This window comes from Diceros bicornis, chromosome 5 (genome assembly GCF_020826845.1).
Source record: "Diceros bicornis minor isolate mBicDic1 chromosome 5, mDicBic1.mat.cur, whole genome shotgun sequence".
NCBI lineage: Eukaryota > Metazoa > Chordata > Mammalia > Perissodactyla > Rhinocerotidae > Diceros > Diceros bicornis.
In genome coordinates, this window is record NC_080744.1 from 98,640,848 (window position 1) to 98,712,936 (window position 72,089).

Here is a 72,089-nt window from a genome sequence, read left to right on the forward strand (position 1 = left end):
GAATGGGTATAGAGTTTCAGTTTTGTAAGATGAGAAGTGTTCTGAAGATGGATCGTGGTGATGATTGCACAGCAATATTAATGTCTTCAGTACACTTCAATACACATTAAAACATACTTAATGTATCTATGGGGCCTGATGACTTGTCCTGGCCGAGCACAAGCTTGTGCTGTTGCACATCTTACCCCTCACTGTACAGTTGGGAAACTGGCCTAGAAAGAGGCAGGTACTGTCCCAGACCACAGGAGGTCGTCAGAGTCCTGAAGACTAGAGAGAGCTCCAGCTTACTTGGCCAAGGCTCCACCTCTTCCCTCAGGTTTCCTTTGGCAATGAGTGGCGTTAAGATCCTAGAGGATTGCTGCCCACCCTTTCCATATGGGGTCATTTTCCTCTCCTCATCATCACACCTGCACAGGCACACTCCCTCACACTTGACTTCTCATATGGAGAACACTGAGGTGCAGTCAAGAAAGAGCTGACACCGGGGAAGTGACAAGAGGCAGGAGGGAGAGAGGTTGGAGGCAGCTCTCCCACGGGGCAGTAGCATCCGTTCTCCTAGATTCGTGCACAGGGGCCCAGAGATAGGAAGAGGAATCCCTAAGGTTCCTAGGTGTCTACCTGTTCCAGATCCATCCCTGGCCCAGCCTGGGGATCACAGGACTGGGGTCCTGCAGTCCACCTCTGTGGGCACCCAGAACTGTGATGAGCCCATCCTCCCTTTGTGTAGGCATTGGGAAGAGGAGAGAAGACCTCAGTGAAGGTCCTCCTGTATAAAGTGGAGTGCATCCAGCGAGTGACTCCAAGTGTTCCATGCACTCACAACATGTCTGTTGGACTAGGTTCTCTGTTGATGACCTACTGTGCTCTGAAACCCTGAGAAAATGATTTCCAGCCCCTGGAGATCCTTTAGAACTGAGGAGGCTAGGGGGCTTGGGTGGATGAGAACTGAGGATAAGGAAGAAGATGCCAGAGCACTGGACACCAAGTCCAGAGTCCAGGGAGAAGACTAATCCTTGTTGGACCCTTGAGGTCCTCATCTGGAAGTAGGGGAAATCATTGTCATGGCTGCAGTTAGGATGCCTTAGGAGTGAAGAGGACACCTGGTGGGGAACAGCAAGAGAGGTGCACGGTAGGCTCCCGAGATTCCTCCCACTCCCTCGAAGCTGTCAGGTCCTGCTGCTTTACCCCTGGGACCCTGGAGAGCCTCTGCCTTGAGGACACCTGAAGAAAGATTCCTTTCTGTTTGGAGTTCCGGCCTGGGCAGCAGTGCTAGTTCAGGCCACGAGGGGGCGGGCAGCCTCTTGTGTCAGTGGTGGCCAGTGAGTTTTTGCTTTTATTTTTTTTCAGTTGTATTGAGATATACTTGATATACAGCACTAAGTTAACATTGCTGTGTGGTATATTTGAAACTTGCTAAGAGAGTAGATCCTAAAACGTCTCATCATCAGGAAACAATCTTTTTTTTCTGTTTGGTGATTGATGTTAACTAAACTTATTTTGGTAACCATTACATAATATATATATATCAAGTCATTCTGCTGTAATCCTGGAATTTACTTGGTGTCCACTGAACTTTTCTTGAGCTCCTGGAGCAGCGAAGAGTCAACCAGAGGTCTTTCTGGCTGTCCCCCTGCCTCAGAAACAACTTGTACCTCCTATTACTAGTGTTCATCTCCACAATGAAAGTTGGTCAAAAGCAGGGGGCGGGGTGCAAGATCTACCCATGTACTCATTCAGCAGCTGTGTCCTGAGCACTCACCCTGTGCCAGGTGCCCTGGTGGGCTGAAGTGCAGGATGAAAATGACCAAGTGATCCCTGCCTGCCAGGAGCTCACAGTCTAGAGGGGAAATGGACAAAAGCAAAGACATGAGAAAGAAAAGAGCAAGCGCTGTAGAGAAACACATCAGGGGGCTGTGAGGGAGGGCTGGGCGTCACTGGGTAGGAGGGTCTGAAAGACCTCTCTAGGGTGACATTTTCTGGGACCAGAATGACAAGAGGGAGTCAGCCCTGCACAAGTCTGGGAGCAGTGTGTCAGGGAGATGGCACCACTGGTCCTGAGTCTCACAGGCAGAAGTGAGTTTGGCCAGAGGAGGTTAGAAAGGTGGCCAATGCAACTGGAGGGAGGCTGGGAGAAGAGAACAGGAGCTAGGGTGGAAGGTAGGGCCAGGGCCTGGTAGGCTGTGTTCGTTACCTTTCCCTCTCTGACTTCATTGCCCCTAACCTTGCATTTCAAAACAACAAATGTTAACAATCTCACAATTTGTGTGGATCAGCAATCAGGCATGTTTTAGCTGGGTGCCTCTGTCTCAGTGAGTTTAACAGATTGGGGCTGTGGCCTGAACTGAGGCTCGACTAGGGGAGGACTGGTCCACAAGTTCACTCTCAGCCTTCAGGATTCATTTTGTATTGAGAGCCTGAGTTCCTTTCTGTCTGTTGGCCCAGGCACTCCCTTGCTTCTCTCCTCAATGTGCCTCCACATTGGGCAGCCCCAATACACCAGTATTTGATTCCTCACTTCCAGGGATTTGACAGAGTGAGAGAGAGAGAGATGGCACATGAGAGAGGGAGTAAGAGAAAGTGAGAGACCTTTTTAGTTAAAGTTTAGAAAAGACATCCCATCACTTTGGCTCTTATTATGTTCAGAAGCCAGTTACTAACCTCTTTGTGGTTCCACGGGGATGTGTATAACATGGGTGGGGCTTACTGGGTACCACTGTGGAGGATGCCCACCTCATAGGCCAAGATGAGGCACTTCAGTCTCATTCTCCATAAAACAGGAAACAATTGAATGGGTTTATGCCACAGATGGCAATATCTGAATTTCCATTAGTTGCAACACCCTCATGGTGTTGACCTGAAAATGAGGCCAAGTTGGAAGTGACTGTCCCAATATCACATTCTTGGAGCCCAGGCCTGTTTTGAGTGGTGTTCTGTACTACATCCCACCCCTCCTTTTTATTCTTCCATCTCTAAGTTTGTGCCTTAGGTACATGTGACACCAGCCCACAGGGGTAATAGATATTATCTCATATACACCGGGTGATGTCCCTAGGAAGTAGATTCTAGCTTGATTCCCATGGTGCAGGTTTAGAGACTGGGGAGGACCTGAGAGGCACAGGGACTATCCCAGGATGAAGAAATAGTAAGGAAAAGGAGGTCTGCATTCATCTCTGTCTCCTCAAAACTAGGTCCCTAGTTAGGTTTCCAGGGACCTGTGGGTAGGGCTATGTGGTCTCATTGTGTACAGTTCAAGAGATGACGTGGGGTCATAGACCTCAACAGATCTTAGAACTCTGGTAACCAGGCACCCACATTGCCCCATCCAGCTCACTTGATTGGAGACAGTCAACAGGCAAATATGTTTTGTTGTTGTTTCCCAACTTTTGGAGGATCTGGGCTCAAAAAATCCCAGAAAGAGAATCTTTTTGGTAGTTGGCGATGTTGGCTCAGCCTTAATTCTTGACGCCTCTGGGCATCTGGCAGGAGGCAGTGAAAGGTAACACGGGGCAGCCCAGGAGAGGCTAGTGCAGGCCAGGGCACAGCTGTGATCCCACCTGATCAGCCCCACACCCCTTGCCCCTCTTTGTGTGTGTGTGTGTGTGCATGTGTCTGTGAGGAGGAGAGAAGGCAGGACATAAGGGGCGGGTCATTCCTGAGCAGGAGCTGGTTGTTAGGTGTCGGAAACCTAACAGCTAGGTCATGTTCATACCTCAGGCTATGCCTGGCAGCATGAGAAGGTGAGCTCCTCTACTCATATTGTTACCGAGCACTAGAGGATTCATCTCCTTCTCTCCCTGACCAGAGTTCTTTGCAGGGATGCCCCTCTGTGCCTGAACTGAGGAACAGATATTCTCTTGGTGGTTGGCCCCAGTGGCAGTGTGCAGGCAGCCCCTGATTTCTTCTGGCCCAGTTCCCAGGCAGTCTTTGCAGAACTCCACTCAGGAGGTTGTTGAGTAACTGCCCAATGGTTTCAACTCCACCAACTCACTAGACAAGGGGCAGGTACATGAGGCCACCCACACTTTGCAGTGCTGCTCTGAGATGAGAGCAGGAGCAGAGGGTCTCCACACTCAGGAGCTTGAGATGACGGGGTTGGACTAGAACTAGGGAGGGACCAGACTCAGGCTGTCCCTTTTTTAAGCCAAAGGGGATGTACATGAATGTCATCTTGCCTGGTTAGGAGATGAGCTGCCGTGACCCTCTTACCCTTGTCCGGTGTGAGCTTCTGGAGGCCACTGAGGCAGAGCCAGATGGTAAGGGGGACTGCAGGCTAGGTATTCCTGGAAGGGAGTGGGATCTTTCCTGTGTTTAGAAGGACACATGGAAAGTCAGCTATGTGGGTGAATCTTTCTTTTTATCCCACTCCAGCGTCAGCTGCAGAGCTCCAGCCAGCGGCAGAAGAAGAGCAGTGGGAAGTGGTGGAGGTAGAGCTGGCTCCAGCTCCGTTGACACCACCCCCTCTAGCACTGGAGCCAGTGTCCCCTCCACCAGCAGTGTTGGAGGTGGAGCAAGGGCCAACATGGGCTCCAGCAGGAGTGGGAGCTGCTGAGCTGGAGTCACCTGGACCATCATTTCTAGTGAGAAGTCCATCTCCACCTGTGGCTCTTAAGGAGCGTGAGAAGCTTAATCTCATGGCCTTCCCTCCTAAGCTGGTGGTGGAGCAGTTTACCATGATGGATGCGGTGAGCAGCTGGGCTTTCAGGGTGGTGTGGGGCAGGCCTTCTCTCTGCTATCGTTGCCCCAGACCTGATCCAGACTCCTATGATCTGGGCCCAAATCCAGGCTCCACCCTTTACCAATCATAAGACCTGGGCAACTTTCTGAACACCCAAGCCTTTGCTGTCCACCTGCAGACCATGGAGGTGGACATTAAGAGGACCTGCTGCACAGAGTGACTGTGCCAACTCCATGAGGTAGAAGAGACGGAAAGCTGGGTGGGCCCTGGCCCATCTGTGCAGGGAAGGGCTCACTGTGTACAGCCTGGACCCTGGTGGCCCAACCGTCTGCTCAGGAGGCTCAACAGCCTCAGGACTTATTAGACGCCTGATGTGTACTCCACTACAAGGGAGACAGACAAGGCCTGTGGGTGTAGCTGCCACGCGGGGATGTGCATCAGAATGTGGAGTGGGACCAGAGGGGGGATCAGGGTATTGGAAGATGCCCCCTTGGGATGAGCCTAGTTGAGCCATCATCTGGAGCTTGGAGTTAGCCAGGACGGGCTGGGTTCAAATGCCCCTCTCCCTTCCTTGCCAGTATTGGGTCCTGGGTCATCCTGTGCTGGGTGTCCTCAGTGGACAGAGAAGAAAAGCCAGGGACTCTTACAAGGCTCAGGCCACATCCTGAGCTTTCTGAGCTTCAGCTCTAAACTGTGACTCCTGTGTGGGATTTTGGGGGCTGTAGACACAGACCTGGGGTGTGGCAGGGCTCGGTGACACTCCCCCTGTTCTCCAGGAGCTCTTCCAGAAGGTGGTGTCCTCTCCATGCCTGGGCTCCACGTGGGGCAAGAGGAACAAGCCCGGCAATGAGCACCAGACACCCAACGTCCAGGCCACCGTCGACCACGTCAGAAGGGTGGCCAGCTTCCTCATCATCCCCTGCCTCGGGGACCCGAGCATGACAGCCCAGGACAGGGTGAGGGTGGTGGAGCGCTGGATCCAGGTGGCCCAGGTGTGCTGTGGGAGGCCCAGTGGAGCCCCTCTCTGAAGCCTTAGAAACTGCCTCTCCACATTTATCAGGTCCCAGGATTGCAGTGTGTGGTCTAAGCCCCTGCACAGTCCCTAGGCCCTTCCTGCCAGGGGCCCGCTGACTTTAACTCCAGGTCCCAGTGAGAGGATGTTCACTTCCTACCTGGCTCCTTCCCTGGGTTGAGCTAAAATCCTGCTCCCTGTGAGTGTTACTCTTTGGGTCCTAAATGTGCCCTTCTGGGGCTCCCTGAGCATCTGTCTCATCCAGGAGGGGAGATTTAAATAGAAGGGTACTGAAGCTAGAGCAAGCTGGGCTACAGTGCCCCACCTCACAGCTCATTCTCTTCCCTTCCCCAGGAGTTCGAGATCCTGAAGAACTTCTTCTCGTCCTGCACTGTCAACTCTGCTCTACAGAAAACCTTCACAAGCCACCTGAAGAACACACGGGGGAAGTTTCCCGGTGGGTAGGCCTCTCTCCATAGGAGGACCAGGGTGGATGGGGGATCTCTTGTATATCTGCCATTGGCCCCTCAGTCAGCTGGGAACTCCTGGGAGGCAGCAAATGCTGGGGACAGGGCCTGGGCCTCGGCAGGGGGTCTCTAAACCTTCCGGTGTCCTTAGTGCACCAGTTCTGCTTTAGGACTTGGCTTCCCTAAGTGTCAGGTAGTAAGTTGAGCCAAATTGGAGATTTTCAAGTGTTTATAGCAACAGAACTCTATGCCCAGTTGAAACTCAAAGCAGTCAAAACAGAGCTGCTCTGTAGAACTGGGGAGTGGAGATCCCAGTGACCAACAGGAGAGCCCCCTCCCAGTATCATGAGACCTTAGCGCACAGAGGAGCCCAGTGAGAACACTCCTCCAGGCAGTTTGAATCTCTTGGGTTTGCAAAGAAAAGGGATTTGCATTCAGACCCCTCACATTATTCCTAAATTTATCCCTCGTTCTTTCCCCTCCCCTGAGAGAGAGCTCTGAAAATCTTAAGGAACTAAATAGTCAAGACAAGTCCTTGAGCAGAGAACTGATGATCAAGGTAGAGTGGAGGCTGGGGGTCTGGAAAGAGAGGAGGGGTGTGGAGGAGGGACACTGGGCAGGCTGTGGTTTTGATAGTTTCTCCCTTGAACTTTCTCTGAAACGTTCCCGTCTATCTCATGCATATTAACAAGCAGAGGGATCTGTTCTGCCCATGAGCAGGTGGGGTGCCGTTTGTGGGCAGGAGGCCCTGGTCATGGGACACAATGGTGTTGGCTGGGCTGTTCCAGGAGGAGTTGCCGAGCTGGCGCCATCAACAGGTCTCTGGCTTCCATGTATGTCCATCCTGCTGGATGTAGCTTCTTCCAGGCTGTTGGGTGGTTGGGGTGGGTTTAGCCCTCAGCCTAAACCTATCCTCAGGAAGCCAGGACCCTGCTGCTCCTTCTATCTTCACCACATCTCCAAGGGGCTGCACCCTGCCTGCCCCAGGGATGTGCGTGGCAGAGGATTCCCATGGTCCAGGTGGAAAAACAGGCTGCTCATCCTCAGGTGAGAGATGTGTGTGCATTCTGGGACTCCCCACTGGACCCCTAGAGCAGTCACTTCACTTGAGTCAACCACAGGAGTCTAACCTGAGTGCCTGGTTGGCAATGACATATGCCCCCGGTGGCTTATGAGAAGCGTTTAGGCAACTGATGGATTCTTAATGGATCCTGCTGAAAGGACCTTAGGAGCTTCATGTAAACGGGGAATCAAAATGTCCTGTCATCCCCTTCTCTGTTGATCAGAGGTGGCACCTTGGAGGTCCAGTTCTTGAGTGGATAAAGAAAGAGTTCAGGGGCCGTCCCTGTGGCGCAAGCGGTTAAGTGCGCGCACTCCGCTGCGGCGGCTCAGTGTTCGCCGGTTCGGATCCCGGGTGCGCACCGACGCACTGCTTGTCGACCTATGATGTGGCAACGTCCCATATAAAGTGGAGGAAGATGGGCATGGATGTTAGCCCAGGGCCAGTCTTCCTCAGCAAAAAAAGAGGAGGATTGGCAGATGTTAGCACAAGGCTGATCTCCTCACAAAAAAAAAAAAAAAAAATTCAGTGCAGGGGAATGTCCTGAGGGTTTCCTTGGGGAGGAGAAGGCTTTGGCATGGCCTCTGGCCCAGCCTGGGGGCCAGACACTCCACAGGACTGGGCCAGGCAAGAGCCACTCAACCCGACTCCCAAGACACCCCGTCCTCTCCATCCATGACTCAGCCCAGGACCAAGCTTTGAGAGCTCAGGGGACAGGACTCTTGTCAGTGGTGGGGTTGGGGGTTAGGCGAGGATGTTGGAACAGGGCCTCTGGCTGAGAGGGGCAAGCGGCCTCTCCTCTGTGGGCCCCTGAGCAACACACTGCCTATGTTTGGGCCTCTGTCTCCTCATCAGGGAAATGGAGGGATGGTGATTGTGTGGTGCAGGCCTCACAGGGTGGTGTTGAGGTAAGAAGGAGGAAAGGAATGTGGGAGCTTTCTGCCTACTCCACCTGGAGGGGTGAGGGCCAGAACAATGATGACAGTCTTGTGACACTGAGTCCTCATGAGAACCTGTGTGGTAGCCGGAGTTCTCACACTTTCCAGATGAGGAAACAGGCTCAAGGAGGCCAGGCCACAAGCCCAAGCTCACACCCAGAGTGAGAGTTGGAGCTGGGCTTGTTCTGGAATCACAAGACCTTGGAGGATGGAATGACATTGGTACCAGTTGACTCAAGTCAGATGTCCAGTGTCGGAGGCCAGTGGTGCTGGAGAGAAATGGGGTGAGGGGAGTACGGCCTCACTGACACTGTCCTCGACCCTGACAGGAGGGGCCCTCCACGTTTGCTCCCCCAGAGAGCAACCCCCAGAGAGTGCAGAAGAAGCAGCAGCAGCAGGTTAGTGTGCCTGTGGGGAAGGGTCTCTGTGCTCCCAGCTGGAGGCCTCAAACCAAAAGATGAGGGCCCTTCATCTTGGTGCCACAGTGTCTGAATCCCCCAGTAGAAGTGACCAAGAGGAGGGCCTGGAAGAGCTGGTGCAGGATGAGTGTGTTTTGGGGAGGGCAAGGGACTGCACACCCTGTGATTTGCCAGAAGCCGGCCCTGGGAGGTGAGGAGGAGGAGTGTGGTGTTCTTGGGGTGTGAAGGGAGTAGGAATTGATGGGAGGCTGCTGAGGGTCCTAGGCTGCTCCTCGTGGGAACCCTGGGGTGGGCCAGGTGGCTGAGGGTGGGGACTTTTCAGGAGAGGGTCTACATGGGGTCGACTTGAGAGCAAAGGTTCATCCCACCCACACCCCGATGTCACAAGGTGTTGTCCCCTATCTTGGAACTCTGCTCAGTGACCTGCTGATGCTGCACCTGGCGATGGGTGACTATTTCGAGGTGGGTGCACCTGAGGACTAGGCAGGAAGGACCAGGATTCTGAGCCTTGGGATGCGGGAGCCCCCGAACTGAGCTCTGAGTTCTCAACACTTGGCACATCTCCTCTCATGAGAGCCTCGCAGCCACCCCTGGGAGCTGGGGCATCAGGCCTGTTTTAGCGATGAGTGAACAGAATTTCTGCCAGAGAAACCCATTCCAGTTACCCAGGCTGGGGAAGCTCAGAGTTGCCTGATGGCAAAGCTGCGTGAGGTTTTATCTGAGCTGGACTCAGCCTGTAACTCCCATGTTGCCCATGAAGGGAGAAAGAAGTCGGGCCCCCCCAAGTCAGGCAGCACATAAGTGCCTAAGCAGTCCCCTCTGCCTGAAGCCTCAGCCTCCAAGTCTGTCATCAGAGAGAGTTGTGCTGCCAGGTCCCTCAGTTACACCCCCATGTCCTCCTCCTCTGGAGCCCAGAGCCAAGCCTAGGTCCAAGTCCTGTTTTCTCTGCATACCCGGCCCCCTCTGGGGATCTGGCAGTAGTGCAACATGAGAAGGGGTGGGCATAGGGAGCTAGTCAGGCTAGGGGTCTTTGTCTGATGAACTCTGGCTGTCTACCTTCCAGGGGAATGGGATCAACCTTGAGAAGAGGACTGAGGAGCAGCTGTGGCACTCCCTGCAGGGGAGAGGAAGGAGGTGGAAATCAGAGACCTTCTGGGCAAAACAGTCCTTGGCTCCACCCGCTGTATCTTACATTGAATGGAAGAGTTTGATACCAGAGAAGTGGGAGACCCATCCAATTGGCGAGTGGGTTGAAGGGAGGATGGCATCAAGGAAATCTTCCTGGAGGAGGGGCTGATTATTTCATTCTGAGAACTGGTAGATCCTGGATGGAACTGGAGTGAAGGATGGTTTCCAGGACTGGTCCCCTGCCCCACTCCTCACCTCCAACAAGACCACTGCAGCATCCCCCACCCAGGCCCTGTCTGCATCCTCTCCTTCCCTCTGGTCCCAGGAATACCGAGTCATGAGGGAGATCCTGCTGCTCCAGGAGGTTGCAAAGAATTACAACCTAGAGCCCGAGGGAGCGATTTGAGGCCTCGTTCCAGGACATGGAGTTGCTCAACGAGAATGAGAGGTGAGGCCGGGCAGGAGTTGGGTGAAGGCAGGGGTGGACTCTCCCTGTTGGTCAGCCCAGAGAGCCTGTCTCCATGGTGCCCCACTCATCCCCCGGCCTTATTACATGGTGATCTCTGGGACACCCAGACTCCAGCTGCTGGGCAGGCAGTGGGGGGACCCCTGAGGTGTGGTTCCTGGTAGGCTCACAAGTGTCTCTCTGTCCTACAGCTTGTCCTGCCAGCCAGAGCGCTAGACCTACTTGGCCTGCAGAGTACGCAAGGCCAAGAAGAACCGGCCATCATCAAGGTCAGGGGTGAGTGAGTGTCTGGCCTGGGGTGACTGACTCCTAGGGGTTCAGTAAGGCTTTGGGCTAAGCGTGGCCTTGGGGAGTCGGATAGCTGGCACTGGGATCCCAGCTCCACTGTTGACCAGTCCTGTGACTGGGGTGACTCTCTTCAGCTTCCTGAGACTCCGTTTCCCCCTCTGTGAAATAGGTGATACTAAATGATGGCTCACGTGGCAGGGACGAATGGGGTACTGGTGGCTGACAGCACTGAGCACAGGGTCTGGAGCACCCAGTGCAGTGGGGACATGGTGGGGGGCCATGATTCTGAGGGAGGCCACGCAAGATAACCCGACTTTTCTACTCAGCCCCCAGGCCCCAACCCCAAACCCCGTACCAGTGGCCGATCACAGCCCCATCCTCAGCAGCGGGGACACAGCTGGGATGCTTGCGATGCACAGGGTCAGCTCCTCCCATTTGACGGGAAGGGGAGCATTGTAAGCTGATTCCTGGGGTCCCCTGAAGCCCAAGAGAGAAGGGATGACCCCATCCCAGCTCCCTGACATCTCTACCTCAGCACCTACTCACCCATTGGGGAGAAACAGTGGTTATTTGTTGTAAATAATAAATGACATATTTGAACATTATATTAAAGTCCTGTTCCCTTTACAGCTTGGGAGTTGTGGTGTGGTTCTGTCGCTTTCTGTAGGCATGTGAGTGAGACACAGAATCTCACATTTCTCCTTGAATCAAGAACTCTTCTGAGTCATCAACTTATTGTATGTTGGAGAAGGGAGAAAGGCCAGCCCCTTTTTTGGCTAGTGACATCACTCCCAATTCCCCCTAACTCCGGAGGACAAGTTCATTTCAGTATCATTCAGCTCCTCCAGGGGCGGACACTGTCCCCGGCCCGTTCTCCTGGGATATAAAGGTTAATGGTACTTTCACAGGCAAAGCAACAACCACTGAAATGTGGATGTCTTTAAAACAGCACTACCCAGGACCAGGTCGTGCCATAGGCAGGGGGTGCCTTTCTACATTCTGGAGGAAGAAGGAATGTTTTCTGCTTCTCCTGTTGAGGTTTCTTTTGACCAAATTTTAGGAACTTGTAGTTTTCTAGTTCAATCTCTGGAATTGCATCAGCTGTAAGTGGGGAAAACAATGTAAAAAGATCAAAACATGCATGTGGAGAGGACAAGGCCCGAAAAGGTAATTTGCAAATGGACTAAAGGCAGACAGGACTTTCCCTCCTGATGCCCCTCTAGTGCCTCCATGTTCACCACTGACCTAGAATTGAATCCTGCTGGGGTCCATGTCCAGGACTGTGAATTCTGTTTCCTGCTGTTTTGTATCCAATGGGAAAGATCTGTGACGCAGCTTTAAGTCTACCACTGGGCCTCATTCCATAAACACGACCGACCGCTCTCTGTGAACCAGGATTTCCAGCACACCTGCCTTCCTTATGCAATTCCCTTTAGGGCAGAAATTCCCTAGAAGGCCCCCAGCCTCCTCCCTGGCTTGGCCTGATGGATCCCGGGTGAGCTCTACTTTGCCAGGATAAGAGACCATAATCCTGACCAGTGAGTGACCCCACACTGTTCCTTGCTGTCCAGGTGACATCTGAGGCCGTGTCATTCTGAGGTCCATGGTCTTAGACAGTCCTCCAGTTTACATACTCAGTGTTGATGTTGCCAACTTGTCCAAATGGGGCAATTTGGCCCGAGCCATTAAAGTCTGTCACCCTTGGGTGGTTGTGTTTTTTTCCCCTGTCTTGTGCTGTGGTTACATTACAACCACCTGATGGGTTGTGAACCCTGTTTGGAGCTTTGAAAGATGAGGCATGACAGGGGTGTGGGGTGGTCCAGCAGGAAATGCCACGGAACAGATGATCCATGGTCGTGCATGAACACAGCCTTACCAATTAAAATACTGAAATGCTTCCCATCTGGTGGTGAATAGACACTGCTCTGACCTCACACCGAGAACCCACCCCATGACCAGGAGCTTTCAAGGGGTTACCAAGTGGCATTTTGAACCTCATCCCTTGGAAACACCCTGTAAGACAAGAGCCAGATGAATCGCTTGGCACTTGTGAGTTATCGCCTCCTTTCTGATGGCTGCAAGTGTCACCCAGACACACAGGCTGGACTCTGCCAGGGAAGCCTTCTCAGGACAGGCAGAAGCTGAGGATGAATCATGGTTCCCGGCATCCCAGGCCCTTCCTGACAGGGCACAGCCACCCAGGAAAGTGGTTTGGTAATGGAAAGACTAGGAAGGCAATACTTCCCCTCCAAAGAGAAAGAGAAGTACCAATAGTGAAAGCTTGATTCCTCAAATAGTCAATTAAATCTCAACAAGCAGTGAGTTCTTGTCAGATTACTGATGCCGAAAAATGGTCTCTTGATAATAGCATAATCCCCCAGCTGCCATGTCCATCTTCATGAATCAAATTTCCAACACATATGGATCTAAAAAACTGAGGGAAATCTGGTATTTCCTTAGATGCAACTCTGAAGTAGCATGCAAGAAGGAACACAAAAATGGAGACCTAGAAGTAAATATCTAATTTGAGAACATAGACATCGAAGTGCTTTGGAAATAATATTTTGGAATCTATTGGAATATTACACAAAAAGAATAATCCACTTTAAGTAGGTTTTACTGTGACTGTATGGGGAAAAACTGAATCATCCTGTGACGTTGATAACTCGCTGCTGACTTGAAAGTACAAATAAATAAAGTACATAGTAAAGGAAAATGAGAACAGCATAAAAAAGGAAGATCTTTCTCTCCTCACCTGCAACTCAACCTCTCACCTCAGAAAGAAACCACTGTCTATATTTTCTGTCACGCAGCAGAGTTTAATAAAAGAAACGTATTGTTATATTTCAAAGTTTCAAGAGCTCAAAGTACAAAAACATTAGGGACGCTGCCAAGAGACCTCACTGAGGTGCCTGCTTCATTTCATCTGCTGTCAAGACGGCCTTCTTGGCCCCTCACTTTCTCTGCCTCACTAACTAGTCTGTCCGCCATCAGTGCTATCACCAGTCTCTCTCCTGTGCTCTTCACTGCCCTTTCCTCCTTCCTGATACCTTCCTCAGTCGCCAGAAATTGTTGGCAGTGGAGCTGTGGAATGCCCAGATCAGCTCCTGGAATCATCCTTGCCAAATCTGAAGACCGGCAGGAGTGGGCATGGGACCTGGAGTGCAGACCACCTGCGAGCACACCTGGAAGGGATTCACCTGTGTGACTAGGTACAAGGTTTTGCAACCCTTTGGCAAGCTTGAAAGGAGTTACCAGTTGTCCTGCATTGCTGCAGGCCTGGAGTCCTTGTGGTCTCTCAGGCCAGCAAACCTGGTGGGGCTGGTCCAAGGTGTCCTCCCAGAGACCCTTCATTGTCAGGATGGGATGGAATTCTAGGAACCGGCCTCTTGAATATGTCACTGGACATCCTCATACGGATGGAGATGTTTAAACCAGGCTTTGGTTTGGAGTGGATCCCACAGTTATGCTGCTTCCTCTGTGAAGACGTGGCTATCATCCTTTTTTTCCTCTTACCCTACAAAAGTAAATCATGAAATTGAGACAAATGATAAAGGAAGCCTGCCTTTTTAGGACAATTATCCTGTCTGTTTTGTACTTCCACCCTCCCTCTATCCTCTGGGGATAGATCTGACCTCTGTCCCGGGATGTCATCAGGCAGATTTGCATCAAGAACAGAAAGCTCAAGGTCAAAACTCAAGGCTACTCCAGATCATTTCTCCTCCCCCATCCTGTTAACACCCCCTCCTTGTTTGAGTGTGTTTCTATTCTTTTCTTGTCCTTGTCACTCTCAACCTCATAAGTCCTGGCACTCCCTCTCAGGACAGTCGGTCCCCAGTCCTTTACTAAATCCCAAATCCTACCATTTCTGTGTTTTCTGATTACTCATTTGCTTAATCCATTGACCACTTGGTGTTCATAGAAGTTAAATCAATAGTGATATTATCAACCACCCCCTGTTAACGACTTACTCCCATATCCCAGATGTTCACATAATCCAAATGGTTATGTTCAAAAGTAAATAATTCAGAAAACATATTCACCCACCACAAATTCCTGATCTCTAATATTTTTATTCAAACACTCATACAGTAGATACCTGTGCCTCATGATCAGAAGCAGTGCCAGATCACCGATCCTCACCTTAATTTCCTCCTACACCTATCAATCCTGGATTCCATGGACTATGATCTCAATAATTTCCTTGGAATAATAAAAAATTCATTACCACTCATTTATGTTGTAAACCTCCAAACCCAGAAGATCCCAATTATCTGCCATGCCGCAGCTACTGCTGGTCTTATAACAAGCTGAAGAAAAAGCATGAAACATGATCTTTTGGTACCACTGTAAATACAAAACCATCTGCATCAACTGGGAAGCATCCATAATGCCTGGAAATCTTGTTCTCTTTTTTCGTGTTGGCTCAATAACAAGAAGATAAATCAATTTAAAAAATGGGCAAAGGACCAGAGTAGACTTTTCCTAGTGAAGACATACAAGTGGCCAACAGGTGTATGAAAAGGTGTTCAGCATCACTAATCATCAGGGAATGCAAATCAAAACCACAATGAGCTATCACTTCACACCTGTTAAGATTGCGATTATCAAAAAAACTAAAGATGGCAAATGTTTGTGAGGATGTGGAGAAAAGGAACCCTTGTGGGAATGTAAACTAGTACAACCATTATGGAAAACAGTATGGAGCTTACTCCAAAAATGAAAACTAGCATATGATCCAGCAATCCCACTTCTGGTATATGCCCACAGGATTAAACTCAGGGTCTCAAAGAAATACCTGCACTCTAATGTTCATTGTAGCTAATTCACGATAGACAAGATATGGAAGTAACCTAAATGTCACTGATGGATGAATGGATAAAGAAATGGAATATTAGTCAACCTTGAAAAAAGGAGTTCCTGCCATTTTTGACAACATGGATGGACCTAGAAGACGTTATGCTAAGTGAAATAAGGCAGACAGACAAAGGCAAATACTCATTTATATGTGGAATCTTAAATAGTCAAACTTACACAAGCAGAAGTTAGAATGGTGGTTGCCAGGGGTTGAGGGGATGGAGAAATGGGGAGCTGATGATCAAAGGATACAGAGTTTCAGTAATCAAGATAAATAAGTTCTGGAGATCTAGGATATGGCATAGTGCTTACAGCTAACGAGACTGTATTGCGTACATCACATTTGCTAATAGTGTAGATACTAAGAGTTCTTACTACACAATGATAGTAATAAAGGAGGTGAGAGAAAACTTTGGGAGGTGATGGATATGTTTGTGGCCTTGATGGTGGTGACAGTCTCAAGGGTGTATACTTATGTCCAAATTCATCAAGTTGTATATGGAAAAGTATGACATCATCATTGATTCTTCTGCACCTTGAAGTACGCCGTGTCCTCATCACAAGAGAAAAAAATTTGTAACTGTGTATGGGGACATATGATAACTGGACTTATTGTGGTGATCATTTCAACATTTATACAAACACTGAAACTGCCTCATTCCCATATGAGAGTTACAGGAAGCAGAGAGGATGAAGTAAGATGGAAGAAATTGTACAAAACACTATTCAAATTAAAATCATTTAAGTTGATATCAACTCCTTGTGGCAAAGTTCTGTGACCACCGATCTTCTTTCACATTTTTCCTGGAAAAGCATACCTTCAGATCCAACCCATAATAGTTTCCTCATTTGCTCTAATAAGAAAATTTTAACTTAATAAATAAAACCAAAAGCAACCCTTATGTATGAATAAAGTTAGTGAACTTTACAGAGAAAAGAGCATATTTGGACAATCTCAATAAAGGTAACAGAAGAACGGATTGATGATGAAGTCTCATTCAAGCTTACCTTTGAAAGCCAGTAAAACCAGGTTATCTTTTCAAGAATGTGTGTAGAGCTGACAACCTTGGAAGATAGAAATAGTGGCCTCCTCTGGAGCAAAAGGCAGGCTTGCTTACTCCCCAGTATAATAAAAATAACACCCTTCCCCAGACCAAAGGTCAGCAAACTTCCTGCCTGTTATTGAAGATTTGAGTTCCTTAAGCTCTGAGTTCTTGCAACCCTCTGCATGTCTCCTGGCTCACTGTGTATCATCCTGTAGGAAGTGGGATTTAGTGAACCAGTGCAAATGTTGACACTCTGGCCACTGCCATTGCTGTGTCATTAAGTCCTGTGTCTCTGACCCATGGGTCTCGTATCTTTTGCCAGCATCTGTAAGACCATGGTAGCTAATTTATTCGTTTGCAGGTAAGGTAAAATATCAGACCATTGACAGTTCCAGACAAGCCCTTAAAGTAACTAGTAGTCTTAGGAACAGAGAGCTATCCAGAACAATATGCATGGATGGTCTTCATTGAAGACTTCATGCAACCAAAACTTTAATAAGTCTCTCTGACCTCTTTTATTTCTACCCCAATTAGAAGGAGAGGCACCAAGCTTTATAGACCTAGGGCTTGTACAAGCCACCTGGAGACCTAGTGACCAGAAACTTCCCATGGGGAGCAAAGACAGATGGGCATATTTCCAAAATGGACCCATATGCCTCCCGATCATCCAAAAGACAGTACAGTATCTTAATTTATGATGATTTGATTCATTAAAATCTTGTGATGGGCCAAAGATACACTTCTAAGAGGAATGAGGCACATGGCAGTTGTAAGCAGATTAACACATTTGGTGAATATCAAACTCTGAACTAACTTTAGTGTTCTAATCAATCAAAAGGTACAACAAATTTAATTAGGTAGATTAAATGATATTTAATGGTATGCCTGTTTATTACTCTGCAATAATGAACAAGCAGCTCATGTAAATAACTATAATTGGTCTTTAAAATATGATAGTCAGGACTGTTTGAGATAAGCTGGAGAGAAGGAAGGGGAGAAATAGATAAAAGCTAGCTGCTCTGACACCACTCTCAAGACCCCTGGATCTACATGTAACCCAGGAGATCGAGGCAGATGGCTGTGTGCCTAGATCCTCCTGCACTGTGGTTCTCAGGGATGTCACAGGGCTGAAGCAGCTTCCTGAATCTTGTTTACATGTCCACGTGTACAATACCCTTGACCATGGGGATGAACCACCATTCATTCATCCCTTACACCCCTCTAATTGAAAATTAGATTTCAGAATCATTGTACCATTACATGATAATTTATTCCTCAAACTTGTAGGATGGCGAGCTAAAAGAAAATCAAATTTCAATGGCTTCTTTTCTTTGAAGGACCAAGATGTTCTTTCACACTTAGAATCTGGATTAGAGGATAAATCCATAAAGTCAATGGAAACAACTGAAGAAATGGACAGAGGGATATTTCATTCATGTATACACAGTAATCACAGAGACTTGAGGATATCAAAGGAAATTCTTTATTAAGAACCAAAGTTATGGATTCCTATCTTGGCTTCATTACTTTGAATTTTTGACCCAAATCATATACATTTATTGGACCATGTTCAATTCTATGATCTTTAGAAGATGCAGCCTACAGCTGAAGAGAAACAGATACAACACCAATATCTTACCCTCTCTGAAGCACAACTGAGAGCCCCTGGAGTCAGAAGTTTCCTAGACAAGAAAAAGTCATTCTTCCTCTGAACAGAGAGAGTAGTAGCTATTCAAACATTAAACTTTAAATTGTTAACATGACTTGTTAGATTGTGATGGAGCAAGCCTCATACCTTCTAAGTTTCATGATTTTTCTCCAGAATACTGAGATGGATGACCTTAAAGTCCAGTTTCCCCATAAATGTCTTTATTCAGTGATAAAATTAAATTCCCTATAAAATAATTCCCATAGGGCTGGCTCCGTGGCTTAGTGGTTAAGTGTTCTGCTACTGGTGGCCCGGGTTCAGATCCGGCATGCACTAACACGTCGCTTCTCTGGCCATGCTGAGGCCACATCCCACATACAGCAACTAGAAGGATGTGCATCTATGATGTACAACTATTTACTGGGGCTTTGGGGGAAAAAAAGGAGAAGGATTGGCAACAGATGTTAACTCAGAGCCAGTCTTTCTCAGCAAAAAGAGGAGGATTGGCATGGATGTTACCTCAGGGCTGATCTTCCTCACACACAAAAAATAATAATAATAATAACAATAATAATTCCCATAAAATTGTTAAAAATATATCATAGTCTCTGACCAAGAGGAAACAAGGAAAATTGAGCAGTTGAATAGCAGTGTAATAAACTCCATACAAGGATCTTACTGCAGCATTATGTATAATAGTGAAACTGTACATAATCCCATCTCTATCAAAGAAGAGATAAACAGATCATGGTATTCCTGTTCTTTGGAGTACCTCTAAAACTTCTAAAAAACTAAGTTAGAGTGGCGAGCACTGAGAAGGAGAGACATCTATGATATATGGTTTGGGAAACAACAAATTGCAAAATGATGTAGTTATGTCATTTATGTTAAAAAAACTTTATGTGTATTTATAAATTCATAGGAAATGTCCAGAAGAATAAGCTGCAAACTCTTAACAATAGTTCCTTCTGAGTAGGGGAGTGAGTTTGCAGGGAAAGGGATGGATGGGGGAGGTTTCACTTTGCTCTACACAGATCTGGGTAATTTGACTTTTTTTTACAGTATGTAACTCTTTCATAATTAGAAAAATGAGTAATGTGACCGTTTGGTGCAGGGCAACAACATTATGTTCCCCAGTCTCTGTACTGTATGTTACTGCACAGCACGGACTGTAAGAGAAAGCCCAGAGAAGCAATGAAGACAAAGAAGACATGACACCTGCAAAAAGTCAGTGGAGTATTTCTACATAACAAACCTTCCAGGTGAGTGATGGTCAGTATCTTCCACTGCTCCGGCTCTCCTAAGAAACCTAGAACCTCCCCAGGGTAAGCTGGAGGACCATGCCCGACTAATCCACTCCCTGCATGGGGCCGTTTTGTGCAGGGTGACTGCCATCAAGCAGAAAATGGACTCAGGATGGGGCGTGTGCCTTTGGAGAGGCTGGCAGAGAGGCACAAAGTGGAACACCAGCTAAGTGCACACACCTGAGAGGCGGAGGTCCAGGTGGAGACTCAAAATGTACCAAGAAACTGTGTGAAGTGAAGGAAGCTACTCAACCTCTCTGAGCCTCAGTGTCCCCCGCTGTAAAATGGGGATCACAGGCCTACTTCACAGAGCTGTTGGGGAAGATACATAAAAGTGTCTGTTACAATCAGTGTCACATTATTAACAAAGTCATCTCTGACTTCAGAAAATCGATGAAAAGAATAATGTTGATGACCAAAGATGAGATGCCCAGCTTCGTAAGCAGCCCCAGCAGCATGAGAATGAGAGGAGCTCCGACTAAGCAGGGTTCTTCACAGCTCCACTGGAGAGGACGAACACGGGCTACACCAGGATAAGGGGCTGTTGTACAGTGACTCGTGTAGTGAGAGTGGGTCCCTAAAGACACTGTGAAACAGAGTTACACACAGTGGCTCCTAGGAAACAACTACAAAGCAATCAACACAGCGGATAGGCGTGGGAATGGGGCAAGCAGAGGAGGGTCAGAGCGACAAAATCTGATGGAAGACACTGAACCACGATGAGTTCCCAGCTCTGTCAACAGCTGCTGTGGTTGTGCCAGGAGATCAAACGCCTGAGACAGCTATTGTGGGGACTGCTGGGAGCACAGTTGTCACTGCGGCCATATCCCAACAGCAGTGCATCAGAGCACACACACCCTGAGACTTTCCTCTCCATTAATCCTTGTTTTAAGATGATGAATTATTCTCATGTTACAATGTCTCCTTCCAACACTTGTGGACCAGTGTCATCAGAACCCCCTGAAGAGGGCACAGGCCAGAGTAGGATGGAACACTGGGGCCTGGGGGAGCGGCGCTGCACCTGACTACACGGACTATCACCTGGGCCTATTGAACACGAGAGAAGAACCCGAGGATGTGGTCTAACAAGACTTCCCTATCTTGCCACATTCAGAGACACTACACACTTTCTCATTCTTTCTTTACAAAAATGTTAAAGAATTCATGTGTCATTAATTCATAAAGAGGCAAATTCTTGACAAAGTGACAGGGTCCAGTTTCCATGACCAGGTTTTTCAGTTGTTTTGATAATATCCCACATTCAGGAATCGGAAATGTAATCTATTGGGATGTGTAATATAAAGAGGGACTTTTTTTCATGTAGATCAACGCCCAGATTTTTAGGGACGACATAAATCATGAAAGCTGCTAACCATTCCTCCACAGGTTTCAATAAGACATTTAAGTTAATTTACCAATCTCAGGAAAAGAGAATTTGGCAATTCAAGTTTTTTGTTTCTGCATTCAAGCATACAGTACAGTCAAGAGAATGAGCAGAAAAAAATTAACAGGAAGGTCTTGCTTTCATTTTATCTTTTGCAAATAAGCAAGATATTTTATGCTCTGTTCCTTTCACAATTCTAATCAATTTTTAAAGAATATGGTACCTCTGACTATCCCTAGGCATGTTTATGAGGGAACCTTGCCAGAATCCAAAGCAGAGATGTTAAATCTGACGGGTTTCAAATGCTGCCCAAGTGCTGTCTACCTTGAACATCCCTCTCCCAAAGCTGGATGACTGGTCTCTTCCTGAGTGATCAGAGTCGCCACTCGTGTCCCTGAGAGACTGGCCACTCAGGCCTGAGCTGAGATTAGGTGATCAATCTAAAGGGCAAAATGATTAAGCTATTCTCGTCTTAAGGTTGCTGCTTTGGAGGCCACTGCCCTGGAATGCGTTGGTGAAAATGGCCTACTAGATACTTGCCTGGGAATTGGGTTGTTCTCCTCTGCTCTTCGCGGATCCTGGGGAAACCAGTGATTAACCTCACAGATGCCTTAACTTCCACACCTGTGAAAAAGGCAAGCAACAGCCAATGTTACCACCCAGCAAAGCTCTTAAGTTGTACTTGCAAGACCAGCCACAAGGGGGAATCTCTCTCAAAAGCTGATGAAAGGATGGCACTTTGGCTAGAGAAGGCAGAGGGCAGCAGGCAAAGTGGAAAGTTTCTGGGATGTCAAACCAGTTCCCATAAGCATTTTAGAGAAGCACCTGGCCCTGGACTTGGTAGGGGGCTGTGGAAAGACCCACAGGCACGCAGGTGGGAGGAGGAATCAAACAACGGAGGAAGGCGGTGTGGAAGAGGCACGAGTCCGACTTCTATTTTGGACAAAACCAGTTGCACGCTGCAGGCCCTTGGCTGCCCATGCAGCCGCCACATCCTCCTAACTCCCTGGTCCCGCTCGTCCCGTCGCATCCCTCTGGGATTCAGTCCACGTGCAGCGGGTGCAGGACCAGAGTCCTGAGTCAAGGGCGGTGTGTCCCGCGGCCAAGCGCACACAGCCCTGCTCCTCCCCCCAGGGTTAGGCACCGCCCCATGCTCACAGCCTCCTGGGATTTGTAGTCCTGCGGTCCTGCAAGCTCCCAGCTGGGAGCGTTTAAGAGACAAAAGCTCCCAGCATACACAGCTAGGGGCCCCAACTCCCACCTTGTCCCCCCGCCCCTGGTCCCCATCCCTCTGCTTCTCCACCCCACTCTCTATTCCGCCTCTTCTCTATACCATGACCACTCTCTATGCCCTGCCCACCCCCCAGAGTATGCGCAGTGTGGTTGGGCTGCATCCCTTGAGGCCAGCACTCAGGTAGGGGTGGGGCTCAGCAGCCTGGCTATTGCTGAGGATGCTTGCAGCCCTCGTGGAAACTTCCTGGCCAGTATTTGAAGGGTAAATTCTATATCTAAAATGGAAATAATGAGTGCCTGGGATTCTGGAATTTGCCTTTACAAGGCCACCTGTCCTACCATCCCCTCTATCCCTCCAGGTTCACATGATCCTCCCTCTGGTTCCCGTGGTCAAGGTCACTGCAGAGATCCTTCCCTTGGACCTCGCCCACCTGAAGGGCCCACACCCATCATAAAAACTCAAAGCCATGCCACTTGCCAAATTGAGGCAAAAATGGAAAGACCCAGGGGGCCACGCAAGGATGAGGGCATTAATAGATACTTAGAAGTATTAAAATCCATCTGATGATGTCATGAGTGAACGTGTTCCACTTTAAAACAAAACACTGCTGTTATTCTGAGATATTGAGTTAGGATCTTTGTGCAAATATGAAGGATTTAAAATGTTTATTGATGTATAACATGAGTACAGAAATATATGCAGAAATCATCCATGTAAACCTCAAAGAATTATTACAAAGTGAACACACTTGTGTGACCAAGAACTAGCACCAGCTTCACTCCGGCGCCAACAATCCGTTTCTCCCTCCTTCCTCCCAAAATGTAAGCGATATCTTACCAGCAAACACTGTATATCGAGTTTGTCTTCTTATACGAGTTTTTTATTACAGAACAATTTAAACAATATACAAAATAAACAAAATAGCATAGTAGGCCCGTCACCCAGCTTCAACAACTACTAACTGTCTGCCAATTTTGTTTCATCCACATTCCATCCCATTCCCACCTCACTTTATTATTCTTTATTCCTTTGTGTGTGGGGGGTGTAAGATGTACGCACACTGAAAGACACAACTCTCAACTGTACAGTTTTGGCAAATAAACATGCCCATATAACCTTCACCCCTTTAAGAATAGAATAGTTCCATCACCCCCAGAAAACTCCTTCCTGTTCCTTCCCAGGCAATTTTTTCTTTCCCCCGAGGCAACCACTGATCTGGTTTTTTCATCATAGGTTCATCTTGGCTGAAATCATCCCAAGTGTTTTGTTTTCTGTCCACCTTGCCTCCCTCAACACGAGGTTGATGAGACTCACCCAGCATGTGTGTGTCAGCGTTTGCTCCTTGGCATGGCTGAGGGCGTTCTGCTCTGTGGTTGCCCCGCAGTGTGCTCGTCTTGCATGTCATCTCCTGTGAACATTCTTGTACAAACCCTTTTTTTTTGCTTCTTAATTCCTTTATTAGCATTTAAGTGACACACCTTTGCATTTTTTAGTGGTTGGTCCAGATTACAATATGCATCTTTAACATATCACTGCCTAGACTTGGAGAAATGCCTCCAAGATTCATCCATGTTGTTGGGTGAATCAAGAGTTTATCCTTTTTATTGCCAAGTACTATTCTAATGTACCGATGCACCACAGCTTCTTTCTCGACTCACCTGATGAAGGACACTTAGTTTATTTCCAGCTTTTGGCAATTATGAATAAAATGGCTATAAAGATTCACACAAAGGTTTTTGTTTAAACATTAGTTTTTAATTTGTTTCAGTAAATACCTAGGAGGGGGATATCTGAGTTATATAATAAATGTATGTTTAACTTTATAAGAACCTGCTAAACTGTTTTCCAAATGCAACTATCATGTTGCATTCCTAGTTCTAGTTGCTCCTAGTCCACACCAGCACTTGGTATTTGCAATTTTATTTTTTATTTTAGCTATCTAATAGGTGTGCGGTCTCTTATTGTGGCTTCTGCTTCCTTTATGAAAGTGAGTTCTGCTAAATGTAGAATCCTGAGTGGTTCCTGTGTTGACTTTTGGGTTTTCATTTTGCACTTGAAGAATGTCATTTTGTTATTGATTTGTCTCTTTTGTTTTTGATAATGTATCATCCATCATTCACATTATTTCTCCCTGTATGTAATGTCTTCCCATGTATATATGTAGTTCCTTGACTGCTTTCAAGATTTTCCTTTATCTTTGGATTTTAGCAGCTTGACTATCACGTGCCTAGGTATGGTTTTAATTTGTGTTTTATTTTGTGGGTTTCCTGACTTTCTTGGATCTAAAATTTTAGATTTTCCACCAAATTTTGAAAGTTATGCTATTACTTATTGATTTGCCTTTCTGCCTCATTTAATTTTTCTGTCTCTCCCCTCTGCTGGAGACTCAATCATCTCACAGGTTGTAAGTCTCTCTTCATTTTTCTTCAAAATTTTTACATTCTTTTCTTCAGGCTAGATAATTTCTATTGCTCTATCTTCATGTTTCTTCTACTGTTTCTCATCTACCGGTAAACTCAAAAGTATTTTTTTATTTCATCTTCTTATTTGGTTCTTTTTTGTAATTTCCATTTCTCTGCTGAGTTTCAACATCTGTTCATTCATTATGAGAATATTTTTCTTTACCACCATGATCATCTTTATAATAGCTACTTTCTTATCCTTGTTTGCTAATTGCAACACCTTGAGGATAGCTTCTACTGCCTGCTTTTGCTCATATATGGATTACATTTTCCTATTTCTTCAAATCTCATGATTTTTCAAAATTGTGTACTGGAAACCATGAATGATAGTTATAGAGACTCTGGATTCTATTGTATTCCTTTGAAGAGTGTTGTTGTTTTTCTAGCAGAGAGTTAACTTGGCTGGACTGAAACTCCAATCCTGTCTCCTTTACAGTGAGCATAGCTGAAATCCTCATTCAGTTCTTTCATCTTCCAACTGTTGTTTACACAAGGCCCTCTGGGGCCTACCCTGCATGTGTGTTGTTCAAAGATCTGCCAATTTGGTGTGTGTGGGGGGGAGACATTCATACATATTTTGAGATTTTCCTCTTTGTGTGTCCCTCCCTTCCAGAATTTCTCCCCTAACTTTCCAGCTACTCTGCCAGCCCCAAAATATATCCTGTAGCATTACAAGTAAGACTGTAGTTTTTCCCCTGTCTGGGCCATGTACAGATTTTGGAATGCTTTGAGGCAAAAGACTCAAGCTTGCAAATATCTCCTGGTGCAATTCCCATCACTTAAGGGAAGACTCTGTCTCAGTTCTGCTTGCTTTGGAAGAGGTTTATATATACACACACATACACATTTATTATATGTGTATTACATATAGATAAATGATTCTCTATAAATATATATAATATTTTATGCAGATTTTTATCATTGTTATCTGTGAGAGTGTTAGTTCAACAAGCTACTCCACCATTACTGGAAGCCAGACCTCGTCTTTTTTGCATTTTATATAAATTGAATTATAAAATATATTGCCTTTTGAATATAATTTCTTTTATGCTGCATTATGATTGTGATAGTTATCCATGCTATTGCATGTAGCTAGTGTTTGTTTATTTGTTGGAAATAATTAATTTTTTTAAATGGTCATAAAATATGCATAACATAAAATTGACCATTTTAACCATTTTTAAGTGTACAGTTCAGTGACATTCAGTACATTCACATTATTGTGTAGCTATAACCTCCAACCATCCACAGAACTATTTTTACCTTGCAGTGAAACTCTGTGCACATTAAGCAACAACTCCCTGTTGTCTCTCCCTCTTGCCCCTGGGAACCACCATTCTCCTTTCTATTCCTATGAATTTGACTACTCTAAGTACCTTATATGAGTAGAATCATACACTATTTTACTTTTGTGGCTGGCTTTATTTCACTTAGCATAAAGTCTTTAAGGTTCATCCATGCCATAGCATGTGTCAGAATTCCTTCCTTTTTAAGGGTGAATGGTATTCCACTGTGTGTATCCAGCACATTTTTTTTTTGTCAATTCATCCGTTGATAGACACTTGGCTTGCTTCCAGCTTCTGGCTATTTTGAATAACACTGTTAATGACAGGGGTGTATGTATATGTCTTTTTACCTCTGCATTCAGTTCTTTTGGGTGTATACCCATAAATGGTGTTCTGAGATTCATTTTCTCCCATATGGGAGGGTTCCCCAGACCTCCAACAAGCAATTCTTGGAATGTCAGCTGGTCGTCAGATAATTCAACTCAATTTGATGCTGTCAACACAGAGATACATCCGATTCCACAGGTTGAGGGCTCAGTCCTATAAGACTGCACACCCACCCAACCTCACTTCAACTTCATATGCTAGTTAGAAGTCCAGGCTGTTTCCTGTACTTCTGACTGACTGGCTGTAAACCAGAGGTTCCCACAACCTCCTCCTTGGGTTTGATTAATTTGCTAGAGTGGCTCACAAAACTCAGAGAAACATTTACTAGATCACCAGTTTATTATACAAGGATATAACTCAAGAACAGCCTGATGGAAGTGGCGCATAGGAAAAGGTATGTGAGAAAGGGCACAGAGCTTTTATGCCATCTCCAGATGCACCACTCTCCAGTCACTCCTTGTCATTGGCAACCTGGAAGCTCTCTGAACCTCCTTCTATTGGGATTTTTACTGAGGCTCCCTCATGTAGGCATGATCAATTATTAACTCAGTTTCCAGCCCCTCTCCCCTGTCTGGAGGATAAGGAGTAGGGCTAAATATTCCAAGCTTCTAATCAGGGCTTGGTCTGTCTGGTGACCAGCCCCCATCCAGGAGTCATCCAGGAGCCCACCCAGAGTTGCCTCAATAGAACAAAAGATTCTCCTAGTGTTCTTATCACTTAGGAAATTACAAGGGTTTTAGGAGCTCTGTGTCAGGGATGGAGTCAAAGACAAATATTAGAACAAGAGATGCTCCTAGTGTTCTTATCATTTAGGAAATTACAAGGATTTTAGGAGCTCAGTGCCAGGAACTAGAGACAGAGACCAATAAATATATTTTCTATTATTTCAGAACCCATAAGTGGAATTGCTAGATGATATGGTAATTCTATTTTTAATTTTTGAAGGAACTACCATACTGTTTTCCACAGTTTTATATTCTCACCATCAGAGCACAAGGGTTCCAATTTCTCAACATTCTTGCCAACATGTTATTTTCTGATTTTGTGATAGTAACTATCCTAATGGGTATGAAGATGTATCTCATTGTGGTTTTATTTTGCATTTTCCTGATACTTAGTGATGTTGAGCATCTTTTCATGTGTGTACTGGCCATTTTTTATCTTGTTTGGAGAAATGTCTATTCAAGTCCTTAGTGCATGTTTAAATTGGGTTTTTTTTTAATTGTTGAGTTGTGAGAGTTCTTTGTATATTCTAGATATTAATCCCTTATCAGATATGTGATTTGCAAATATTCTCAACCATTCTGTGGGTGGCCTTTTTACTCTGTTGATAGTATCTTGTGATACAGAAAACTTTTGCATTTTGATGAAGTCCAATTTGTTATTTTTTTGTTGCTTATGTCTTTGGTGTCATATTAAAGAAATCATTGTTGGCAATGGCATTTGGACTCAATGACACACAGCTTTTACCCTGTGTTTTCTTCTAAGGATTTTATAGCTTCAACTCTAACATTTACATCTTTGATCTATTTTGACTTAATTTTTGTATATGGTGTAAGGTAAGCATCCAACCTCATTCTTTTGCATGTGGGTATCCAGTTTTCCCAGCACCATTTGTTGAAAAACTTATCCTTTCTCCAATGAATGGTCTTTGCACCCTTGTCAAAAATCATTTGACTGTATAAGCAAAGGTTTATTTCTGGGCTCTCTATACTATTTCATTAGTATATTGTGTGTATTTATGCCAGTACCACACTGTTTTGATTACTTTGTAGTAAGTTTTGAAATCAGGAAGTATGAGTTCTCTAACTTTGTTCTTCTTCTTCTAGATTGTTTTGGCTATTCAGGGTCCCTTGAGGGTCCATATGCATTTTAGGACATATTTTTATATTTTTGCAAAAAACATCATTGGAACTTTTACCTCTTTGAATAAGTTGACTCTTAAGTATTTTACTCTTTTTGATGATATTGTAAATAAAAATGTAATGTTTGTAGATTTCTTTTTCAGATTACTTATTATTAATGTATAGAAGAACAACTAATTTTTGCATGTTGATTTTGTGTCCCACTACTCTGCAGAATTTATTAGTTCTAAAAATTTTTTTCTGGAATTTTTAGGGGTTTCAACATATAAGATAATATTTGTAAACAAATATAATATTACTTCTTCCTTTCCAATTTGGTTGCTATTTCTTTCTTTTTCTTGCCTAATTGCCTTGTCTAGAACTTCTAATACCATGTTGAATAGAAGTGGTGAATGTGGGCCTTCTTGCCGTGTTCCTGATCTTCGAGGAAAAGTTTTCAGTCTTTCACCAATGAATATGGTGTTCTGTGTGAATTTCTATATCTGGCTTTTATTATGTTGAAGTAGCTTCCTTATATCTGAGGGTTTTTAACATGAAAGCATGTTCAGTTTTGTCAAATGCTTTTTCTGCATCCATTAAGATGATCTTTTTATTTTTTCCTTCATTTTGTTAATGTAGTTTATTACATTGATTTATTTTCATATATTGAAACATCCTTGCATTCCAGGAATAAATCCCACCTAAAAATGATGTATAATCCTTTTAATATGCTGCTGAATTTGGTTTGTTACTATTTTATTGAGGATTTTTGTATCAATATTCATCAAAGATATTGTACTTTTCTACAATAGAAATCGTACTTTTCTTTTCTATTGTATTCTATTATAGTTTTCTATTTCTGTAGTTTCAAACACCTGTCATTTTATTTTCTCTTAGTGTCTTTGGCTCTGATATCAGCATAGTGCTAACCCCACAGGAGGACTTTAGAAATAGTCTCTCCTCTTCAACTTTTTGAAAGAGTTTGAAAAGAATTGGTGTTATTTAATTAAAAAAAAAGGCTTTGTGCCCAGGAATAAATTCAGCATAAAATAAATACAAATAAATATTTTTTAAAAATGTGAAACAGTTGTTTTCCTAAAACAAATTAAAAATTAAGCAAGTACGTTACTTACCACTTTACTACTTAAAATTTTTTTAACCTAATAATAGGCATGAAAAAATTGTTAGAATTAAAATGACTCAAGTGTTCATTTTCTTCATTACAAATTTTCTGACAGAAGTATATGATACCATCATGTATGACATCTTTTATCAAAAAATGGTCATTTTTTGTAGTATTTGAGAACATTACGAATTTTCCCAGTAGCCTCTCACAATACTCTGATATGCAAAGTTATCTTTTCAACATATATGTCTTATCATCATCCTTACCAAATTAACAAACTCTGTCAGGTGCTAATTAATTAACTACTTTTCCTATGATTCAGGTTCTCCGCCATTGATTTCCCTAACTATCAGGAAATTCTACAACTTCTGCAATATTAACAATTTTACCTTACACTGTATTTCTCTCATGTGGTTTAAAACATCCAAAAATCATTGATAAACTGACCCTGCCCAAACTAAAGCATGGTGAATTATAAAATATGGTCTCTGTTAAGTGGGGAGGGATTTCAGGTTGAACTTAATTTTACAAGTGGTCAGTTTATTACAGTGTATTGTTCTGTTATGTATTTCACTTCTTTTTTTAAAAAAGTGATAGTTGAGGGCACTTAGATAATAAAAAGTTGAGAAAATAAGGAACTGATATACTTTGTAAGCTTCAAATGTTTTCAAGCATAAAATACAATAAGAACTAAAGCCAAGAAATGGCAGAGGAAATAGAGATAAGAGGATGAAATTGCAAAACCGAATCTATACTAATATCTCAATGGCTAGCGTTGTGGTGCCAAGAAGGTGGTGAAGTCAAAGAATTCGTAAAGATGATAATAAACAGACTGCAAAGAAAAAAGACTGAAATTTTTATAGAGAGAATTTTTACAGCGATATTACAGATCGAGAAGAGGGAAGAGAATTTGGAGTGAGAGACTATCTGCTTGTTAAATTACTCCCACTGTAGAGAACAAAAAACCAATTTGCTGAAATCTTTGTTTCCCTCTATGACCCTATCTTTATCTGCAAAATGTCAGCTCTGAATCAATGTCACAATCCAGCTTTTCCATCCCTGGGGAACAGAGCATTTAAGCTCATCTGAAACCTCATCTGCCCAGCCTGTGAAATAAGGCCGGCCATCCATTCTCACAGAGGAGCCAACTGGAGGTAGGATTTTTGGTTCTGAATTCAGCTAAACATCTTCAAAGAATTGTATCTGGCCTTCCTCATCCAAAGCTATCAGTGAAGGGCTGGCTGGCTTTCAGAGAAGACCAATTCACAGTCAGCCGTGACATTTTCTGTTGAGCTTTCTAGAGAAGGCTGTGGGGCTTGTCAGTAAGAGTTGATTTCTGTACGGGTTATATTTTTTTATTTTATTCAGAGATTTATAAAGAAATTTATATGGTAAGTATTACTTATTATCAAGAAAAAATGTTGTCTATTCTCTGGTCATTTAAGCAAAATCCTCCTCTCAGGGCCCACCCATAGACAAAGCCCAGATTTAATCTCCAAGCGTCTGCCAGGCACACTGTGGTCAGTGGGAAGGCCTCAAGTTGGGAGCCTGTTCTCTTGTGTCCTGTGCTGGTACTTAATCTTCCATCTCTTCAGTGTACTACTAGACAGAGGCTCAAAGGACTTGACATTGGAGAAATGTACTTTTCATTGTCTTTAGACTTTTACACTTTTCAAAAAGACTCTCAGCATTTCCAGTAATTGTGCAGCAGTTTACCCAACAGTAAGCTTCTCACTATCAAAAATTAAAATAAATAAACTTTGAAAAGGAAAAAAGTGATCTTTGCAATTTTGTACAGAATCTATATAATGGGTGCATCCTTATAAATGGAGGAAAGGTAACAAATTTAACTCTTTTGGTTAGTTAACACAGTATTATATTTTATATATTACCAATTTTGAGATTATTTGTATTTAAAAATACTGCTTCAAACCCCTAAATCATTGTAAGTGGTAGAGTCTGCCATCTGCCTTGGCTGAACAATTATATACAGTGTCAGCCAAAATTCTTCCATTCCTGTATAATCTTATATATGGGTGGTAATGGTGGGTTCTTATAGATTGTTTAAACACGTGCGTATCACAAAATACAAGTGGCCATTAAAAATTAAAATATTCACGAAATACAAGGTTATCTGATTCCTAGAAAAAGAAAACAATACTGTAACATTAAGGCTAAAACTGTCAAAAAGGAAGCCAAGATAGACTCAAGTCAAGCTTTTGCTGAAAAGTTATTTGGCTCATCTTTGAAACTTTATCATGTTTATTATGTAAGCAAGATACTTTCAGAGACTGGAGTATGGAAAGTGCTTATTGGTAAGTTAACATTGTGATCATTTATTTTGTAAATGTTAATACGAGAGAAGTAATTCACTTTTGGGCCCGCCCCGTGGCTTAGCAGTTAAGTGCACGCGCTCTGCTGCTGGTGGCCGGGGTTCGGATCCCGGGTGCGCACTGACGCACCGCTTCTCCGGCCATGCTGAGGCCGCGTCCCACATACAGCAACTAGAAGGATGTGCAGCTATGGCATACAAATATCTACTGGGGTTTTGAGGGGAAAAAATAAATAAATAATATCTTTAAAAAAAAAAGAAGTAATTCACTTCCTACTATATTAGGATTTTCAAGTTCTGCTAAATCTAAGGCCACATTACTGGCAAGTTGGGATACCTCTAGACATCTGAAAAATATGAGTCCTATAGAGAAACATATAAATTCTCTCTTCATCTTGTTCTAAATTCTAAAACATTCTAAGGTTTTGGAACAAACCAATGACATTCCAAATTTACAGTAAGGCTGCATGTGCCGTACATGATCCTATAAGAAGAGAAATCCGAATTTTAAATAGAGGAGATTGTGTACAAAAATAAAGTACATTTTCACGTCTGAAAGGGTATTTCAAGAAAGAAAGGATTCTCAGAACATGTGGTAAATGGTAAATAACTTACCAGGGGCTCTCTAAAGGAGAACATATTGTGGAAAAAAGATCTTAAATGCAGAGAGCTAAAAGATCTTAAATGCTGGAATCCTTATGATGAAACAGACGCTGAACTACTTTTTCTTAAAGTTTAAAATGCATCGCATCTTCCAAACAAATACCACCTCTCTGCCTTGTCGCTTACCTGGGCATGGTGACGTGTTTGGATCATTTTTCTAATTCATTGGCTCTTAAACTTGATGGGCAGCAGAAGCACCTGGAGGCCTTGTTGAAACCCAGATTGCCAGGCCCCACCCCAGAGTTTCCAGTTCAGCAGGTGTGCAGCAGCACCTGAGAATTTGCATTTCTACCCGGTTCCCAGGTGATGCTGATGCTGCTGGTCCAGGGACCCCACTTTGAGAACCACAGCCTAACTTACACCCTATGTATGGTTACCAAATCCATTATTTCATCATTTGTCTGCTACTTTTCTTTTATCACATCAGCACCTTACCTCCGAATCTCCTCATCTAGCATTGGCAATACTTGGAGAGTTTAACAGCTGGTCTTCCTTTCTGGCTCAGTTCTCCCTCTTCCTCTTGATACTACATTCTCTTGCTAGGTAATTCTTCCTTAAAGATCAGTTCATCATAGATCTTCCTTGCTCAAAATCTCATGGCTCTTATGCTGAGCACAAGACATTTTAAATTCTCTACTTGGCTCATAAGATCTGGAATAGCCTGTAGAATGTGGACAACCTATTCCCTACCCTGCCTACTATAAAGGAGTATGTGAGGATTACATAAGATATGCACAATGATGCTTGTTATGCACAGTGTGACATTCTATAAATTCACTGTGAACACTGAGTCAGTGAATATGACCCACTGCTCCTACGAGAAATGCAGGGTTAGGTTGCTGCAAGCCTTAGTTACATTTTCTTCAACTGATCAATACATAGCCTTATTCTCTGTGTGTTTCTCTTTAAAGTCACCTTATTTAAAATATATTGTTGATATATTAACATTGAACTCACACCAACAGCACTGTACCTCATGTCTGAAAGAAGCTTGTCGAACACACATACTTTCTCTGTAAAGGCATGTCACAATCTCTTGCCCTGAGGAACACCAGGCAGCATTGCAGCGCTACACATGGGGGACATATTGAACAGCAAAGTCACCAACACAAGGCACAAAAAGATGAGAAATGAGGCACTAAATAGACTGCAAGAAGGACACTTGTTTACAGTATGGGCTGAAACAAGAGGGCAGAGCGTCACCTTGTTCACCCTCAGCTGGGAACGTGCATGTCGAGTGACTCAAGTTTTTCACCACTTTGTGCATATCTGCAAATGGACATGAAAGCCCTGTGAGTGTTTATTTGGAGGCTGTCAATACATTTTAGCTAGTGGGCAAGTGTGCAAACACGGAATCCACAAATAATGAGGATCAACTATATTATGAAAGCATCTTTTCAAAACCAGAGTATTGCTCAGAAATAAGAGCAATAATGATAACATAACAGCTAACATTTTAGTGCCTACTATGTGCCAGCAGCTCTTCTAAGCACTTTACATAAGTTAATGCATTTAAGTCTCACTGAAACCCTATGAGACAGGAGTTCTCAGTAACCTCATTTTATAGATGAGAAAACTAAATCTCAGAGAGTAAATACTTTGCACAGTTTCCCCAGTTAAAAGTGGAATAACTGGGATTGGTGCCCAGACAAACCGGTCCAAAGCACACAGCCTCAATCACTGTGGTAGGAATGTGAGCGAATTTTCTAGCACGCCCCGAAAAGCCTCTTCTTCTCCAGTCAGTGTGGTCTCTCACATACATATTCAATCATCAAACATTTTCTGAGTGCCCCAAAGGTGTCAGATACTGTGTTTAGATACTGGAGGGACAAATAGAATGTTGACACAAATAATCCATGACCAATCTATAAATCAAAATTGGGGTGAGTTTATGATGAGCCAACATTTGAGGGCCATATAGCCCGGGAGAGTCCTTTCACTAAGAAATGGAGTACTCCAAAGAAGTGGGGTGTACAGAGTGGTTATATACCATCAAAGAGCATGTTTCACATGTGATTGCAATGTTCCTTTTATAATAGCCGTGACATTGACCTTTCAGCACGTTGATTGATGGACACAGTAGGTATCAGGTCTGCTGTCTCCATGGGTGTGGCTGTTGTCTCGAGTTGGGTGGTCACAGGATGAGCACAGCAATCAAATCCTAGCCTAGGGAGAAATGCTTACCCTTAAGGAAATGCCAATGTGGGAGAAGTTGCATTTATATCTTAAGGTCATTGTTTTTGTCTTTGGGACATGTTAATTGCTTAAAGCTGATATACAATGGATGAACAGAGGCTACAGGCCCCTTTTGGGGGGAAAAAAAAAAACAAGGTCAAGCCTAATTAGTTTTACACCAAGTGGCTTCCTCATATGCTCCAATATATCCTATTGCTTGCCATTTATTTATGAAGAAGAAGGATAGTCTCAGCTTTAATGAGCTCACTGTCAATGAGACATGAAAAAAACAACAGTTAAGAAAAAGTAGATAAGTACAAGGTCCCCGAGTGGTGACATCAAAAGGGGTCTCTAAATGGAGACCTCTCAGGAAAAGTGTCCAAGAGGAAGGAACATTTGACATGAGTTTAGATTGAGAAATAGGAATTAAGTTGATCAAAAAAGAGGGTAGGAAGACAGAAGAAACACATATAAAAAGACAGATATAAAGGATGCTAAGGATTTCAGAGTATGGGGGTATTTCTAAGGCTGGAAAAAAGCCAACATGTAGGAAACAGTGGGTGATGAGGCTAAAGATGAGGACAGCAAGAGAAAGCCTGCGTGTCCAGCTCAGGAGTCTGAATGTTCTCTCGGATGCTCTGAGCAGTCATTGTAGCAGTCTAAGCAGATATCAGATTTAAGCAAATTTAGATTCTAGAAGGTAACTCTGGAGGCATTGGGGAGGAAAGATTAGAAGAAATTGAGACTGGAAGTAGAGGGTCCTGGGCAGCGATCCAGATAAATAGGCCTTGGCTCGGGCGGGGGGTCTGCAGGTGGAGGAGGCCAGGAGGTGGGAAGCAGTGCTGGGCTCCTGGAGGAGGAAGCTGAACTGCCTCTCAGTCACAGGAAGACTGTGCCTGTCATGGCCTCCCCACCCATATCCCCAAATGTCATGTTCCTTTCTACGTCTGTACCTTTCCTCTCTTCTTCCATTTGAAATCCTCATTCTTTCTTCCCTCCACCTGCCCAAAAGTGATCCATTTGAGGACTTGATCTAGTCTACCTCTCCTAAGGAGCTGTCCTTAATTACATTTTCTCAATAACATTCCCAATTTTTTTAGGTTCTGTAATACAACATACACTAAATACCTTGGCAGAACCTAATTACATCTTGCAAACAGTTTCATGTATGTGGAGGAGCTTGGAACCTTATAATTCTTTGTATTTTCTTCAATACCTACCACAAATATCTTGCACATATAGGTCAATGGATGTCCAGTAAAGTTCAATAAAGAAGAAGCACCCTTTATAAGCTAAGAACTTTTATGAGCTCAGTTATTCCTTTAGATCAGCTGCTTGAACCATTTGTCTTTCTCCACAGGTCAACAGTGTTGCCCAGCACAAATGAATTTTACACCTTCTCAAACTCAATAGAGCAAAGATGGAACTTCATTCCCCCTGCAAGCCCTACTGCCCCAGAGAAAAGCAAAAACAACGTGTGACATCTAATTCTTTCTTCACATTCTCATGTCAAATTGCAACTGTTTTCCAGATGCTAACTGGTTTTCATTCTTAAAACTGACAGAAAAGATTCTCATTATTTCTTTCTTTCCTTTTTTTTTGGGGGGGAGGAAGGTCAGCCTTGAGCTAACTTCTGATGCCAATCCTCTTTTTGCTGAGCAATATTGGCCCTGGGCTAACATCTGTGCCTATCTTCTTCTACTGTATATGGGATTCCGCCACACCATGGCTTGACAAGCGGTGCATTGGTGCGCGCCTGGGATCTGAACCTGTGAACCCGGGGCTACCACAGCAGAGTGTGCGCAATTAACTGCTGTGCCACCGAGCCGACCCCTCTGTTTATTTCTAAAGCTGAAATGTCTAAATCGTTCTCCAAGCTAGTTGGAGTTTCCATAAAATGAAAATGTACATTCCAGAAAAATCCTTAACTTTCCAGAATAATCCTTAATATATTATGGTAAACACCTTGGCAAAATGTCACTGATGTTCAATGTCAGTGCCTCCACAAGGGTATCCTTGCATTGTGGTCCCTCCCAACCACCTCTCACTTTGCCCCTCCCCAGGCTCATGGGCTCAAAGTGTTTACTGAGCACTAAGAAGGAGCAGAGTCTGAGGGAGACTTCAAGGATAGTCTGTTTTCTGACCCCAACCATCTCTCTCCATCTCTCCTTTAACCTCTATTTTTCTTACTCTGGTTTCTACTTTAGTTCTTTACTTGTCTTGTGAATTGTTGTCTTGTGGCTTATAATTACCATGTAAATTGTTATTACTTTTTGCCTTAGAGTTTAGAAAGAACTTACATTAAACAAGGTTTTTTTCCCAGCTCTTTGATGTGTCTAATACCTTCCAACGCAATTCAAGTGGCTTCTTGTTCTTATATCTCCATCATTATTCCTTCAGAATTATGTTCACCCCACACTTTTGATCTGACCAATGATGCTTTACTCTTTAAACTTTTCTATGCCAAGACTCCCATGAGGAATCCCTCAAGCACCATCAGCTACACAACCCCACATTCCTCACATCTGTTTCTGATACCGACCCTGATATCTGTTCCCCAGCATTGAACCCACCATATATGGGGTTAAATCAAAAAACACTCATTCCCCCTTCTCTGCTTCTCTAAGTTATATTCACATGTAGATATGGGTTGTTTTACCCTTTGTGTTCCTGAATTCCACAAGACAAATGGAGGTAATAAATTGTTGAAAGCCCAGGTGTCTACAAACTGAAACTCTGACTAATTACCAGTTCTTGTGGTTTGTTACAGGGAGACTGAGATCTCAAAATTATCAAGAAGCTGAAGCTCCCCAACTCCCGCTTCCTGGCGCCGAATCCACCATTCATCACAGGGACAGACAAACAGAGGACACCTGCAGCTCCCCTAACTCAGCTAAACGCAGGCTGATGGGAGGACGCCGAACTGCAAAGCCGCAGCTCCCCTCCCCCACCTAAAACCTTGCAAACTGTAATGGTTAATTGGCAATAGTTGCCGTCCACACCCCAAGGCCAAATTTCTGGTGATGAGAGAAGATTGGTTGATGGAGCCCTAGATCTCCCGCTGTAGATAGAGATGACAGCCGGCTTGGCGCCAGAAGACTGGGATCCCTCCTCCAACAAATAATCAGTCACCAAGGATATATTATTTCCCACAGACTTTCCTTTAAAAGCCTCAACTCCTAATGCCTCAGGAGGACTGTGGATTTTGGGGCATGTGCCCACTACAGCCTCATTTTGCTGGCAAAATTAAACCACTTTTCTTTTCCTCAGTCCCTGGTCATTGCGTTCATTGATTCGGCTACGGTGACAGGGTCCTGGGTTTTTCTGGCTACATTTCCTTGATTTGTTCCTAAATAAAGATGTTTCTGAAACTAATAATAAATTGTACCAACTGGTCATTGTATAAAAATCACTATCACAGATATTTTAAAGAGAACAAATGGAAAAGAATATTAAATTCTTCAGATAACTTTGCAATCAAATGAGGCATTGAGGGGAGCAGGGGGCACTGATTAGACCAGGATCCTAAGAGAAGAATTTTAAGTCAATTTCAAATGAGGTTAAAACTGGAATGAGGAAGTATATTACCAGTTATCTGAAATCATAAGCATTTCTCTGAACTTTGAGAATTTATTTGCATATAAACTGTACCACATGTGGGGTAAGAGTGCTGATATTGTTTAATTTCCTTTTATTATTCAGCACTTGGTAATAGATGTAGCTATTCACAATTAATAAATATAATGTGGAGAGACTCAACTTTCAACTGCCTGATATTATCAATTCTTACATAAAGCTAGAGTTTTAAAGATCAAATTTCATTCTAGTTACCTCTCAACTAGTCCATTTATGTCAGAAAGATGTTGAGTTTTAGGAAAATACTTCAAAACACAAATTTTATATGTAATTTCAAAAGCAAAAAATTAGTTAAAAACTGGGTGGTAACCAGTTTTGCTACCATATATTAATATTTAGCATGGGAGCAAATATTTTTAGAGAATATAATTGATATTTGCCTGTTTGTATATTGTAGAATGTTAAAGGAGTTACAGTTTTAATAGTATTTCAAATACCAGAGAATAAAAAACAGAATTGTTTCAGTTTTATGAAATAGTTTTTTAGACATAGCAGATTTTCAGAGCACATTATTTGAAAATAAAACAATCAGTTGGTGAGGTTTAAGCAATGTGGTTTTATTTTAAACTTGCTCATTCTATAGGAGCATCAATAAAAGCCCTCCAGGAGTAGCTGACCCTCTTTCTTCCTCATGAGCACCAGCTGTATTTTCTTTAAGCATCAGACTCTCGGGCAACACCACAACCCTCAACTCCGTTTAGTTGAGAAAAGTCTTTATGAGTCATGTGTTTTTTCTAGGGGTATGGAGCTCCCAGACTTATTAACTACAGAGAGAGTAAGAGTCAGAACACATTCAACAAACTCCATTGTACTCAGGTGAGAGGGCAGGTGCCTGAACGCACATCTGAAGAAGAACTTAGAGGATGCTTTCTGACTCTGCTTCGTGCCTCTGACTAAGCAGTCCTAGACATCCCCGTTACGGCCACGGAAAAACACAGGCAGCCTTGATGGACCAGAAATCCTCCTATGGCCATCATTTGTACAGAGTAAACTGGCTTAAGACCCCTCGTTTCCTGCTGCAGTGGTAATTTACAGACATACAGAACTGCCATCTAGTGACTAAGAAGAAAACAGCAAGGTACTTTACAAGAAAAGTGAAATTGTGAGTTTTTTAAAAAAGAACAGTGAAGCATTAAAGTTGGTAAAGTTGACACAAGGTGGCACACGAAAGTTATAATGAACCTGAAAAATGTGTAGGTGAACTAATCAGTTGCTCTCTCTGCTTCTAAAACATGTCTTGACATCTGACTCATAAATAATATAGTTTAAATATAGTAGAATAACTTTGGAAATAAACTTCTCATCTCATCTCATCCAATGCTGTTGGCAGGACCTGGTATTAAATAGCCAGACGGTGAGTACCCATGTTGAAGTACCATTTTTATCACGGTGGAGAGAATATGAGGCATAAAACCCAACAGACTGATGTTCAGATCTTCCCTCTTATCCTTGATCAATTTTGTAAACATGGTTTTCTTTATCAGTTAAATATGAATTATAATAGTTACTTTAAAAGATTACTGTAAGAATTGCATGAGATAATACAGTAAAGGAACCGGTGCACAGTAGATTGACAGTTAATTCTCCTTCTTTGTCTCTCTTCTATGACACATACACAAATCATCTAAGAAGAGAACCCGCCTATACAATAAACTCATAACAAAGAGTCAATAGCTCCAGAAGTAAGGAACATCATTGTCGAGCGCTTAACCTCAACTGCTTCCAAATACTGTTAACTCTCAATTAGTTTTATGTGTTTTCTGTCTTCCAGACACTTCACTGGCTACAAAGAAAGGAGAAGGTGTGAAATTTAAATTCATCCATTTCACCCTCGAATGGCCAAGCTGTAATATCAGGTGTTTTAAATCACCTAGTTCATCAGGTTTTCTGCTTATTACTGTATATTTTACCACGGTTCATAGCCCGAGAAAAATAGAAAATCATCATAATTTTACACACGTGAATATATATCTTGACTATTACAGCTGGAATCTTAATATATAATAATAAATATAAAATTATATAATTATATATATAAATTATATAAAATATAATAAATAATATAATAATAATAAATTAACATGTTGTACATGTTTTGTCCTTGTTGATAATATAGAATACTTTTGTCCAGATTTTCTTTGGCATTTTCATATATAATGAAGAACTCAGTAATATATGCCCTGGAGATAAGGATTCAGAAAAATCTAACATACTATCCTAGTCATGCCTCAAAAAAAAAAAAAAGCTATAAAAATAATGAGAGGATATTTTGAAGGCACTATTATTCTTATTTCCAGCTTTGTTTCCCTTTACCTCTTTTTAATCTTTCTCCATCTTATTCGCTATTTGCTAATCATCTCACAGTAATTAAGTAACCCTCAGCTGAGTCCACCATGCCTCTTCAAGTGCCCCAGCCTGATGTAGGCCTCAGCTTTGACAAAAAGAAGCTGGGAAAACCTGTTTTGTGGCACTATTCTTAAGAGTATCTTTACTTTTACAATAATAGCTATAGTTTTGAGAGGCACCAATGGATTACAAAATGAAGTACTCGACCAATGTTGTATCCTCATTTTCCCTCCAGGGGAGCACAACTTTCATGTGTAATGCAGGGCTGCTGGTTTATTGTTTTTTCCTTTCAAGATATTTTATTACTTGTAAAACATAATAGGGTTAATAGTGATATGTGAGTAACAATATAAACTTACAAACTGGAAAAACCTGCTACTTTAGTGTCATAATTTTATATACTGTAATAAGCAGTAATACTTTCATAATGTAGTATCTTGATTGATCATAAATTTTTTCCTGGATCATTTTTATGCTAATTCATTTATTAGATTACTAAATTTATACTTTTATGATCTTTATTTTCAATAAATGTAATTAAAGGGACATCAGTTGTTCTTGACAAGTGAAAGGTCACAAAACATTTTTGATAATTTTTAAGTTTAAGGAGGATATGTCTGCTTCTTTTTAAAAGAGAAGTCATTTAATATTTGGAAAAGTTTTCAAAAATCATCAAATTCTTTAATTTTACGGAAAGGAATACTACGTTCCAGAGAGCCTAAGTACATTGTCACACACTACCCAGAAACAGACCTGGGCCTAGAACTCACGTCTCAGTCGCCTGACTTCTACTGGACCACACTCAAGAGAGCACACCCTCTTCTTACTGGTAATTTATAATACTAAGTTATTTTGAAAAGCAAAGTTGGGAGAAAGTATAAATAGATTAAACAGATAGTTTTATATAAAAAGTAGCAACTGCTATCCACAATTTCTATCCCATATGAATGTTTCCTTTCTTGCAGGTTTCCTTTTTTTAATAGTGAGTCCATTTTGGTACAAGAAAAAAAGACATAAAATGTGGCTTCTTTAGTAACAGAAAAAAAAAATGTGGAAATTAAAAAGACACTAACTAATGTTTCATCTACTAAAGCAACTTAAGAATATTATTTGATTTTAGAAAAGCTCTGAGAGATTTTGTTAAAAATCATATCCTTGTCATTATCAGTCCAACCAAGCACATTTCCACATGACATCTCCTAGAGTGGCCAGTTTTCTGCTGGATCCAGTTGTTGTCAGGTCCAATGTTCTGGCTGGGTAGAGAATGATGCAGCTTCTGAAAAGCATGTGCTCAGTTCCACTTCAAGGTTGATTTCCTCTGCAAAGTCTAAGTAGAAGAAAACATCCCCTTCCAGCTGATTGGATTCCCCTGCAGGCTTAGAGAAACAAGGTGGCCTAGCCAGCTGGGCAGACAGGAAGATAAATCAGAGTTTGTCACAATTTTATGACAAATAAGAGAGAAAAGGATTCCACATCCTAACAAGATCTTCTTACTTGTTGAACAACATTTGAACATTTTTTTCGGAGTTTCCAAAATAGCAGATTGAGATTCTATGTTGGAAAGGAAGAAGATAGTCAGTATACTAAAAAATAAATTTTCTCATTTCCTCAATCAGAAAATAGAACTAGGGCCCCGTGGCTTAGCGGTTAAGTGCACGCGCTCCACTGCTGGCGGCCGGGGTTCGGATCCCGGCCGCGCACCGACGCACCGCTTCTCCGGCCATGCTGAGGCCGCGTCCCACATACAGCAACTAGAAGGATGTGCAGCTATGACATACAACTATCTACTGGGGCTTTGGGGGGAAAATAAATAAATAAATTAAATCTTTGGGCCGGCTCCGTGGCTTAGCGGTTAAGTGCGCGCGCTCTGATGCTGGCGGCCCGGGTTCGGATCCCGGGCACGCCCCAAGGCACCACTTCTCCGACCAACCCGAGGCCGAGTCCCACGTACAGCAACTAGAAAGATGTGAACCTATGACATACAACTATCTACTGGGGCTTTGGGGGGAAAAAATGAATAAATAAAATCTAAAAAAAAAAAAAAGAAAATAGAACTAAATAAAATATATCTTTAGCTATAAGTACCAAAAATATCCAGTTTATCTTCCAGTTATACTTCTGTGTTATGAGAACATGACTGCTTTTCAATATATTTAATATGTACAGTGACTAACACTCATGCCGTTAATTACTTTTGAAATTAGAATAGCCCTATGCCCTTATTGACAGACATCAATCATAATTACTTTTCTCAATTCCTAGTTTCTATTTTGTGCCAGAAAGTACCTGCTGAGACATTCACTTTTTATATTATTCACTTATCGTAAGTCTGTACAATGATAGATGACAACTCAGCCATCTTGAAGGATGGGGTCTCAAATGCCATATCTCACTATTGACAAATCACCTTCTGGTTTGAATGAGAGATGATGAGCACTGTCACCAGAGACATTCGGGAGAAAGGGATTGTGCTCCTTTAGTCTGTCCTTTGGGAGTCTGTGAGACTGCAAATTCTTCATACTGGAAAACCTGAGGGATAACCAAGTCTAGGAATCTTTTTAAAGCTAGGGGACACTTTCTTCTACGTGAAGATTGCAGTGATGTTTACAAACATAAGAAGAAAAACAAAAAGCCTTCAGGAATCCCCAGTGCTCCATGGATTGGAGTCTGAAAACCACTCGTCTTTTCCATCCTCCACGTTTTACAGATGAGACATAACACAAGCAGTTGGTGGCAACCTGAAGACTAGACTTCATCTCCTGACTGTCACGTCACTCCCACCTCCGACTGCTGTGCAGACCAGACGCCTGACAAGATACAGCAGTCACTCCTGGGGATAATTTAGACATTCCCAATTTAGCAACATTTTAGTTGATGTACGTGACAAGGCTATAGAAAAACAAAAGGTATTTACTACTTAAATTGTATAACGTATAGTTAAATGACATTGAAAGTTTTCATTTCACTTACAGCACAATTTTGATGGGCCCAGTGGCCTTCTTTCATCTGCTCACCCTCACTGACATCTCAAACCTTCTCTGCATTTCTGCTCTTGCTCACTGTGCTCCAGCCACACTGGCTTCTTGCTGCCCACTGACATCCGAGTCACAGTCCCTCCACAGCATCTCTGCAGCCCTGGGACATCTGCATGTCCTCCTGCCCTGTCTCTTCCCTCTGGGCCTTGCTCCAGCCTCCCTGGGCTCTCTAAAGTAGCAACCCACTCACTCCCTAGCTCTCCCCATTGCCTGTCACTTACCTTCTTCATGAAACAGATCATCACATGATAGACTATGTAATTCACTTGTCTGCCTACTTAGCCATTATCTCTCTTACCCAACAAAAACAAACTCTGTAAAGACAGAGATTTTGTAGAAAATTTTTTCCTTAGTGTATCCCAAGTCTGGCATAGAGTAGGTGTTTAAATATTTGTTGAGTAATTGTAGGAGGGAATGAAAGGAGTTATCAGAAGAATGAGCACAGCATGGAAGTAGGTGAAACCATGAAGAGTGGGCATCCTGGGAAGGGAAAGAGGGAGGAAAGATTTTATATCTGGCAACACAGATACCACTGTGCCTTTACTACTTCCTGCATGTCAGCTTGTCGATGTAAATAATCCATAATCAAACTATAAATCAAAATTGGGGTGAGTTTATTATGAGCCAACTTTTGAGGACCGTGGCCTGGGGCCTTCCTTCCCTAAGGAAGGAAGGGCAACAAAGAAGTGGGGTGTACAGAGCAGTTACATACTGTCAAAAAGAAAGTATCACATATGATTGCAATGTCTCTTTTACTATAACAAGATCCACCCTGCCAGGTTGCCCTGCCAGAATAGCTATAGATGGACACAGCGGGGAGCAGGTCTGCTGTCTCGATGGGCTTGGCTGGTGTCAGGTCTGTTGTCTGGAGCTGGGTGGTCACAGGATGACTGCAGCAATCAAATCCTAGATTAGGGAGAAATGCTTATCCTTAAGGCAATGCCAGTGGCGGGGAAGTTGCATCCTTATCTTAAAGGCATTTACTCTTCTCTTTGGGACATGGCAAAGCAGTTACACAATGCAGGCCACAGGCTTTTTTGGAAAAACAAATTCAGGCCGAATTAGCTTTACCCCAAATGGCTTCCTCATATACTCCAATGTATCCTACTGCTTGCCATTTATTTATCAAGCTCAAGGTGTGTCTTTCAAACAGAAATCATTAAGAATAACATGAAGTAGTCACTTACCAACAGAAGTCACTGTGGCAACAGAATATTAACAAGTGGCCTTCAAATATAACCATTTTCCCAAATACTATATTTCACTGAGTTAATCAAAAAGGGATTCTTCTCTCTTATACTGACAAATTTCCACTCTGAACTTAGCACTAGAGGTAGTCAATTTTGAATAAAGACCTTTAACATCAAAGCCAGCCAATAGATCCTATTAAAGCAAATCCAAACTCGGGAACACTTGTGTTTTCAGTCACATGCAAATCCTCTCAAACTCAAGATAGGGTCCCGGCTTTGTGCAGATTGAGAAAAGCTTCTCTTCCTCTGTTTCTATTCAGATAGTGCAGGGAAGAGCCCAAAGGGTCTCCTGGTGGAACACGAACAGCTCTTTACATTAGAAATGCAGGCAGTGTTTCCTAGCGTCTTTTCTATAGGCCAAGACATGCTGACTTGCCCAGAGGAGCAAACTTCTGGGCTCCAACAGTAAATAAGACTGTGTGCAGTTTACCACAACAATGAACTACAAAGATGTATCAGGAAATATTTTGAACACCCACACCTAGGCTCTCAGTTTCCCTCTGTTTTATTTCATGACTACCTGAACTGAATTCATTCTCCATCCCCATCCCTTTCGTGATAGTTTTTATTTCCCTGAATCAGCATGTTATAACATCTAAGAGAAATTTATCAAAATACTCTCTTCAAAATAGCTAGCTGAAGTATAGGAGTTGTAGAGGGTCAAGATTTTAAGATGAAAGTGATGTACAGAGTAACTGTACTACAAAATAAAAAGAAAATGAATGAGAACAATGAGAGAAGGAAGAAAAAAATGATAAGGAGAAGGAATATAGTAGAGAGTAAAAGTAAGAAAGAGAGAAAAAAGAAGAAAGAAGGTGTAGGAAAGAGAAAGAGTTAGGGAAAGCATGAGAAATGGCAAAAAGGGGCACGAGCAGAGAGAACACACTGTGGGAAATCAAAATTGACCACCCTGAAATATATCACGTTACTTTGATTATTTTCTCTGGCGGACATTTGACGTTCCCCACTAACTGCCTAAGGGAATTTAACTCCGGGTATGGACAGCCTGGCAGGGTCCTCAATAAGGCCATTCTTTTCAATGTTCTGTTTACCAAATATTTACATTTGTAAAGGTATCTCCCTCCATGTGCTGGGAAGGGGGGGTATGGCCTTGTCTCTGGAAACTCTTATCAGTACAGAAGGAGAGGTCTTAAATCTATATACTTTTTTTGTGTGTGTGAGGAAGATCAGCCCTGAGCTAACATCCATGTTAATCCTCCTCTTTTTGCTGAGGAAGACCGGCTCTGAGTTAACATCTATTGTCAATCCTCCTCCTTTTTTTTCCCCAAAGCCTCAGTAGATAGTTATATGTCATAGTTGCACATCCTTCTAGTTGCTGTATGTGGGACGCAGCCACAGCATGGCTGGACAAGCGGTGCATCGGTGCGCACCTGGGTTCTGAACCTGGGCTGCCAGTAGCGAAGTGCATGCACTTAACCGCTAAGCCACGGGGCCAGCCTTATATACTCTTGATTACTGTGATTTCTGTCTCTCTAACCACATTCTCTATAGGCAGCCCTGTAAAGAATTTTCTGACCAATATTTACATTGCCCTTTCCTTGTGAATTGCATTCTTCCCCTCTGAAATCTGAAAACACTACCTACACCAACATCCTCCTTTGTCTTTAGCTGAAGATGGTATTTAAGATGAGACTCGCTGCCATTGTGTTGAGAAACTCAGTTTCCCTGGTTTCTCCCATGTATACATGTTATTATACTTGGTATTATTTTCTCCTGCTAACCTGTCTTTTAATTATTTGGCCAGCCAGAAGAACCTTAAGGAAAAGGGAAGAGGGGGCCCCTCCCTCTTCCCCGACAACACCATGCTCAGAGCAAATGACAACTCAACTGGCTTCTGAACAGGGCTCAGGTCTAGAGTCCCTGGGCTGCATTTGAGAAATCCACTCAGTTCTAACATCTTGAGAATGACCACGCTTCATCCAAGCTCTGATGGCACTGCTTATCAGTGCTCTCCTCTCCCAGGACCTGCTGGAGCTTTAGGAACTGCCTCTCTCATCTCTGGGACTGACAGAGTCCCCATTAAATATTCATCAACTGGGATGGTTGCTTTGAAAGAGTAACTCAGAGAGAGCTCTCTCAAGGGTACATTTAAACCTGCCAAATCCTTCACTCACCCTTCTGAAGAATTAAGAAACTAAACTGCTTTTTTTCTTTTTTTTAATTACTGTGAAGCAAAGTAGGAGAAAACTTTCCTGGCAAAACTTTAAATGTTCCATTTTTTTTGAAGTTACATCACAAAATTCTGAGCATAATCTAAAATTCTGGGCTCCCCACAGTTCTAAATATGTTTCAGAAATGATCTCTGTATCATCACAAAGTAAGCCTATGCCTTAAAAAACAAAATAAACTTGGATGAGTTTTATCTTGTAGAGAGAGGGCAGCAAGAAAAAGACTAGGATGTGCCTCTCTGCTATGAATGAAAATAAATAAAATCACACCAAAATATACAAAATACACCTCTAAAACTGAATGAAGCTGTCTCTAAAGAGTTTTACATTTTAAGTAAAAATGCACCTATATAAAATTATACATCAGGTTGATTAAAGTCTAGTCAACTTAATAGAAGAAGAATTCATTAAATTTCATTTAAATAACATGATTTATGATTAACTACATAATAAATGGTAGATATTTTAATTCTGGTATACCATGTCCTTCCACCAATGAAGGTGGGGTTAAACCTGTAATTTTCCTGAAAGGGCCCAACCGTATGTTCTGCCTATTTGATCATTTAATAGCATGGATCTGCTCCTCATTGCCAACAAAGGATGTCTACACTCAGGCTTTAGCTTGCATATGTAAGGGGAAATGTGGGCTGAGTTTACAAAAAGAAAAATTGAAGATGGAGCATTATCTTTAGGAGACGTGGTCAATCTGTTCAAGAACATTTTCTCCCTTCAAGTGAGAAGCTGAGAGAGGGAATGCTGTCAGCCTCTTCCTTGGCCCCTTATAGAATTCTGCATTACCTCAACCGAACGTGTCCTAAAGTGTTTGAACTAAACTTGAAAATGAGCTGATGACACTGTATTTGCATTACGTCACACAGAATCTCTTTCATTAGGCACCATTCAAAACACTTTTTTGGGACATTAGAGGCCAGAGAAGTTTTGCTTCTCTGAGAGACTGTTGCTTTTAATCTCATGGACATGAGATGATAGAGAATTGTTCCCATTTCCCTTTCTACTTTAAACCTGAGGGATACATTTCCAACTACTTTTAAAAACTGCAGGTCCTCGGGCCAGCCCCATGGCTTAGCGGTTAAGTGCCCAAGCTCCGCTACTGTCAGCCTGGGTTCGGATCCCAGGCACGCACCGACGAACTGCTTCTCTGGCCGAGCTGAGGCTGCATCCCACATAAAGCAACTAGAAAGATGTGCAACTATGACATACAACTATCTGCTGGGGCTTTGGCGGAAAAAAAGGAAGAGGATTGGTGACGGATGTTAGCTCAGGGCCAGTCTTCCTCAGCAGAAAAAGGAGGAGAGGCATGGATTTTAGCTCAGGGCTGATCTTCCTCACACACACACATACACAAAATTAAAACATTAAAAAAAAAACTGCAGGTCCTTCTGAAACACATTTCAGTGCGCTGGCTTATTTCAGCTTCATTTCATTGTTCCATCCTAAATTCCTTTAGGTTTGATCTATTTTCCATTGTAATCCTTTTGTATACCTAGATATTTAAAAGCTGCTCAAATCTATATTGGAGAAAAGTTGGATTACAATTCTTTCAGCCAGCATGTAAACACAATTTTTAGGGTTTCTACACAAAAAGTTTCTGCCATGTTTCTACCAGCTCTCCTTCCATATATTTTCCTCCAGGATTTCCTGTGACAAAATAGCCTTTCTAAAAGCCAGTCCTCTGTTCACTCTCTTGGCCAGTCACATGTTCATAGAAAGATAAAGGACTGGATTTTTCAAAGATGCAACAAGAATGATCAAGTCTTGAGTCACACCTAGATATCCTGCTCCTGTTCTCCATGAATTTTAAAACTGAAGTTAATTATCTCTTTCATTTTATCTAAATCTATTGAGTAACCTTGGCACTGAGCCCCTAAACTTGTCCACAGGCTGCTTCAGCAGACACAAAACTCTCTCTCAAATGCTTGCATTCGTGTGCTGGGTAGGTATTTTATTTATTTAGATCTTATTCAACAAAAGATCTTCATTGATTCACTCAAATACTTAAGTGTATACTATGTGCCCAAAGGTCTTGAAATGTTGGGGGTCTGCAAGGAAGACAGATATGTATAAACTGATAAATTACAGTACAGAAATAATTTGAACTAAAGAGATATGTATAAAATGCAAGGGGACTCTAGGAAAAAGAACCACCATGGGTTGAACCACAACCAAGATATACAGCTATGTACTGGGGATTTGAGGGGAAAAAAACCCGCCATGGGGGGGTGGACAGGGTTTGTACCGTATAAGTAAAGGAAAACAAAGAGCGAGAAGATAAAGACAAAAGAAGATAAATGCAAAGGTTTTCTTCTTCTTAATGTTTCCGCCACCAACTTTAGGAGCACACTGCTTGTTGGTGTCCTTTCTAGCCAGTCTCATCCTTCAGCCAGCTTCTATAGACTTCAAAAATTCGATTGTAACAAGCTGGGCTCCTCCATGGAGACAATGCCAACTATGTAGAGAGCCAGGAGGGGAGAAAAAGATTCACAGGAATCTGCAGCCCTTCTGCCGCTCACTGGTGGGGAGGGGCACTGAGGCTTCACTTTGGCCTCTGTCTCCAAGTTCACATAAAGGAGGGTCAGTTCCTTCCTTGATATATGAAGGTGGAGATAAACCTCTCTCACAGACGGGATTATGGAAAAATTAAAGTGAGAGCCATGAAAAAGGCAGAGGAGGTAGCACCATGAATCTGAAGTAACTGGACATGTGAATTAATAAGCAATATAAAGAGCTGAAGACAAAAACGAAGGCACAAAACAAGTTCTCAATTTTCTAAGATGGAAATGCAATTCTTTCTTCTTCAAAAAGAAAAAGATTATTGAACCTTTTCCTTTAAAATAAAGTTGAAATGGGCCACATGTTGCAAAGAATGGTTTTAACCATGATGTCACTACACAGTAATGTGTAGCAATCAGTTCTTAAGTGCACTGCAAATAGTTCCTTACTTAACAATTATGTTATCAAAGTTTGCAATTGATATATATATATTTTAGTAAATATTAGACTGTGTGCAAATTTGTCACTATATTATTGACAATGTCACTGTTACAACTGAAAGCATGACTAGGAGGGAGAAGATAGTGTGATCCCAGATTGCTCGATTCACAGCAAGAAAATTTATGTGCCATCAGGTCATTTGGAAAAAAGAATGCTATATGGCTGTTGGGTTTATAACAGATCCATTAGAGAAAAACAAGTCACTACAGTAAATTATTTTCTACTTACTTCCATCACCCTCTCCAGGAACACATATTTTAAAATGAGACTCTTTATTATATTAAAAATGACCAGCTCTGGCACTTTGAAAACTACATCAAATAATGAAGAAGAACTAGGTTACAAACATCCTGGTATTAATTCCAACTACCATCTTTTACCAAACTAAATCTCGAATTATCACTAATTAACTTGCAATCTAGTGCTATTCCAATATACAAAATCAACAACATTAATTTAATACAAATTAAAATATTTCAGAACTTTTAAAAAATTTCTCTAAAATTTTAGAGGATAATATAAATATGTCTCTTGGAAAAGTTGAGAAAGATAGAGACACCAGGAAAGGAAAAGGTGAAAATATTACCCCAATCAAAGATGTAAAACACAAGATATGAACAATTGTTAAATAATTCTCTATGAAATTCTTCAATTCTACTATCTCTACACCTGGTTATTTCCTATCAGTAATTTGATACATAAACAAATAGAATAGTGTATTTAATGGGATCAATTCTTTTAGTTGTGTGCTTTTCCTTTTAAAACTACTTATGCTTTTATGTGCTTGCTTTATTTTCAGGTGGTGTCACATTAGAACACACTCATCTCTGAAGATCTTTGCATTAAGGAACACTACTTTGGTCCTTGATCAACTGTAATCTGTGTTATGATAAACTCAGAGCCCTACATGTAACGATTCCTACATCCTATCTTCTGTGCGTTGTTCATGTGAGGGAGTATAATCCACCAGGTAAACAGTAATAAGTGTTTCAAAAGCATCGGATATTAAAAGGAGAACATGCAGGGTTGGGTGTGGGCCCCCAATTCAGCGCCTTAGTGCAAAGAAGAAAGGAATAAATGTATCCCTACAAGGACTGGGATAAAAACAGGAGATTAAGAGCATGAGGCACCAACTGCAGGCCTTTAAGCAGGGACCAGGAAGAAAACTGTTGACACTGTGGATAATGGTTGGTTTTACAGGCAACTCACGAGGATGATAAGGACGTGAAATAATGATAATTATGATAATAGCATCAAACAGTTCTTCTGAGCCAGGGACTACACTCTGAATGTTAATTCTGTGCTTGAACATACATTAACGCACATAACACTCAAAATATCCAGATGTAGTAGATGTTGTTCTTCTCACAATTTATAGATGAAAAGACTGGGTACACAGGCTAGGAAACTCACCCAGGTTACAAATGGCAGAGCCCAAGCCCAATGCTCTTATGTTAGGCTCTTTTACTACAAGTCCAAGTTAAGTCTCTAATGACTACCTACACTCGCAACTGCCAAGACCGTCGTGCTCCCTCGATGAAGGTAGGCATGGGTGGGGCAGGGACCCAGGTGTGGGAGACTGCCAGATCTCATGTCTGGCACACAGGTTGCCAGACTGCTTCCACCTGTGATGGGGCCCAGCACACGCCCCAGAAAACTTGGCGGCAGGCCCCAGGGCTCTTTGCTCCGGAACTTGTCCCCTTGAAAGGGGCCTGGCACATGTGGCTGGTTCGGCTGGTTCGGCTGGTTGGCCAGCCTCCTTTGGACAAAGCAGGTGAGCCAAGCCAGCCTTGCAGTCTGCCCTGGGTGTGGCACCTGGGCCCTCAGACACAGGGTCTCACAGGTGCCCTCCATCGTGCATTTCTCCCTGGAGCCGTGGCCTGGGCACTAGGAAGGCCAGGCCTTGCCAACTCAAGAGAAGAGACTAGGACCTGTCGCTGGAAGGGCTTCCCCAGCATGGACCTGGCTCCCTAGTCCTGTAGCCTGCTGGGGCCACACTCACTGCTTTGCTGTATGCCTGTCTCAGCCCTTCTGACTCCACAGAGCCTTTCCTCTATCTGGTTGGAGTCAAAAAGTGTGTGCGTGGGGTGAGGCCATGGTTCTGTCTTTCCAGGAAGAAATGAGGCCTGGGTCGAAGCAGCTGGCCAAGGCAGAACCTTGACCTCGCACCCCAGTCCACCTTTGGCCATCAGGGCCAGACCACTGCTTCCAAAGAAGGGAAGCAGCCTGCGAGCTGAGTGGAAGTGGGGGATGGGAGAGCGACAACACCTCAAGCCAAGTCAAGAATGGCTGTGCACCTTCTTCACCTGCAGCTGGCAGGCATGAGGGAGTGCCCAAGCTGGTCAGAGTCTCGCAGATGGGGGTGGCCTTCACTAAGGACCCCCAAGGCCCACCATAGGCCCCAGTGGCCACGCATGCACCCTTGGCCTGACAGGTTGAACCCAAGCACACAGGGCTCCAGGAGGGGCCAGAGAAAGAAACGCCCATGGGAGAGGTAGGCAAGGTGGGCAGGGCATGCCCCCCTCCTCTTGTCAGGTCCCTGAGACAGACAGAGAGAGAGAGACACAGAGAGAGAGAAACACAGAGAGAGAGAGATAGAGATAGAGATAGAGAGAGAGAGAGAGAGAAATCCCAGACCATTAGTCTCTGCCGCCACCGCTGGTGACATCTCATATACCATACCACTTCCCCCACCACCCCCACGCCCTCACCCATTCCAACCCCACCACAGAGAGGCCGGTTCCTGATTCTCTCCATTCTGGCCCTTCTGGACCTTACCCCAGTGCTGGGCAAAGGGTTCAGAGAAACTTTTACATGTCACTCTCCATGGGAATTGTCTTCTTCCCCTCTCAAATCCCAAAACCTGACCCCCAACATCCTCCTTTGTCTTTAGTGGAAAATAGGATTCAACAGGACAATCTCTGCTACTGTGCTGAGAGATTCAGTTTCCTGGGATTCTCCCATGTACACAAGTTCTTAAGCTTGGTACTATTTTCTCCAGCTAACCTGACTTGTTAATGATTTGGCCAGTCATAAGAACCTTAAGGGAAAGGGCGGAGGGGGATTCTCTGTCTGCTCCCGACAGCCCTGAGCTGGCTTGGTCCCTGAGACCTGGCCAGGGGTAGCCCATCCCCAGGCGCCCTCTCCTGGGGCATCCCAGGAAATGCTCAGCACCAGCCCCACCACATTCACCACTGCCAAGTCAGTCTTCCTCCCTTGGGAGGCCTGGGCAGGAATGGAACTCGGGTGTGGGAGGGCGCCAGATCTCAGGTCTGGCACACCGGTTGCCAGGCTGCTTCTTCCTCTGACGGGGCTCAGAACAAGCCCCGGAAAACTTGGCGGCAGGCCCCAGGGCTCTTTGCTCTGGAACTTGTCCCCTTGAAAGGGGCCTGGCACACGTGGCTGGTTCAGCTTGTTGGCCAGACTCCTTTGGACAAAGCAGACGAGCTGAGACAGCCTTGCAGTCTGCCCTGGGTATGGCACCTGGGCCCTCAGGCACAGGGACTCATGCGTGCCCTCCATCATGGATTTCTCCCCAGAGCCGTGGCCTGGGCATTAGGAAGGCCAGGCCTTGCTGACTCCAGAGAAGAGGCTGGGACCTGTCATCAGAAGGGCTTGTCTAGTGTGGCCCCGGCTCCCTAGGCCTGTAGCCTGCTGGGGCCACACTCACTGCTTTGTCCTATGCCTGTCTCAGCCTTTCTGACTCCACAGAGCATTTCCTCCACCTGGCTGGAGTTGAAAAGTTCAGGCGTGGGGTGAGGCTGTGGTTCTGTCTTTCCAGGAAGAAATGAGGCCCGGGACGAAGCAGCTGGCTGAGGCAAAACCTTGGCCTGGCACCCCAGTCTGCCTTTGGCCACCAGAGCCAGACCACTGCTTCCAAAGAAGGGAAGCACCCTGCAAGCTGAGTGGAAGTGGGGGATGGGAAGGAGACAACACCTGAAGCCAAGTCAAGAACGGTGGTGCACCTTATTCACCTGTACCTGGTGGGCGCAAGAGAGCACCCTAGTCTGTCAGAGCCTGGAGGGCAGGCGGCGCCTTGACTGAGGACCCCCGATGCCTGCCCTAGGCCCCGGCAGCCATGTTTGCGCCCTTGGCCTGACAGTTTGAACCCAAGCCTGCAGGGCTCCCGGAGCAGCCAGAGAAAGAAAGGCTCATGGGAGAGGTAGACGAGGTGGGCAGGATGTGCCAACCTCCTCTCCTTAGGTGCCCGAGAGAGAGACAGAGAGACAGACAGACAGAGAGACAGAGAGATCCCTCATCTCTGAGTCGCTGTCACCATGGCTGGTACCAACTCAGATGCCATCCCACTTCCACCCGCCACCACTGCTGTCTTGGGCCAGCCCCACCACAGAGAGGCCAGTTCCTGGTCACCTCCATGCTGTCCCTTCTGGACCTGAACCCAGTGCAGGGGAAATGGTTCAGACAATTGTTTACATGTCCCACTCCATGATAATTATCTTCTGCCTCTCTCTAATCCCAAAACCCCATCCCCAAAATTCTCCTTTGTTTTTGGGTGAAGATAGGATATAAGAGGAGAATCTCTGCCATTGTGTTTACAGACTCAGTTTCCCTGGTTTCCCCCATGTACACACGTGCTTAAGCTTGGTATTATTTTCTCCAGATAATCTGATTTGTTAAGCATTTGGCCTGCCATAAGAACCTAAAGGGAAGGGGCAGAGGGTGATTCTCTCTCTGCCCCTGACAGCCCTGAGCTGGGTCAGTCCTGCAGTCCTGGCCAGGGGCAGCCCATCCCCTGGCCCCCTCTCCCGGAGCATCCCAGGAAAGGCTTACTGCCAGCCCTACCCCACTCACCACTGCCAAGACCATCGTCCTCCCTCGGGAGGTCTGGGTTGGACAGGGATGCAGGTGTGGGAGACCAGATCTCAGGTCTGGCACACTGGTTGCCAAGCTGCTTCCTGCTCTGATGGGGCCCAGCAAACATCCAAGGAATCTTGGTGCCAGGCCCCTTGGTGCCTTTTTCCTCCAGAACTTGTCCACTCAAAAGGGGCATGGACCAGGTGGCTGCTTTGGCTGGTTGGCCAGCCTCCTTTGGAGAAAGCAGGCAAGCCGAGCCAGCCTTGCTGTCGCCATGGGCACTGCACCTGCACCCTCAGGCAGAGGACCTTACGCGTGCCCTCCATCGTGGATTTCTCCCCAGAGCCCTAACCTGGGCACTAAGAAGGCCAGGCCTTCCCAACTCCAGAGAAGAGGCTGGGACCTGACGCTGGAAGGGTGTGTCCAGTGTGGGCTCGGGCCCCTAGGCCTGAGGCCTGCTTGGGCCACACTCACTACATTGCCATATGCCTGTCTCAGCCCTTTGGACTCCACAGAGCCTTTCCTCCACCTAGTTGGAGTCAAAAAGTGCGGGCCTGGGGTGATGCTATGGTTCTGTCTTTCTAGGAAGAAATGAGGCCTGGCACGAAGCAGCTGGCTGAAGCAGAGCCTTGACCTCCCACCCCAGTCTGCCTTTGGCCACCAGAGCCAGACCACCGCTTCCAAAGAAGGGAAGCAGCCAGCCAGTTGAGTGGAAGTGGGGGAATGGAGGGAGACAACAGCTGAAGCCAAGTAAAGAAGGGCAGCATTCCTTCTTCACCTGAATCTGGCAAGAAAGAGAGCCCCACCCGGTCAGAGCCTGGCAGTTGGTGGGGCCTCAACTGAGGACTCTTGAGGCCCGCAACAGGTCCCGGTGGCTGTGAACGTACCCTTGTTCTGATGGGTGGAATCCAAGCCTGCAGGGCTCCTGGAGTGGCCTGAGAAAGAAGGGCCCAGGGGAGAGGTAAGTGAGGTGGGCAGGGCATGTCAACCTCCTCTCCTCAGGTCCCTGAGAGAGAAAAAGAGAGAGAGACAGAAAGACAGAGAGAGAGAGAGATCCCTGATCTCTGAGTCACTGTCGCCACTGCTGGTGCCAACACACACGCCATCCCAATTCCACCCACCACCCTCACGACCGCCTCGGGGTGAGCCTCACCTGGGCACGGCACCTGCACAGCCACTTCTTCCTTCCAATTAGTAAGGATCAAGTAGTAACTGAACAACATTTGGAACGGGTTCCCAGTTAGGGACTTCAGAGGGAATCACACGTTCCTTTGAGAAGGCACATTCTCATTCCAAGTTCCAAGTCGCTGTCTAGCAACAAGTTTGTATAGGATGGGCAATCATACCAGTGGTGATCTAAACTTGGTATGACACCCATTCCTGGAAATAACTTTGTGCCTGATCTCTCCCCGTTACATCTCGTAAGGATCACACAGTGAAACCAGGTTTACAACATGATGCCATATATGGCACTTGAGAAGGATTCTTACATGCCTTTCAGAAGACAGTGTTCTTATCCTGGCTTGTCAGTGCTGATCAGTGAAGAGGTTTGTATAGGACTGGAAATCCAAAGTGGACCTGAGGCAAACCAGGTCTAGCACACAATCCTGGAAATAACTTCATTCCCCATCTACCTTCCTTCCAGCTAGTAAGTATCTCATAATACCTAAACAAATTTTGGCACAGATTCACGTTTTGGGCCTTGACAAAGAATCTCATGTTCCTTTGAGGAGGCAGTATCTGATTCCAAGTTCCAAGTCGCTGTCTAGCAACAAGTTTGTATAGGACTGGCAATCATACCTAGAGCTTAGCTAAACTGGGTGTGATGCCCACTCCAGAAAATAACTTTGTACCAGATCCCTCTCCCTTCCATCTCACAAAGATCATACACCGAAACCAGGTTTAGAACATGATGGCATTTACAGCCCTTGAGAAGGATTTTCACATGACTTTCAGAAGGCAGAGTTCTGAATCAGGCTTGTAAGGTCACGTCTGGGAACAGGTTTGTATAGGACGGGAAATCTAGAGTAGACATAAGCCAAAACATGTCTAGCACTCATTTCTGGAAATAACTTGATGCCCCATCTCACTTCCTTCAATCTAGTAAGGATCACATAATACCTAAACAAGATTTGGCTCAGAATGCTCTTTGGGGCCTTGAGAAGGATTTGCACGCTCCTTTGAGGAGGCACATTCTGATTCCAAGTTGCAAGTCGCTGTCTAGCAACAAGTTTGTATAGGACTGCAAAACATAACTAGAGCTGAGTTAAACTGGGTATGACACCCTTTCCTGAAAATGATTTTGTGCCTGATCCCTCTCCCTTCCATCTCATAAGGATCACATACGTAAACGAAGTTTAGAACATGAAGCCATTTACAGCCCTTGAGAAGGATTCTCACATGTCTTTCAGAAGACAGTGTTCTGATACCGGCTTCTCAGGAAAGCTCTGGCAACAGGTTTGTAGAGGACTGACAATCCAGAGTGGAGCTGAGCCAAACCATGTATAGCACCCATTCCTGGAAATAAATTCATGCCCCATCTCCCTTAGTGCAAGTTAATAAGGCTCACATAATACTTAAACAAGTTTGGCACAGACTACCATTTTGGGCTTTCAGAAATAATTACAAATTTCTTTGAGTTGGCACTTTCTTTCTTCAAGTTCCAAGTCGCTGTCTGGCAAAATGTTTGTATAGGACTGGCAGTCATACCTACAGCTGAGTGAAACTGGGTATGACATCCATTCCTGAAAATTACTTTGTGCCTGAACTCTCTCCCTTCCATCTTGTAATGATCAGACACGTAAACCAGGTTAAGAAAAAGATGCCATTTTGGGTCCTTGAGAAAGAATCTCAAATGCCTTTCAGAAGACAGTGTCTTGATCACGGCTTCTCAGGGCAGGTATGGCAACAGGTTACTATAGGACTGGCAATCCAGAGTGGAGGTAAGCCAAGCCATATATAGCACCCATTCCTGGAAAGAAGTTCATGTGGCATCTCACTTACTTCCACCTAGTAAGGCTCACATAATTCATAAAGAAGATTTAGAACAGATTAAAGCTTGGTGCCTTGAGAAGAAATAGCACATTCCTTTGAAGAAACACTTTCTGATTCCAAGTTGCAAGTTGCTGTCTAGCAACAAGTTTGTATAGGACTTGCAAAGATTCTCAGAGATGAGATTAAGTGGGTATGTCATCAACTCATAGAAATAACTTCATGGCCCATCTCACTTACTTCCATCTAGTAAGGATCACATATTTCCTAAACAAGATTTGTCACAGATTCCCAAATGGGCATTGAGAAGAAATTGCAAGTTCCTTTGAGCAAGCACTGGGTAAGAATGCAAGTTCGGGAAATAACTTCATGCCACATGTCTCTTACGTCCATCTCATAAGGATCACATAATTACTAAAAAAAGTTTGACACAGATTTCCAATTAGGGCATTGAGAAGAAATAGCACGTTCCCTTGAGGAAGCACATTTTCATTCCAAGTTGCAACTTGCTGTTAAGCAATAAGTTTGTATAGGACTTGCGAAGATACCCACAGTTGAGAAAATCTGGGTATGACTCCGACTCCTGGAAAAAACTTCACGTCCCATCTACCTTACGTCCAGCTAGTAAGGATCACATAAATCCAAAAGAAGATTTGGAACAGATTCATGTTTGGTGCATTGAGAAGAAACAGCATGTTCCTTGAAGAAGCACTTTCTGATTCCAAGTGGCAACTTGCTATCTAGCAACAAGTTTGTATAGGACTTGCAAAGATTACCAGAACTGAGCTAAAGTGGGTATGTCTCCAACTTCTAGAAATAACTTCATGCCCCACCTCCCTTACTTTCATATACTAAGGATCACATAATTACTAAAAATGTTTTGACACAGATGCCCAATTCTGGCATTCAGAACATAGAGCATGTTGCTTTGAGCAAGCACTTTCTCATTCCAAGTTGCCAGCTGCTATACAGAAACAAGTTTGGATAGGACTTGCAATGATACCCAGAACAGAGCTAAAGTGGGTATGTCTCCAACTCCTAGAAATAACTTGACGCGCCATCCCCCTTACTTCCAGCTAGTAAGGATCACATAATTCCTAACAAAGTTTTGACACAGATTCCCAATTCGGGCATTCAGAACATATAGCACGTTGCTTTAAGCAAGCAATTTCTCATTCCAAGTAGCAAGTTACTATGAAGGAACAAGTTTGTACAGGTATTTCAAAGATGCCCAGAAATGAGCTAAACTTGGTATGTCTCCAACTCCTAGAAATAACTTCATGCCCCATCTCCCTTACTTCCAGCTAGTAAGGATCACCTAATTCCTAACAGAGTTTTGACACAGATTCCCAATTCGGGCATTCAGAACATATAGCACGTTGCTTTAACCAAGCACTTTCTCATTCCAAGAGGCAAGTTACTATGTAGGAACACGTTTGTATAGGTAATTCAAAGATGCCCAGAACTGAGCTAAACTTGGTATGTCTCCACTCCTAGAAATACCTTCATGCCCCATCTCCCTTACTTCCAGCTAGTAAGGATCACATAATTCCTAACAAAGTTTTGACACAGATTCCCAATTCGGGCATTCAGAACATATAGCACGTTGCTGTAAGCAAGCACTTTCTCATTCCAACTAGCAAGTTACTATGTAGAAACAAGTTTGCATAGGACTTTCAAAGACCCCCAGAACTGAGCTAAAGTGGGTATGTCTCCAACTCCTAGAAATAAATTCATGCCCCATCTCCCTTACTTCCATCTAGTAAGGATCACATAATTCCTAACAAAGTTTTGACACAGATTCCCAATTCGGTCATTCAGAACATATAGAACATTGTTTTAAGAAAGCACTTTCTCATTCCAAGTTGCAAGTTACTATGTAGGAACAAGTTTGTATAGGTATTTCAAAGATGCCCAGAACTGAGCTAAACTTGGTATGTCTCCAAATCCTAGAAATAACTTCATGCCCCATCTCCCTTACTTCCAGCTAGTAAGGATCACAAAATTCCTAACAAAGTTTTGACACAGATTACCAATTCGGGCATTCAGAACATATAGCACATTGCTTTAAGAAAGCACTTTCTCATTCCAACTAGCAAATTACTATGTAGGAACAAGTTTGTATACGTATTTCAAAGATGCCCAGAACTGAGATAAAATTGGTATGTCTCCAACTCCTAGAAATAACTTCATGCCCCATCTCCCTTACTTCCAGCTAGTAAGGATCACATAATTCCTAACAAAGTTTTGACACAGATTCCCAATTCGGGAATTCAGAACATATGGCACGTTGCTTTAAGGAAGCACTTTCTCATTCCAACTAGCAAGTTACTATGTAGGAACAAGTTTGTATAGGTATTTCAAAGATGCCCAGAACTGAGCTAAAGTGGGTATGTCTCCAACTCCGAGACATAACTTCATGCCCCATCTCCCTTACTTCCAGCTAGTAAGGATCACAGAATTCCTAACAAAGTTTTGACACAGATTCTCAATTCGAGCATTCAGAACACATAGTACGTTGCTGTAAGCAAACACTTTCTCATTCCAAGTTGTAAGTTATTATCTAGGAACAATTTTTTATATGACTTTCAAAGATCCGCAGAACTGAGCTAAAATGGGTATGTCTTCAACTCATAGAAATAACATCATGCACCATCTCCCTTACTTTCAGCTAGTAAGGATCTCATAATTCCTAACAAATTTTTGACACAGATTCCCAATTCGGGAATTCAGAACATGTAGCACGTTGCTGTAAGCAAGCACTTTCTCATTCCAACTAGCAAGTTACTATCTAGGAACAAGTTTGTATAGGACTTTCAAAGATCCCCAGAACTGAACTAAAGTGGGTATGTCTCCAACTCCTAGAAATAACTTCATGCCCCATCTCCCTTACTTCTAGCTAGTAAGGATCACATAATTCCTAACAAAGTTTTGACACAGATTTCCAATTCGGGCCTTCAGATCATATAGGACGTTGCTTTGAGAAAGAACTTTCTCCTTCCAACTAGCAAGTTACTATCTTGGAAAAAGTTTGTATAGGACTTTCAAAGATCCCCAGAACTGAGCTAAAGTGGCTATGTCTCCAACTCCTAGAAATAACTTCATGCCCCTCTCTTTTACTTCCAGCTAGCAAGGATCACATAATTCCTAACAAAGTTTTGACACAGATTCTCAATTCGGGCATTCAGAACACATAGCACGTTGCTTTAAGCAAGCACATTCTCATTCCAACTAGCAAGTTCATATCTAGTAACAAGTTTGTATAGGTATTTAAAAGATGCCCAGAACTGAGCTAAAATTGGTATGTCTCCATCTCCTAGAAATAACTTCTTGCCCCATCTCCTTTACTTCCAGCTAGTAAGGATCACATAATTCCTAAAAATGTTATGACACAGATTCCCAATTCGGGCATTCAGAACATATAGCACGTTGCTGCAAGCAAGCACTTTCTCATTCCAAGTAGCAAGTTACTATGTAGAAACAAGTTTGTATAGGTATTTCAAAGATGCCCAGAACTGAGCTAAACTTGGTATGTCTACAACTCCTAGAAATAACTTCATGCCCCATCTCCCTTTCTTCCAGCTAGTAAGGATCACATAATTCCTAACAATGTTTTGACACACATTCCCAATTCGGGCATTCAGAACATATAGCACGTTGCTTTAAGCAAGCACTTTCTCATTCCAACTAGCAAGTTCATATCTAGGAACAAGTTTGTATAGGTATTTAAAAGATGCCCAGAACTGAGCTGAACTTGGTATGTCTCCATCTCCAAGAAATAACTTCTTGCCCCACCTCCTTTACTTCCAGCTAGTAAGGATCACATAATTCCTAAAAATGTTATGACACAGATTCCCAATTCGGGCATTCAGAACATATAGCACGTTGCTGCAAGCAAGCACTTTCTCATTCCAGGTTGCAAGTTACTATGTAGGAACAAGTTTGTATAGGACTTTCAAAGATCCGCAGAACTGAGCTAAAGTGGGTATGTCTCCAACTCTTAGAAATAACATCATGCCCCATTTCCTTTACTTCCAGCTAGCAAGGATCACAAAATTCCTAACAAAGTTTTGAAACAGTTTCCCAATTCTGGCATTCAGAACATATAGCACGTTGCTTTCTCATTCCAACTAGCAAGTTACTATCTTGGAGCAAGTTTGTATAGGACTTTCAAAGATCCCCAGAACTGAGCTAAAGTGGGTATGTCTCCAACTCCTAGAAATAACTTCATGCCCCATCTCCCTTACTTCCAGCTAGTAAGGATCACATTATTCCTAACAAAGTTTTGACACAGATTCCCAATTCGGGCATTCAGAACATATTGCACGTTGCTTTAAGCAAGCACTTTCTCATTCCAAGTAGCATGTTACTATGTAGGAACAAGTTTGTATAGGTATTTCAAAGATGCCCAGAACTCAGCTAAAGTGGGTGTGTCTCCAACTTCTAGAAATAACTTCATGCCCCATCTCCCTTACTTCCAGCTAGTAAGGATCACATATTTCCTAACAAAGTTTTGACACAGATTCCCAATTCGGGCATTCAGAACATATAGCACGTTGCTTTAAGCAAGCACTTTCTCATTCCACCTAGCAAGTTACTACGTAGGAACAAGTTTGTATAGGTATTTCAAAGATGCCCAGAACTGAGCTAAACTTGGTATGTCTCCAACTCCTAGAAATATCTTCATGCCCCATCTCCATTACTTAAAGCTAGTAAGGATCACATAATTCCTAACAAAGTTTGGACACAGATTCCCAATTCGGGCATTCAGAACATATAGCACATTGCTTTAAGCAAGCACTTTCTCATTCCAAGTAGCAAGTTAATATGTAGGAACAAGTTTGTATAGGTATATCAAAGATGCCCAGAACTGAGCTAAAGTGGGTATGTCTCCAACTCCTAGAAATAACTTCATGCCCCATCTCCCTTACTTCCAGCTAGTAAGGATCACATAATTCCTAACAAAGTTTTGACACAGATTCCCAATTCGAGCATTCAAAATATATAGTACGTTGCTGCAAGCAAACACTTTCTCATACCAAGTTGCAAGTTACTCTCTAGGAAAAAGTTTTTATAGGACTTTCAAAGATCCGCAAAACTGAGTTAAAGTGGGTATGTCTCCAACTCATAGAAATAACATCATGCACCATCTCCCTTACTTTCAGGTAGTAAGGATCTCATAATTTCTAACAAAGTTTTGACACAGATTCCCAATTAGGGTATTCAGAACATATAGCACGTTGCTGTAAGCAAGCACTTTCTCATTCCAACTAGCAAGTTACTATGTAGGAACAAGTTTGCATAGGACTTTCAAAGATCCCCGGAACTTATCTAAAGTAGGTATGTCTCCATGTCCTAGACAGAACTTCAGGCCCCATCTCCCTTACTTCCAGCTAGTAAGGATCACATAATTCCTAACAAAGATTTGACACAGATTCCCAATTCGGGCATTCAGAGCATATAGCACATTGCTTTAAGCAAGCACTTTCTCATTCCAAGAAGCAAGTAACCATGTAGGAACAAGTTTGTATAGGTATTTCAAAGATGCCCAGAACTGAACTAAAGTGGGTATGTCTCCAACTCTTAGAAATAACTTCATGACCCATCTCCCTTACTTCCATCTAGTAAGGATCACATAATTCCTAACAAAGCTTTGACACAGATTGCCAATTCGGGCATTCAGAACATATAGCACGTTGCTGTAAGCAAGCATATTCTCATTCAAACTTGCAAGTTACTATGTAGGAACAAGTTTGTATAGGACTCTCAAAGATCCCCAGAACTGAGCTAAAGTGGGTATGTCTCCAATTCTTAGAAATAACTTCATGCCCCATCTCCCTTACTTCCAGCTAGTAAAGCTCACAAAATTCCTAACAAAGTTTTGACACAAATTCTCACTTCGGGCATTCAGATCATATAGCACGTTGCTTTAAGCAAGCACTTTCTCATTCCAACTAGCAAGTTACTATCTTGGAACAAGTTTGAATAGGACTTTCAAAGATCTCCAGAACTTAGCTAAAGTGGGTATGTCTCTAACTCCTAGAAATAACTTCATGCCCCTCCCTTTTACTTCCAGCTAGTAAGGATCACATAATTCCTAACAAAGTTTTGACACAGATTCTCAATTCGGGCATTCAGAACATATAGCACGTTGCTTTAAGCAAGCACTTTCTCATTCCAACTAGCAAGTTCATATCTAGGAACAAGTTTGTATAGGTATTGAAAAGATGCCCAGAACTGAGCTAAACTTGGTATGTCTCCATCTCCTAGAAATAACTTCTTGCCCCATCTCCTTTACTTCCAGCTAGTAAGGATCACATAATTCCTAAAAATGTTATGACACAGATTCCGAATTCGGGCATTCAGAACATATAGCACGTTGCTGCAAGCAAGCACTTTCTCATTCCAGGTTGCAAGTTACTATGTAGGAACAAGTTTGTATAGGACTTTCAAAGATCCGCAGAACTGAGCTAAAGTGGGTATGTCTCCAACTCTTAGAAATAACATCATGCCCCATCTCCTTTACTTCCAGCTAGTAAGGATCACAAAATTCCTAACAAAGTTTTGAAACAGATTCCCAATTCTGGCATTCGGAACATATAGCACGTTGCTTTCTCATTCCATCTAGCAAGTTACGGTCTTGGAGCAAGTTTGTATAGGACCTTCAAAGATCCCCAGAACTGAGCTAAAGTGGGTATGTCTCCAACTCCTAGACATAACTTGATGCCCCATCTCCCTTACTTCCAGCTGGTAAGGATCACATAATTCCTAACAAAGTTTTGACACTTATTCCCAATTCGGGCATTCAGAACATATAGCACGTTGCTGTAAGCAAGCACATTCTCATTCAAAGTTGCAAGTTACTATGTAGGAACAAGTTTGTATAGGTATTTCAAAGATGCCCAGAACTGAGCTAAACGGTGTATGTCTGCAACTCCTAGAAATAACTTCATGCCCCATCTCCCTTACTTCCATCTAGTAAGGATCACATAATTCCTAACAAAGATTTGACACAGATTCCCAATTCGGGCATTAGGAACATATAGCACGTTGCTGTAAGCAAGCACATTCTCATTCAAAGTTGCAAGTTACGATGTAGGAACAAGTTTGTATAGGTATTTCAAAGATGCCCAGAACTGAGCTAAACGTTGTATGTCTCCAACTCCTAGAAATAACTACATGCCCCATCTCCCTTACTTCCAGCTAGTAAGGATCACATAATTCCTAACAAAGTTTTGACACAGATTCCCAATTCGGGCATTCAGAACATATAGCACGTTGCTGTAAGCAAGCACATTCTCATTCAAAGTTGCAAGTTACTATGTAGGAACAAGTTTGTATAGGTATTTCAAAGATGCCCAGAACTGAGCTAAACTTGGTATGTCTCCAACTTCTAGAAATAACTACATGCCCCATCTCCCTTACTTCCAGCTAGTAAGGATCACATAATTCCTAACAAAGTTTTGACACAGATTCCCAATTCGGGCATTCAGAACATATAGCACGTTGCTGTAAGCAAGCACACTCTCATTCAAAGTTGCAAGTTACTATGTAGGAACAAGTTTGTATAGGTATTTCAAAGATGCCCAGAACTGAGCTAAACGTTGTATGTCTCCAACTCCTAGAAATAACTTCATGCCCCATCTCCCATACTTCCATCTAGTAAGGATCACATAATTCCTAACAAAGTTTTGACACAGATTCCCAATTCGGGCATTCAAAACATATAGCACGTTGCTGTAAACAAGCACATTCTCATTCAAAGTTGCAAGTTACTATGTAGGAACAAGTTTGTATAGGTATTTCAAAGATGCCCAGAACTGAGCTAAACTTGGTGTGTCTCCAACTCCTAGAAATATCTTCATGCCCCATCTCCCTTACTTCCAGCTAGTAAGGATCACATAATTCCTAACAAAGTTTTGACACACATTCCCAATTCGGGCATTCAGAACATATAGCACGTTGCTGTAAGCAAGCACATTCTGATTCAAAGTTGCAAGTTACTATGTAGGAACAAGTTTGTATAGGTATTTCAAAGATGCCCAGAACTGAGCTAAACGTTGTATGTCTGCAACTCCTAGAAATAACTTCATGCCCCATCTCCCTTACTTCCAGCTAGTAAGGATCACATAATTCCTAACAAAGTATTGACACAGATTCCCAATTCGGGCATTCAGCATATATAGCACGGTGCTGTAAGCAAGCACATTCTCATTCAAAGATGCAAGTTACTATGTAGGAACAAGTGTGTATAGGTATTTCAAAGATGCCCAGAACTGAGCTAAACGTTGTATTTCTCCAACTCCTAGAAATAACTTCATGCCCCATCTCCCTTACTTCTATCTAGTAAGGATCACACAATTCCTAACAAAATTTTGACACAGATTCCCAATTCGGGCATTCAGAACATATAGCACGTTGCTGTAAGCAAGCACATTCTCATTCAAAGTTGCAAGTTACTATGTAGGAACAAGTTTGTATAGGTATTTCAAAGATGCCCAGAACTGAGCTAAACGTTGTATGTCTGCAACTCCTAGAAATGACTTCATGCCCCATCTCCCTTACTTCCATCTAGTAAGGATCACATAATTCCTAACAAAGTTTTACACAGATTCCCAATTCGGGCATTCAGAACATATAGCACGTTGCTGTAAGCAAGCACATTCTTATTCTAAGAAGCAAGTTACTATGTAGGAACAAGTTTGTATAGGTATTTCAAAGATGCCCAGAACTGAGCTAAACTTGGTATGTGTCCAACCTCTAGAAATAACTTCATGCCCCATTTCCCTTACTTTCAGCTAGTAAGGATCACATAATTCCTAACAAAGATTTGACACAGATTCCCAATTCGGGCATTCAGAACATATAGCACGTTGCTGTAAGAAAGCACATTCTCATTCAAAGTTGCAAGTTCCTATGTAGGAACAAGTTTGTATAGGTATTTCCAAGATGCCCAGAACTGAGCTAAACGTTGTATGTCTCCAACTCCTAGATATAACTTCATGCCCCATCTTCCTTACTTCCAGCTAGTAATGATCACATAAGTCCTAACAAAGTTTTGACACAGATTCCCAATTCGGGCATTCAGAACATATAGCACGTTGCTGTAAGCAAGCACATTCTCATTCAAAGTTGCAAGTTACTATGTAGGAACAAGTTTGTATAGGTATTTCAAAGATGCCCAGAACTGAGCTAAACGTTGTATGTCTCCAACTCCTAGAAATAACTTCATGCCCCATCTCCCTTACTTCCAGCTAGTAAGGATCACATAATTCCTAACAAAGTTTTGACACAGATTCCCAATTCGGGCATTCAGAACATATAGCACGTTGCTGTAAGCAAGCACATTCTCATTCAAAGTTGCAAGTTACTATGTAGGAACAAGTTTGTATAGGTATTTCAAAGATGCCCAGAACTGAGCTAAACTTGGTATGTCTCCAACTCCTAGAAATAACTTCATGCCCCATCTCCCTTACTTCCAGCTAGTAAGGATCACATAATTCCTAACAAAGTTTTGACACAGATTCCCAATTCGGGCATTCAGAACATATAGCACGTTGCTGTAAGCAAGCACATTCTCATTCAAAGTTGCAAGTTACTATGTAGGAACAAGTTTGTATAGGTATTTCAAAGATGCCCAGAACTGAGCTAAACGTTGTATGTCTCCAACTCCTAGAAATAACTTCATGCCCCATCTCCCTTACTTCCAGCTAGTAAGGATCACATAATTCCTAACAAAGTTTTGACACAGATTCCCAATTCGGGCATTCAGAACATATAGCACGTTGCTGTAAGCAAGCACATTCTCATTCAAAGTTGCAAGTTACTATGTAGGAACAAGTTTGTATAGGTATTTCAAAGATGCCCAGAACTGAGCTAAAGTGGGTATGTGTCCAACTCCTAGAAATAACTTCATGCCCCCTCTCCCTTACTTCCAGCTAGTAAGGATCACATAATTCCTAACAAAGTTTTGACACAGATTCCCAATTCGGGCATTCAGAACACACAGCACGTTGCTGTAAGCAAGCACATTCTCATTCAAAGTTGCAAGTTACTATGTAGGAACAAGTTTGTATAGGTATTTCAAAGATGCCCAGAACTGAGCTAAACGTTGTATGTCTCCAACTCCTAGAAATAACTTCATGCCCCATCTCCCTTACTTCCATCTTGTAAGGATCACATAATTCCTAACAAAGTTTTGACACAGATTCCCAATTCGGGCATTCAGAACATATAGCACGTTGCTGTAAGCAAGCACATTCTCATTCAAAGATGCAAGTTACTATGTAGGAACAAGTTTGTATAGGTATTTCAAAGATGCCCAGAACTGAGCTAAACTTTGTATGTCTGCAACTGCGAGAAATAACTTCATGCCCCATCTCCCGTACGTCCATCTAGTAAGGATCACATAATTCCTAACAAAGTTTTGACACAGATTCCCAATTCGGGCATTCAGAACATATAGCACGTTGCTGTAAGCAAGCACATTCTCATTCAAAGTTGCAAGTTACTATGTAGGAACAAGTTTGTATAGGTATTTCAAAGATGCCCAGAACTGAGCTAAACGTTGTATGTCTCCAACTCCTAGAAATAACTTCATGCCCCAACTCCCTTACTTCCAGCTAGTAAGGATCACATAATTCCTAACAAAGTTTTGACACAGATTCCTAATTCGGGCATTCAGAACATATAGCACGTTGCTGTAAGCAAGCACATTCTGATTCAAAGTTGCAAGTTACTATGTAGGAACAAGTTTGTATAGGTATTTCAAAGATGCCCAGAACTGACCTAAACGTTGTATGTCTGCAACTCCTAGAAATAACTTCATGCCCCATCTCCCTTACTTCCAGCTAGTAAGGATCACATAATTCCTAACAGAGTTTTGACACAGATTCCCAATTCGGGCATTCAGAACATATAGCACGTTGCTGTAAGCAAGCACATTCTCATTCAAAGTTGCAAGTTACTATGTAGGAACAAGTTTGTATAGGTATTTCAAAGATGCCCAGAACTGAGCTAAACGTTGTATGTCTGCAACTCCTAGAAATAACTTCATGCCCCATCTCCCTTACTTCCAGCTAGTAAGGATCACATAATTCCTAACAGAGTTTTGACACAGATTCCCAATTCGGGCATTCAGAACATATAGCACGTTGCTGTAAGCAAGCACATTCTGATTCAAAGTTGCAAGTTACTATGTAGGAACAAGTTTGTATAGGTATTTCAAAGATGCCCAGAACTGAGCTAAACGTTGTATGTCTGCAACTCCTAGAAATAACTTCATGCCCCATCTCCCTTCCATCTAGTAAGGATCATAGAATTCCTAACAAAGTATTCACACAGATTCCCAATTCGGGCATTCAGCATATATAGCACGGTGCTGTAAGCAAGCACATTCTCATTCAAAGTTGCAAGTTACTATGTAGGAACAACTTTGTATAGGTATTTCAAAGATGCCCAGAACTGAGCTAAACGTTGTATTTCTCCAACTCCTAGAAATAACTTTATGCCCCATCTCCCTTACTTCCATCTAGTAAGGATCACATAATTCCTAACAAAGTTTTGACACAGATTCCCAATTCGGGCATTCAGAACATATAGCACGTTGCTGTAAGCAAGCACATTCTCATTCAAAGATGCAAGTTACTATGTAGGAACAAGTTTGTATAGGTATTTCAAAGATGCCCAGAACTGAGCTAAACTTTGTATGTCTGCAACTGCGAGAAATAACTTCATGCCCCATCTCCCGTACGTCCATCTAGTAAGGATCACATAATTCCTAACAAAGTTTTGACACAGATTCCCAATTCGGGCATTCAGAACATATAGCACGTTGCTGTAAGCAAGCACATTCTCATTCAAAGTTGCAAGTTACTATGTAGGAACAAGTTTGTATAGGTATTTCAAAGATGCCCAGAACTGAGCTAAACGTTGTATGTCTCCAACTCCTAGAAATAACTTCATGCCCCATCTCCCTTACTTCCAGCTAGTAAGGATCACATAATTCCTAACAAAGTTTTGACACAGATTCCCAATTCGGGCATTCAGAACATATAGCACGTTGCTGTCAGCAAGCACATTCTCATTCAAAGTTGCAAGTTACTATGTAGGAACAAGTTTGTATAGGTATTTCAAAGATGCCCAGAACTGAGCTAAACGTTGTATGTCTCCAACTCCTAGACATAACTTCATGCCACATCTCCCTTACTTCCAGCTAGTAAGGATCACATAATTCCTAACAAAGTTTTAACACAGATTCCCAATTCGGGAATTCAGAACATATAGCACGTTGCTGTAAGCAAGCACATTCTCATTCAAAGTTGCAAGTTACTGTGTAGGAACAAGTTTGTATAGGTATTTCAAAGATGCCCAGAACTGAGCTAAACTTGGTATGTCTCCAACCTCTAGAAATAACTTTATTCCCCAACTCCCTTACTTCCAGCTAGTAAGGATCACATAATTCCTAACAAAGTTTTGACACAGATTCCCAATTCGGGCATTCAGAACATATAGCACGTTGCTGTAAGCAAGCACATTCTGATTCAAAGTTGCAAGTTACTATGTAGGAACAAGTTTGTATAGGTATTTCAAAGATGCCCAGAACTGACCTAAACGTTGTATGTCTGCAACTCCTAGAAATAACTTCATGCCCCATCTCCCTTACTTCCAGCTAGTAAGGATCACATAATTCCTAACAGAGTTTTGACACAGATTCCCAATTCGGGCATTCAGAACATATAGCACGTTGCTGTAAGCAAGCACATTCTCATTCAAAGTTGCAAGTTACTATGTAGGAACAAGTTTGTATAGGTATTTCAAAGATGCCCAGAACTGAGCTAAACGTTGTATGTCTGCAACTCCTAGAAATAACTTCATGCCCCATCTCCCTTACTTCCAGCTAGTAAGGATCACATAATTCCTAACAGAGTTTTGACACAGATTCCCAATTATGGCATTCAGAACATATAGCACGTTGCTGTAAGCAAGCACATTCTCATTCAAAGTTGCAAGTTACTATGTAGGAACAAGTTTGTATAGGTATTTCAAAGATGCCCAGAACTGAGCTAAACGTTGTATGTCTCCAACTCCTAGAAATAACTTCATGCCCCATCTCCCTTACTTCCATCTAGTAAGGATCACATAATTCCTAACAAAGTTTTGACACAGATTCCCAATTCGGGCATTCAGAACATATAGCACGTTGCTGTCAGCAAGCACATTCTCATTCAAAGTTGCAAGTTACTATGTAGGAACAAGTTTGTATAGGTATTTCAAAGATGCCCAGAACTGAGCTAAACGTTGTATGTCTCCAACTCCTAGACATAACTTCATGCCCCATCTCCCTTACTTCCAGCTAGTAAGGATCACATAATTCTTAACAAAGTTTTAACACAGATTCCCAATTCGGGAATTCAGAACATATAGCACGTTGCTGTAAGCAAGCACATTCTCATTCAAAGTTGCAAGTTACTGTGTAGGAACAAGTTTGTATAGGTATTTCAAAGATGCCCAGAACTGAGCTAAACTTGGTATGTCTCCAACCTCTAGAAATAACTTTATTCCCCAACTCCCTTACTTCCAGCTAGTAAGGATCACATAATTCCTAACAAAGTTTTGACACAGATTCCCAATTCGGGCATTCAGAACATATAGCACGTTGCTGTAAGCAAGCACATTCTGATTCAAAGTTGCAAGTTACTATGTAGGAACAAGTTTGTATAGGTATTTCAAAGATGCCCAGAACTGACCTAAACGTTGTATGTCTGCAACTCCTAGAAATAACTTCATGCCCCATCTCCCTTACTTCCAGCTAGTAAGGATCACATAATTCATAACAGAGTTTTGACACAGATTCCCAATTCGGGCATTCAGAACATATAGCACGTTGCTGTAAGCAAGCACATTCTCATTCAAAGTTGCAAGTTACTATGTAGGAACAAGTTTGTATAGGTATTTCAAAGATGCCCAGAACTGAGCTAAACGTTGTATGTCTGCAACTCCTAGAAATAACTTCATGCCCCATCTCCCTTACTTCCAGCTAGTAAGGATCACATAATTCCTAACAGAGTTTTGACACAGATTCCCAATTATGGCATTCAGAACATATAGCACGTTGCTGTAAGCAAGCACATTCTCATTCAAAGTTGCAAGTTACTATGTAGGAACAAGTTTGTATAGGTATTTCAAAGATGCCCAGAACTGAGCTAAACGTTGTATGTCTCCAACTCCTAGAAATAACTTCATGCCCCATCTCCCTTACTTCCAGCTAGTAAGGATCACATAATTCCTAACAAAGTTTTGACACAGATTCCCAATTCGGGCATTCAGAACATATAGCACGTTGCTGTAAGCAAGCACATTCTGATTCAAAGTTGCAAGTTACTATGTAGGAACAAGTTTGTATAGGTATTTCAAAGATGCCCAGAACTGAGCTAAACGTTGTATGTCTGCAACTCCTAGAAATAACTTCATGCCCCATCTCCCTTCCATCTAGTAAGGATCATAGAATTCCTAACAAAGTATTGACACAGATTCCCAATTCGGGCATTCAGAACATATAGCACGGTGCTGTAAGCAAGCACATTCTCCTTCAAAGTTGCAAGTTACTATGTAG

The 72,089-nt window shown here is 43.1% G+C and overlaps 1 long non-coding RNA gene across 1 annotated transcript; it reads left to right on the forward strand.

Annotated features, from left to right (window-relative positions):
• Nucleotides 1-10,090: 10,090 nt before the first annotated feature.
• On the forward strand, nucleotides 10,091-37,158 carry LOC131406540 (uncharacterized). The gene is made up of 3 exons (XR_009220182.1): nucleotides 10,091-10,147; nucleotides 10,357-10,441; nucleotides 36,972-37,158. It is a non-coding gene; the product is annotated as an uncharacterized LOC131406540 (long non-coding RNA).
• Nucleotides 37,159-72,089: the final 34,931 nt, after the last annotated feature.